Source organism: Calypte anna, chromosome 26 (assembly GCF_003957555.1).
Source record: "Calypte anna isolate BGI_N300 chromosome 26, bCalAnn1_v1.p, whole genome shotgun sequence".
NCBI classification, from domain to species: Eukaryota; Metazoa; Chordata; class Aves; order Apodiformes; family Trochilidae; genus Calypte; species Calypte anna.
The window spans coordinates 3,819,811-3,872,158 of NC_044271.1; the positions used below are offsets into that span (position 1 = coordinate 3,819,811).

The following is a 52,348-nucleotide window of genomic DNA, read 5'->3' on the forward strand; positions in this document are numbered from 1 at the left end:
AGCTCCTTCAGAGGCTTGAGGCACTTCAGAGCCTGAAATCCTTCGTGGGGCTTTGTTCCAGAACTGCCATTGGCACATCCTGGAATCATAGATTCGTTTGGCTTGGAAAATAACTTGAAAGTCACGGATTCCAACAATTAGCCCAGCACTGCCAAGGCCACCACTAACCCAGGGCCTTCAGAACCACCTCTACATGGGTTTGAAACCCCTCCAGGGATGGGGACTCCTCCTGCCCTGGCAGCCTGGGCCAGGGCCTGAAATGATGATGAGATTAGAACAGGAGAAGCTCTACACCCAAGGGTGTCCTGACAGCCTCTCCCCAAACATTTGAGGATGGTGCCCTTCTGGAGGCTCCTGTAGCTTAGATCCAAACACCAGCAGCACCTGTGCTTCCCAAGCCTTCCCTTGGCTCCTGAGCAGAGTCAGTGCATCTGCTGAGGAGCTGCAGAGCAGGAGGCAGCTGGAGAAAGGTCCACAGGGCCCTGTCTGAGGGGTTTGCAGGCTCTGGGTTCCCTCTCACATCTCCTCCTGTGTTCTCTCTGTGCCTCAGCTGGAGGATGGAGAGCTCTGGGAGCAGAGCCTGGGTGACACCCGTCACATCATCCTGGTGGGCATCAGCCTGGTCACCAGCCCACAGCAGTTGTGGGTGCTGGGGCAGGGTGGGGGCTGTGGCTTCTCTGAGGTTCATCTCAGTGTCCTGGTGGGTGGGAGAACTAAAAGTTGAACTACTCTGCTTCCAGCCTCCTGCCTCCCATGGCCCCTTCCTTTCCTCCATCTCAGGTGTCTCACCTCAAGCCAGGATACAGAAGATGGCACCAGTTCAGGGAAAGGAGACACCATGATCCCCCCAGTACCCTCCCAGCAGCCTCCAGAAGCACCTGGATCCATAGGAAGGGTCCTGTTAAGCCCCAAAGAGCTGGGGGGTTGTGCACAGATAAGGAAATCCTGGGGACACTGTGATGGGACACCCAGGGACAATGCTCACTCTTGCTGGGTTCTACTGAGGCCTTGCAGCTTCTCCCCTTTCCCTCCCCCAGCTGTGGTACCACCAAGAAGGACTCAGGGTCTGCCCCATGGTCCTCTGAGGGGTCTGAGCTACCTGAGAGCTCAGCAAGAAAGGTTTCTGCTGAAATGAAACTTGAGGAAAATCACCCAGAGCAGCAAACCCCACTGCTTCAGCCTTGCTGGTGACTCTGCCTCCTCCTCAGGCTTGGCAGGCTCAACCTTCTCCAGCAGATGCAGATTTGCCTGACAGACCCCGAGGCACTGACCGCGGAACTTCTGCTCCCCTGCAGATGACATTTCCTCTGCTTTACTCACTCCTCTGTGGGTGCAGCCGCTCTCTGACCTGGCCCAAACCACCCGTCTAGCCAAGGCCCTTCCCTCCAAGGATGCCCTCAGAGCAGCTGGAGTTTCTAGAGGTGTTGACCTGTGCAGTTCTTGCTTCTCTGTCTCCCCTTTCTTTGCCTTCCTCTCCTGCCTTGTCTGTGTTGGTCACCCCTGTCCTGCAGGGTCCCTTTGCTGGGGCAGTAGCTGCCTCCCCCTCTGCCTCCTGCTGCTTCTGCTGCTACAACCACTCCGAGCCCTGCAGAAACCTGGATTTCTCTGCCCTCTTTCCCCTCCTCTCCCTCACCCTCCATTCCCCAGCTCCTTTGCTGGCAGCAGGAGCCACCCCAGCTTTCCACATCTCTGATGCAAGGCTGGCAGGGGTTGTTTTGCTTCCTCCAGCAGAGTCCCTGCCGGTGCCTACACCCGGCCTTTGGCTCTTCTGCCTTGGTGTGGCACTTCGTGGCCTTTGTTCTCACCCGTTGCATGACGAGCAGATGAAAGCCAACTGTGAAGCATTATTTATACCTCGCTTGAAATGCAGTTTTGGCAGAGCAGAGCACGCCAAAAGATGGAGCAATGCTGGAGGAGCTGTGCTCATACTGCTTATCAAACGATGCTTGAAAGGCTTCAGTAATGCAAGAGGAGGGATGAGTTGCTCAATTCCAGCAGGGGATAAACTGCCTCCATTACAGGGACACGTGTTTGGGAGCAAGGAGCTGATAGCTGGCTTTTGAAAACTCGTCCAGCAAGGCAGCTGACAGCTCCAGCAGCCTTGGTCCAAAGGGCAGCCCGGCTGCAGGAGAGCACCTGTGCACATGCCTGAACAGGGCTTCACCTCCTCTCCTTTCCACCCTCCTAGAAAACCTGCTCAGAAAGCAGCTCCTTGCCTTTCATACAATCAATGATGTGAGTGAGCTTCACTCCAATGGCCCCCAGATCTTTGGGCAGCAGGAATCTGGTGCTGGCACACCTTGCAGGGATGGGTGCTGACTGCATGGGTACCTCCAGGACAGCCTGGCCATGGGCTGGGTGCATGGTCAGGGAGACAGCAGTGACAGCCACCCCCTTCTGCTGAGCCTGGGGTGCACTGGGGTACCCAGGTGCTGGCATGGACCATGCCTCATGAGGCTGGTTGTATGGCAGGTGCCTGAAGCATCCTTGTCCCTCCTTGTCCCTCCTCTCTCCCTCCCTTTGTGGTGGAGGGAGTCCCATGCTGCTCAAGGAATGGCAAGGTGGGAAGGAAGCTTAAAAAGTCACCTCCAGAGCAGGACCAGTGCAACCAACCCTGGTTCAAAAGAAGGGTTTCTCTTCTTAAAAGCTTCCAGTGCTGGAGGGTCCATGTAGTGCTGGGGTACAAGGCACATGCCTCATGCCACTAGCAGTGGCTTTTTTTTTGCCTCAAGTCCCTTTTTTCTATCTGCTGGTAGGAAGAATCCAGGAACTATCCTCTCCCTAACTGTCCACAGCAGCCAAGATAGGTCAGAATTTGGGTGCAGCTCCTGTTCCCTGGAGCAACATCAGCAGTGAAACCCTGGGAGAAGGCTGAGCCTTCAGGACACTTGTGCTTCCCACGTGGGAAAGAGCAGGCAAGGTCTGCAGGAAGATGCTGGGATGTGGCAGAGGTCATTCCAGCAGCTGTGTTGGGGCTCTTGAACTTTTTGGGTTGCTGGGATTGCTGTTTGGGGCCTTAGAGAAATCAGGACCACACATGGATCCTTTCCTGGGGTTTTTGTCCCAGCATGGAGACGTGGTCACCTACCTGTCCAGGTATTCTTGTGCTGCTAAGGAAGGGGTCCAGGAAGCAGCTCTTGAACCAGGCTCCTCCATCATGAGCTCAATCTTCAGCTTTGTTTTGAGTTAATCCATCCAGCTCTCTCCAGGACAAAGCTTGGGTTTCATGGTATTAAAGCCCAAGCCACCACTGCCCTCAAATTATTTTTGATATTTGAGTCAAGCAAAAAAACTCCAACCAACCCTTGTTAATAATATTTATGTCATAGGCCACCATGTGGGTCTAAAGAGCATGATCTGTAGGTGCAGCCTGCTCTGAAAAATGTCCCAAAACAGGGTGACCAGAACCCCATCCATGCTGCCTTCCTCAGGACCAGGGATTGGTCTCTGTCCCTCTTGCATTATCTGTGATGACATTGCCAATGTCACCAAGCAGGGAAGGCCTCTGTGCTGGGTGGGACTCCCCTTGGCCAACACTTCTGTGTCCTACCTCTTGGTACAGGACTTTTTGTACTGCCCGTGGTGTCCTAGCTGCACATTTATCTGCTTTTCCCTCCTAGAGCTGGACTAAATACTTGGACTAAATACCAAGGACTGTGCCAAGGACAGTTTCCCTTCTCAAGGAGGTTCCCCTCTTTCAAGAGTTTTTGTTGGCCTGCAACAAGGTGCCCTTTCCACTTCTGTATTTTTATTGACTAATTTATTGAGAAAAGAGAATGAATTTCCAGGTTATTCAGTTCATCCTTTAGGTCTGGGATTGTTATTGCCATCAAAGTCCCTCCCACACCCACAGTGGATGCCAGGTGAGTGCAAATCATCCTGCAATCACCCCTCTGCCCCTCTGCCCACGTCTGGGTGCTCCCATCATCCCCTCACCCCACTTTGTCTCCTCTGTGCTTGACCCTGACACCACTGGACCTCTGGGCCCTTGGGTGGGGTGGGATGGAGGAGGCCAGACCTAGAAGGAGAGGTAGTGAGATGGAATCACCCCAAGCTGGGGACCCCAATGCTTGCAGTGCTCTGATCCTCCCCAGGGCAACCATGCCCATGTCCAACAGAGTCTTTGTGCTTGTATGAAACTCTCCTGGGCCTCCTTATCACAGGCTGTGGGGAGAAGTCAAACCCTGTCCCAAAGCCCTGCACTGAGACAGTGCTCTTGAGGGCAGGAAAAAGGCTCCACAGGTGCCAGGAGCCATCTGCACATCCTGCAGAGCTGGTGGGGATGGAGCTGCCAGAGGTGTGTGGGCACACGGAGCCTGGTGGAGCAGCTGGAATTTGCCATGATGTGGGGCAGGGGCCATGTGGTGCTTGGAACCCTCCCCAGCTGTGCCAGGGGGTGATGGTGTGATCACCTCCTTCTCCCTGCACCCCCTGCAGCTGTAGGGAGTCAGGTCACACTGGGATATGTTGCTAAATCCTTGCATAAGTTGGGCTCTGAGGTCTCCTCCCCCAGCAGCCATTTCACAACACGGCGGAATCGAGGGCATCCTCACACCATTTTCCTGCTCACCCCCGTCCTAATCCTGGCCTGCTGGTCTCTGCACCTTCCCTGGTGGGAACCTGCAGCCCCTTCCCTGCAGCCTTTCAGAGCTGGGCCAGATAGGCAGGGGAAGGTGAGGAGTGCAGGTAACATCCTGGCTGAGATGTCTGCCCAGCTGCCCTCCTCCAGCCCACTGGCAGGAGATCATTCACACATTTTTGGTTGTAGCTCCCTGAACTTATGGTTTACTTATGGTGAGCATGAGCACGAGCCCTCTCCTTGATTTTCTGTGTTCCTGTGCAGCATCACCTCTGGAGATGGTGCCCACACCCCAGCCCTCCCTTCTGGAAGCAGCAGATGCTTCACTTGGCAGGATCTGACTTGACTGAATTTACAGGGAACCACCCAGGTAATGCTCATGCACCCCATGGGGCCTCCAAACCACTCTTGGGTTAAGTCTGGGGTTTTTCATGGCAGTGTGGGCTCTTGGCCTCCATCTGATTGTGGTTATTCCAGCCCCAGCAATTCTGTCTCCACTGACAGCCAGCTCCCTTTGGACTTTCCAGACATGGGATGGCAGGAAGGGGTGGGAGGGGGGGCATTTTTCAATGCATTAAGCATTAAACATTAAACAAAGCAAGAGAGGAGCTGGTCCAGATCCTTGAGTGGTCATAGAGAGATGGAGCAGGTAGATAAAGTCAGGGAGAAGGTGTCTGTCACAGAGTCCTGTAGGTTAAGCACGATTAACTCTCACTTGGCTACCTGTAGTGACAACTCCACCTTGCTGAGCAGCTGCCAGGTCCTCAGGAGCAGCCACAAGACCCCAGCCCTGGGTGAACCTGGCTGGACATGGTGTGCCACAAGGTGACCCAGACATGGAGATCAGGCTCCCATGTTTATCTCAACAGCATTGCTGACTTTCAAGGGACACCTCTCCCGGCAGCTCCAGGTTTGCTGAGAACAGGCTGCAACAACACCTCCAGTGAGTGCCATGAGCACAAGGAGTCCCTGCTTGCACCCATCCCATTCCACATGTCCTCTCCTGCATCTGTAACAACAGCCACTGACGTGCACCAGCACCAGGGAAGTTCCTGGGACAGGGCCAACCCCTGGGATCCTGAGCTGGGATCTTTGTGCAATCTCCTGAGACTCAGTCTGCAAAGGAGTTTGTTATCCTGTGCTCAAACACCGTCACGAACTTTGCCCTTGGGCTGCTGGGCAAGGAGGGGCTTTGCCAGCAAGGACCCACATGGTAAATCTTGGGGTGAAGAATCTTCCTCTTTCCCAGGTATGGGTGAAGAGTACAGGCTGAGCTCCCCCTGAACCTGACACTGAACCACCAGAGAGCTCAGGGTAGAGACAGGGGGAGATCAGCACCTCCTTGACTGAACTTGTAGAGGTTCCTCAAGTGAAATGGGAAAAAAAGATGAGAAAAGACCAACCTGATGGAGGGCAGCAGAGCTCAGTCCTTCTCCATCACCACCTTTGCCTCTGCTGCTTGCCATTCCCTGGTAGCTGTATGACCACTCCTGGTGATTATTTCTAGAGTGACCTTCTGACCAAGGCATGTCCTTTTTTAGCTGCTGACAAGCAGTTCAGAGTTGTGATGTTGTTGCTCGTCAAAGGTGGGACCTGGGATGTGAATGTTTGGCAGGAGATGTCCAAGCACAGGGAAAGGCAGAAGGGACAATCTGTATCCTCAGCACTGATAGCACTGAGTCTGGACCTGCTGCCAGGCACATGCAGGTTCCTGCCCAGAGCTTCAGACCCTGCTTGTGTCCTCCTGTGTGCATTTCATGTGCCATCTGCCATGAACAGGCCCAGCAAAAGCAAGGAACCAGGAATGTGAGCCCATCAGAGCCCAGCTGACAAAGTCAAAGGCCAAGAGGGCCTGGTCTGCCCTCCAGCCCCAGGATGTTCAGAAAAGATGAGGAAAAGTTGGGAGAGCTGGATTGATTGAAGAAGGTGAAGTTTGGAGGGATTTTACAGCACTAACAGCCTGGAGGATGCAAGGAAGATGGAATCAGAGGTGCATGAGAAGAGGAAGAGAGGCAACCAGAACAAGCTGGGACATGGGACATTCCTTACTTACCTGGAAAAAAAAATCACCATGAGAGTAGTCAAATACTGGGAGAGAGGCCAGAGGGGCTGTGGGATCTCCATCAGACCTCAACTGGACAAGGTCTGGAACAAATGGGTCCTGACCTGGTTGGGCAGAGCTGGCCCTGGTCCGGGCAGAGGGTCAGGACATTCCTACCTAAATCGTTCCATATTTCTGTTAGACCACACCTTAACGATGCAGTAAGTTTGTTCCCAGGTACTTTTATCTCCATTACACAAGGTGTTCATCCTGCTACATTCAGCCTGGCAGCTGCTCACTGGGAGCCCTGCATCCTTTTCATGGAAAAATCAGGAATTTCCCGATTTTTCTCATCATCCACAACTGGAGATCTCTAGGGCTTGGTGAAGTCTCCCTGCTTCCCCAGGGCCCAGCCCATCAGCTGCCTGGCACCCTCAGTTTCACCAACCCAAACCCATCTCAGTGCCACACGTGTGTGAGGAGTGGAGGGAAGACTTTGCCCAAGTCCTGTCCATGTGTCCTGGCAGCTCCTTCTGCTCACCTTTAGCTGGATCCTGGTTACCCCACTGGATCTCAGCCCTCCATCTGCCCTGTTCCTGTGGCTCTTTCTGGTCCCACAGAAGAAAGGACCATCGTTGAGAGGCAGAATGAGACTAAAGGTTTGCAAATTTGAAGATCAAGTTTCCTCCTGGAGAAACCTTGCTGGGCTCTGGGGGCGAGGCTGAGCCAAAAAACCTCATTATCCCGGGAAAGAGAAGAAATTCCCAGCACCCTGACCTCTGTCCCTCCTAGTGCCCACCCACACCGAGGAAGATCAATCCTAGGTGCTAAAAGGAAAAAAAAACCCACAGAAGGACTCCTTGTCACCAGTTCTGGGGGACAGCTCTTTTCCCCCAGCAGATTTTTGCAGCGACCCAGAGACACTTCCAGCTCGGGAGCGCCTGACAAGTTTGAACAGCAAACCGGGCACCGCTCCTGGAACAGGATTGGGCCAGCGAGCTCTTTGATTGCAATCAGCCAGCTGGCAGGAATCCCAGGAACTCACACAAAAATGCTTTGAAGAGGCCAGATGCTGAGGTGTGTCCCGGTGCGGGGCGTGGAGGGTGATTCACGGCATCACCATCCGATGCTCGCTGCGCACATGCAGCCCTCGGACTGCAGCGGAAGGGCCTTGGCTCCCTCAAACCACCGCTTGCCTGCTTATTTTATTTCGTTTAATTTTTTTTTAACCGTCTCAGTCGTTCGCCCAGCACACCCTGGGTTCAGCACGGGTGGTGTTTCCCTCCCAGCCTTCCCCTCGCTGCTGCCTACGAGCTCCAGACACAAAGGCAGACGGGGAATTGGCTGCGGGCGCTCCGCAGGTGGGTGCGAGCTCCGAGCTCCGCTGCTGCACCAGCCGGGCTGGGGCTGACACTCCCCATGCCCTGCTAAATAAGCATCCCCAGCTCGTGATTCAGAGCAGCAACAGCAGTTTGCATAGAGGTGCAATAAACTCCTTTGTTTGAGTACCTTTTGCTCTTTTAGATACAGGTTTGGAGCCTGTTGCAGAAACCTCGGAGATTCCCTCCCTTGGGCTAGACCGTGCAAACTCGCCCCAAGAAACCATTGTTTCTTGAAAGCCTCCGTAAGCTCCTGATCCCCAGCTCCGCAGCCCAGCTCAGCATTTTGGGTGAATTATGAAACAGGGCAGATGCCAGCGTGCAGCATTTGTTTTATCCACCAGCAAATGACGGGATGTGATAAACACTTGGCTCTCCCGTGCAGGGACAGGGTGAGGGCTGCTCCTTGCCAGGGGGCAAATGACATTACAGGTTTGGAAGAGTTGGGCACTTTGTAGTGCAGAAGCCATCTGACACTCACAGCCTGTCATTGATTTGGCATCGATAACAAGCTTTCAGGAGAAGCAAGTAGGATGGAGGAAAACAACTCCCAGCTATTGCTTGGCTGGTCCCTACCTGGACTGGAAGCTCACAGCCTTAACCCCACTCTGTGAAATGCAAAGAAGCAGCAGAAAATCCTGCTCCACCTCGCTGGGCATTGGACACTCAGTTTTGGGCAGTGCTTTCCCCTCATCCCGGTTTGGCCTCACCTGGGCATGAACTAAATGTCCAGACTGGTTGGGTGATGGAGCAGAGTGAATTTACTGCATCCCTTGGGTAAGGTGTCAGGAAACATGGGGGAGGGGAGCAGAGGTAATCACACTCTGTTTGCTCTGGTCCTTTGTCTCATGAACAACAACATTTGGATTTCTGCTGTTGGGTTTTGCTGGAGGAGCAACCTGGAGCATGAGAGGAAGGTGCACAGCATTCATCTTGTGCTTTTTGATACTGCTCTTGTCCCTATAAAATAAGGCACCTGGGAGCCTTCGAGCCACCTGGGGAACACAAAACTTGACAAATGGGAAGTAAATAAGGAGCTTATCTTCTGTTTGCAAGGAGGGACCCAGCAGCGCTGAGCTGAAAGCACCAGTCCTTTGGGCAGCCAGACCCTAGGCACTGATGATTCCCACATCATCTCCTGTACATCCCCCTCCACCTGGCAATGCAGAGCACCCTGCTCCTCCTGGCCCGTCTCTGGCCTGCGTGCTGACACCAGCACCCAAAACCCTGTCCCGGGGGGCCTGGGGAACCTCTGCCCTGGACCCCCTCCTCTTGGCCTCCCTCCTTATGTGGTTTGTGCCTCTTCTCCTGTATCAGCCTCCTGTGGCTTGGCAGGAGCTTTGTCAGCGCTTGCTGTGACCTGAAACTGGTCACACCAGCACCGAGGTGCTCAGTTCCCTGCAGATGAGTTGCTGCAGTGTGGCTTGGCAGGGAGGAAATTCCCTGCTCAGATTCATAACCTGGCATGTCATTTCTTGCACAGCCATTTTATCTTCTATGCTGCCTGCTAGAAGACCAGGTTTTCCCTGTGCTCCATGTTACTTGCAAAGATTGCCCCAGCTCTCTGCCTGGTGCCTGCCCTCATTTGTCCATTTCTCATTTCATGAAGTGGGGACCCCTTGGGGGGGGGAGGTCTCACCCCATCAGCACAGCAGCCCCTGCAGCGAGCAGGACCCTTACCAACCCCTGCTTTAGGGGCCACCCCACAGCCCTGGGCTCAGGGGGTGGTTTTGTAGCTTATGTGGGAAGGGGATGTGAGACACATTGAGCTGGGAACACCTGGACCCTTAGGAAGAACCAGCACTGTGGGCAGTGGTGCTCCTCTGCCCTGTGATGTGAGCAGGGCCATCCCCAGACACCAAGCCACCATTTTCATGAATTTTAAACTTGGGGAAATACCAAAGCAGGAGGTGAGCAGGCATATGGGGAGATGCTCCAGCCCTCCGGCTGCCCGGGAGCACCGTTTCTTCCCCAGCCCCATCACAGCCTCACTCAGGGACCCTTCACAACCAAGGAACCACCAATTCCCTGCCAGCCCCCTGCCCGCTCCTCCCCTGGCTCCCCCTGGACCCCTGGGTTTGGGGTTTTGGGGGGGGGAGGGAGCAGGTTTGGGGTGCGGGAGCCCTGGAGTGGGGAGCACGTGGGTGTGTGCAAGCACAGCTGTGACTATGTGTGTGAGTGTGTGTGTGTGTGAGTGTGTGTGTGTGTGTCTGTGTGCCTGTCTGAGTGTGTGTGCGTGTGTCTGTGTGTGTGTGCCTGTCTGTGTGTGTCTGTGTGTGTGTTTTTGAGTGTGTGCGTGTGCGTATGCCTGTCTGTGTCTGTGTGCGTGTGTGTGTGCAGGGCGGTGTGTGTGTGTCTGTGTGTCAGTCAGTCTCTCTGACAGTCTGTGCGTAAGCAGGGTGGTGTCAGTCAGTCAGTCTGTCAGTCAGTCAGTCAGTCAGTCTGTGTGTGTGTAAGCAGGGCGGTGTCTGTGTGTCTGTGTGTCTGTCAGTCTGTGTGTGCAGGGCGGTATATCCAGTCTGGCAGAGGGTGTTGCCTCCTCACACGCTGGGGAGCCGAGCTGGGAGCAGGATCCCTGAGAGACGCCCTCGGCCTTTTGGGGGGGGACGTATGGCAAGGAGGGGTCGGGGAGTTTAACCCCAGCAGGAGAAGCCTTCGTGGTCGCCCCGTGTGCCCCGTGCTCAGGTGAGGTGCAGCCCCCGCTCCCCCCGGCCCCACCGTCTGCCCCAGCCATGCTGCACTCCCCGCTGAAAACCGCCTTGGCCTACGAGTGCTTCCAGGACCAGGCCAGCTCCACGCTGGCTCTGCCCTCAGACCACAAGCTGAAAACCAAGGGCACGGGCAAGCAGCGCGTCCAGGAGCAGGTGATGATGACCGTGAAGAGGCAGAAGCAGAAGTCCTCTGTGTCATCCAGCGTGGGACACTCCAACCGAGGTAAAGTCCCTCTGGGAGCGGAGGAGATGCCACGGGGGCTGCTGGGGGAGTTTATTTTGGAGACAACCTGGGTCGTGTCTGGGTCACCCCAGGCAGGGGATGCTGAGGTCTCCTGCACGGGATGGAAGTTAGGACAAGCTGTAGGGAGAGCTGGAAGCATCGACTCCCTCCATGGTGGATCTGATCTCCTGGGGCAGCTCGGCATCCCTGAGGCTCCTGGACATTTCAGTGTGTAACCATTTTTTCCCTGGCTCCAAAGCTGGAGTACCTGCTGAACCTTTGCAGATCATTCCTCTGCCAGTGCCCCCATGGTTGGCACCCTCCTCCTGAGCTGTCCCTCTCCTGGGATGGGATGGCCAAAAGCTGACAGTGTTGCTCTTCCCCATGGGGCTGGGAGCTGAGGGCTGGGGCTCAGCTCTCTCCTAAGCTGGTGGAGAGCAGGCAGCACTGCTGGCACGCACACCTGAGCTAAGGATTCCCCTCTGAAACTCCCAACCTGTCCCGTTTGCAGGCTGAGAAGTGTGGGAGTCTCTGGGACACCCCAGTGTGAGGTGAGAAGGAGATGAGTGAGGGGAAGGGTTGTCCTTTCCTTGAGCTGGGTTACTGGGGATGCTCCACAGCCCCCTCCCTTTTGTGGAAGGGTAGAAAGGGGTGCAGGGGTCTGGGCAGCTGGGTTACATGTTCTGGTTCTGCCACAGAAAGCAAACAGCTGACTCCTGGAGCCAGGTTTCCTACTGGAATGTCTCCCTCTTGGAGTCAAGGCAGAGCAAATGGTTTTCTTCTCCATCCTTGCATCTGGAGAAAGCTGACTTGGAGGTCAGCTCCAGCTTTCCACGGCTCGGAGCTGCAAACCCAAAGGATTGTGACAGGCACAGAGAAAATCCTCCTGGCTCTCAGAGGTGCTCTCACCAGCAGCTGCAGTGAGCTCACTGCTCTGACTGAGCTCCCCAGGAGAGGACAGCCCAGGGCTTTGGGGGACAGGGAGGTTACGGGGCTGGCACTGAACTGTTCAGCCACATCTGGAGTGGACAGCTGGGTGAGATGGCTCAGCCTCTGCCACCTCTCTGGGGAACTGTGGTTTGCCCAGCAGCTCTTCTAAGCTGAATCGTGAGGCTGACTCCAGAACTGGTGAGGTGTCACACTCCAGACACAGGTTTTGGGATGTTTTTTCCAAGAGAAGCAGTAGGCTGTGGGGTGAGTGGAGTTGGTGATCCTATGGTGCTCCCTAACCCTGGCTGCCATGCATGGTGATTGCTGAGACAGAGGAAACAGAGAAGCTTTGTGATGGGTGGGATGTGTGCACTGACCCATGATGGGCCCTGCCAAGAACAAATCTCTGCTTTCTCTCTGTTTTTTCGTGTGTGTGTTTGCATGTTTGTGGACACAGAGTCCAAGGGATGGCTGAGGGACAGGGCAAGGAGAGCTTTCTTCTGCCACCAAAATGTAAGACTCAAATTTCCTCCTAACTCAGGAGGGTTTATTGGTTAAGGGGTTATGGTGCCAGACCTGACAAAAAGGACAAAAAAACCAAACAACAAAAAACCCAACAACAACAAAACTACAAACCAGGGTGAGACGAGAGGCTCTGGATGGGGACTGGGGCAGTGCCAGCCTCCCTTCCCGTGGAGGGGTAGTGCCAGGGAAAGCAGGCAGAGAGACATCTCCTATTGCTGCCTGTAGGCAGAACCCAGGTGAAACCTCTGGGAAAGGAAAAAAACCCAACCAACCAAACAACAAAATTCCAAACTGCCTGTCTGCTTGGCAGGCTGGAGCTAAACCCCTCCTCCAGACACATTTGGAAATGTCTGGGAATTGCGTGGAAATGTGCAGCTCTGGTTTCTGTGTCCCAGGGAAGCTGAGTCACATCCAGCTCCCAGGGGCTGCCTCCAAACCTGGGGCTGAGGCCATCCCACTCCCACCACTGTGAGGTTGGGAGCACCAAGGTCCTGACAGCTGATTCACCCCTGCAGCTGCTCTCTGTGTCTTTCGAGATGGAATTCCAGAAGGGCAAGAAGTTGCCAGTAGTTCTCAGGGTTTCCTCCTGGGCTGAAGCTCAGCAGGGTCAGGCTAAACTTCACATACTGATTCTCATTGTTCTTGGTCCACAGTTTAGCTGAGCAGACCAGAAGAGAAGTCTTAATATTCCCTACAAACAGGAAATGTTTGTATGTGGGTCTCTCAGGTGTTGACATCTGCCTGTTCAAAGCTCCTCCAGTGTCAGCTACCTGCATCCCCCCCAGGATGTCCCAGAGATGTCCTCAAAGGAAGCACAAACTGGGGGACTCACAGAGCCCCTTGAGAATTCTTTGAGTGCTTTGTTCCCTCTGCACCCAGACAGTTTCCTGTGTGTGACTGGTTAGGTGTTGGTCCAGGTCCAGCATTTTAATCTGTGGTTTGAGCAGGAGCTGAAGCATGGCACAGAGCTTCCCCCAGCTTCAGGGACATCTGAACCTGTGTTTGGAGGATGGGGAGCATGGATGTGGAATGGGCATTGCTGTATCCCATAATTAGTTTCTTTAAAGGGTCAGCAGATGTTCTCTTACTGTCCTGCTAACTGGATACATAAAATTAGTTGGTTATTTGGAGTCGAGCAGATCAAGGCTTTGTGGCCGCTCTTGGGAGATCTGGTGTCAACCAACATATACAAAAGCCACAGCAGGGCAAGGTTCTCCAGTTGGGTTCACACTGGTGTTCACCAGGTACAGCAGTGAGCAGAAAACAGTTGCAATCCTGCACTCAGAGTGGGACATTTTCTCAGACTGCACCTTTGAGAGTTCCCAAAGATGAGTGCAGAGGTTGGGGTCTGTGGGGTTTGCCCTCCTTGGGTTTTGGGTCTGTGGGGTCTGCCCTGGGGCATCTCTGCCCTTCTCACCATGGGAAGAGCTAAATGGATGGCTCCCTCTGATTTTGTGAGTAATGCAAATCTCCAGGAAAAAAGAATATTGGTGGCATGGCAGGAGAAAAGGCCAGGCCAGGCTGAACCAGTTCCTCATAGCCACCAGCATTAGCCTGCAAACTCCTCTGGCTAAAGAAAGTTTTGCCAGGGACTCGTCACTGCCTGGCAGGATAGAGCAGGGAGCAAAGATCTGAGGAAACCCAAACAAGGAGTGTCATACCCAACCATCTCCCAGATGAGCTGTGATTTAGAGCTCTGCTGTGCTGGTTGTGCCTGAGAGGGGAGAAATCCCACCAAGCTCTGATGGGATCCCACCCAGCTCACATCGAGGTCATGACAGTGATGCAAAGGGAAGAGGAGATTTTCGGGGTTAGTAAATCTTCTGAATACTTCTGTAATCTTCCCCCAGCATGAGATGATTCAGTGAAAGCCATTCACTTTTCCATAAAAAGTGGTATAGTAAAAAATACAAAACCCCTTTAGCTCATGAGCCAGTAGGCAGAACTGAAGTTTGGAAGAATCTCAACATCTGGGATTTCACCAGCACGGCTCTCCTAGGAGGCATCAGGCTTTGCTTTGTGCCTCCCACAGGCCTTCTTCTCTTACTACGTTTTTCCTATGTTTAATCATCTGTATTGTTTTAAAGCCATGCATAGTTTATTGTTCAACTCGTCCAGCCTGCACTACCAGTCACTGTTTCTTGTCTTGCCTTTCCCTGCCACAGATTAATATTTATTAACATGCATCCATTTCCACACTTCTCCCTCTCCACTTTATGTGTCCAGCTGAAGCTTTTCACTCTTCTGCTTGAAAAATGGCTCCTTTAACACAATTCTTCTCCCTGGCATCCATCTCCTAGCTTCAAGGGGTATAAAGTTGGAAGAAATTAAATAACTCATCAAGCACAGGCGCGTTGGGTCAGATGGAAGTCTCAGGCTGCTCTGCCATGATGGATCAGCAGCTGTAGGAGGAGGATGAGGGCAAAGCAAACAGCTCACAGCTGTTAAGTACAAGGTCTTTGATGGAGCTGCTGGAGTGAGTCCAGAGGAGGCCACAAAGATGATCAGTGGGCTGGAGCAGCTCTGGAGCCAGGGGGAGAGAGTTGGAGGTGTTCAGCCTGGAGAAGAGAAGGTTCTGAGGCTTAGAGCACCTTCCAGTACCTGAAGGGGCTCCAGGAAAGCTGGGGAGGGACTTGGGACAAGGGCCTGGAGGGATGGGATGAGGGGAAATGGCCTTAAACTGAAAGACAGGAGGTTTAGGTGAGATGTAAGGAAGAAATTGTTTGGTGTGAGTGTGCTGAGCCTCTGGTTGCCCAGGTTGGCCCCAGAAGCTGTGGCTGCCCCATCCCTGGCAGTGTAGAAGGTTGGATGGGGCTGTGGGAGGTGTCCCTGCACATGGTAGTCAGGTGGGACAAGCTGTTTTTTAAGGGCTCTTCCAAACAAACCATTCTATGATCTTGCAATCCTTACCTGTTGTGGTTTTTACCTTCTTGAGCTGTCACACTGAGGTTAAATGAATTTTAGGTTGACCAAGCTGTGAAGGAAACGTCTTGGGGGTTAGCAATTTGGGGGTGGGAGAGAGGGGTCCCTCCAAAAGCTCAGCTGGCATCTGACAAGCCCTCAGGGGTACTTTCAGCCCAAAACCATGGTCACTGGGAGGCTGTGTTTCCATCTGAGTGATTATCATACCTCTCTTCTCTGCCTCTGTCCCATCTCTTATCTACTACTAACACAGTGGTTTTAATTGGCTCTGTGTATGTCCAAGTGCAAGTGGGCCCTTCAGAGACCTGAAGAGCTGCTTGGATGACCACAAGTGAGACACAGACATGGCTAGAACAATCCACCAGGGAGGCAACTCTCACAGAGAGCATTTCCAACCCCTGCCAAATTTTTTATTTTTCTCAGGGGATGGTCTGCATTTATCCCAGAGCCTCAGGGCCTGTGCCTGGCTTGTATGGTCTGTACCCCTGAGGTGGCTGAGAAGAGAAATGTCCTTCCTCTCCCCAAGGGCTGCTGATGCACCTCCAGCCTGGCTCTTAAGATGAACCAGGCAGAGGAGTGTCTGAACTTGCAGGACTAAACAAAGCTGATGTTTGCTTTAGCCATGTCCATCAGAAAATCCTGAGATTCTTCCTGGCCTTCAGACTGAGCTCTCCAAGCAATCAATCACAGCTCTGTGGTGGCAGGAGTAGAACCTTCTCCAACCAGCAAGGTGGCTTCAAAATACCTTGGACATTTGAGGTTATATATAATTATATATTTACAGACTCTAATATACAAGTTCTTGGAGGTGAAGGCAACTCTTCAACAGCTGAAGAATATAAACTTGCATGAACTGTCTGGACTCTTGAACTGGGCCCTGTAGTGGTGAATTTATACAAGAAAGAGAGATGTGCTTAAATGGGTTTATTTCTGGTGTCTCCTTTCTCAACCCCAAAGTCTTTAGTACAGCACGTGCCAAGAATGGATCCTGAGAGAAAAACCCATGGTCCCCAGGGAGCACTGATCAGATGAACCCATGGGTCATGCCCAGAAACCCTTTTTCCCAGCTGCTCACCCACAGCACCAGGAATTCCTCCCCCGTGTTCCCACCTGATGTTTGCAGAGAACAAGGTGTTGATTCTGAGAAGGAATTCCCAGGAAACTGTTGTCATGGATTCATTCTCTCTTCTCATAACTCTTGTCATCTTATCTCTATCTTCTGGTGAATCACCTGGTCCAAACTGACCCTGACAAGTCCTGCTGAAGCTCAACACTGGAATCACAGAATCTTGGAATGTCAGCTTGGAGGGGACCTCAGGGATCCTCTGCTCCAACCCTTCTGATATTATTGTTGATCTGAGTTGTCTCAGCACCCATCGAGCTGAGAGTTAAAACTTTCCAAAGTGGGGGAATCCACCCCTTCCCCTGGGAGACCATTCCAATCTCTGACTGTCCTCAATCAGAGGAGTCAGAGGAGAAATTTTCCTCTTGTGTCTGATCAGAATTTCCCCAGGATCAACTTGTGCCCATTCCCCTTGTCCTGTCCATGGGACTCCTTGGAAATCAGGAGTCTCCATCTTCTTTGCAGCCCCCTTCAAGTACTGGAACATCATTATAAGGTCTCCCCTAAACATTCTCTTCTCAAAGCTGAACAGACCCAGTTTTCTCAGCCAAAATGTCCTGATCTGGAGTTTCTGGGAAATCCTAGGGTAAGGAGGGAAGGATCAGGTGTAGAGCACAGCTGAATTGTATCTCCTGTTGCATGTTGATGGCCATTTCCTTGCCTTTATCAGCAAGTTGTGTGCAGTCTGAGACATATGAAGCAATCAGGACTGGAGAGATGTTAGGGAGCAATCCCCACCAAGTCTCTGGACTATGGAGCACAAGATCCTGTGTTTTTTTTCTGCACAAGTGTACATCTCTGAAAGTGTTCTGCTGCTGCTTGTTCTGCCTTCAGTTTTTCAGATGTTCTGCAGATGCTGCCATCCCTGCAGTCTTGCTCCTCTCTTGTTGACAATAGAAAGCAAAGCTCATTATTTACACCCCATCTGCAGGAACCATCTTCCTGAGAAAATGCAAGAATTTTTAGCCACGAACCAAATCACCATAACAGGTTTGGGGTGCCTCAGGCAAGGCAATAAACGAGATTTATTCCAAGGATCAGTGGCTGTAGAAGACCAGAGTGGCCTCAGGGCCTTTGTGGTCAAGCTTATCCAGTTTATCTAAGTTGAGTCTTATCTAACAATCAGAGAGATTAGGATATTTCTGACATTACCCACCAGTTTAGGTGCATAACTTAGGACAGGTAAGTCCTGATTTTGTACTTTGTTAGACATTCAGAGCTTCCCCTGGAAGTTAATTGTAGTGTAGGGTTTGTACTACCTCATAACGGGACTTGGGATGCCACAATTGTTGAGCACTTTTGAAAATGAAACAAATTATTTAAAACTCTTTTGGAACATCTGAGGCAGGATAATGGAACTCCAGGATGGAAAGGGAATGATTCCCTTAATTTTTTTTCTTGTAGTGATCAATGTAACATCAAATAAATACATATAGGAGGGATCCAAAGTTGCACTTTCAAGGGCTATTGGTGAGAGACAGCTGGAAGAGCTCTTCATAGGGCTGGGATAGGTAAATCCAAACACTCTGAATAAATCACCAAGAAATAGTAGAAATGGCTGATGGGTTCCTCCTCATCCAAGATATTTGCATCTTTACAGCAGGTATCTGATATCTGATACATGTCTCCCAGCACCCTAAAAATGATGGAACTTAATGATTTTTCAGGAAAAGAAACCAAAAACCACAGAGGCATCTTTGAGAGACAGGAGATTGAAATTTAAGGCAGTGTGTTTAGGGTTTTAAGTGATTAAGTTATATTTAAACAGAAGAAAAAGTTTCTTTATTATGAGGATGACCAAGCACTGGCACAGGCTGCCCCCAGGGAGGTTGTGGAGTCTCCTGCTTTGGAATTACTCAAACCCCCCCTGGATGCAGCCCTGTGTAATGTGCTCCAGGTGATCCTGCTGAGTGGGAGAATTAGACCAATGCTCTCTAGAGGTCCCTTCCAACTCTGATAATTCTGTGAATTCTGGAAACAACATTTGCCAGGGGTTGTCTGCAACAGCAAGGGCTCAAGCTACTGCCTGTCCAGGTGTCTAATTCTGCTGTTCCCCAGTGCCTAAGCCCCCTGGTAAAAACAACACCATGCTCTGGAGGGTGCCTGCTGAGAACACTTGCTCCTGCTGACCATGCTTTTCTGTTTGCAGGTTCCATGTATGATGGTTTAGCTGATGGTTATGGCTATGGAACATCCCGGGGCAGCTACTACACCAAAACCCAAACAGGAAACAGCAGCTGGGGCTACCCGGTAAGATGCTCTTTTATCTGAGAATTGTGGCATTACTTGAGGTAACCTCTGCAGAAAGCACCCTCCAGCAGGAGTGGGCATGGAGCAAGGTTGTGGCACTTCAGAAACTTGCCCAAGAGAGGTTCTGCATGTCTGTGACTGCCTTAGACAGCAGTTCAAGGCAATGGAAGAGGATGATCAGGGAGCCTGAATTGCATGGGGTTGGGAATTCTAGTGTGGGCAAGATTTACTTTGGTTTTGTGGATTGATATCCACCTGGCTCAAGAGATTTGAAGCTGTTGGAAGGCTCAGTCGTGGGCTCAGACTCTTACAACTCAGTTCAGGGTTGGAGCAGATCCATGGCTCACCCAGAACAGTTTCCAGTTTTGTTTCCATGTACAGAACTTCACTGTGTACGATGTTCATGTGGTTGAGTGGTGCTGATCAGGGGATTTGCATCATAACTGTGTTGCTACTGCCAGTCACAGTGCTAGCACAAAGCCTTCGCTGACAGTCTCTCAGCTTGGAAAAGAGGTGGTCCTCTTCTCCCATGGTGATTTCCAAAGAAAATATTACAGAGTGCCAGAAAAATCACAAGTGAGCTGGAACTTGCCTTTCTGCAGGCTGAGTTTTCACCTCCCACAGAGGTTCTGCTCTTGTTGTTGGACAGATCTTGATTATCACTCCAAGCCACTCCATCATCTGCTTGGAAAACTTCTGCTTCTGTTGCCCCTCTGCCTCAAACCTGTATTCTGCTTTTCCCTGGTTTTCATCAACTGTAAAGTAGAAAGAAGCAACACACAGTTCTGGGATTTGAATATGTGAAAAAGAAAGGGCTCCTTTCAACAGCTCTGGGGCTCCAGAGCAGCTCCCTCTCAACCATCAAAGCACCAGGAAAGGTGCTTATGTTGGCTTCAAGCACACAGACAGAGGGTTGAAGATTTTCCTGGTAGTTGCCAGGTCCTCTGTTCATAGCATCAGCATTCCTCAGCTTCAGAAAGATTTCTCTGTTGTCTTTCCTAATGGCCTTGGTGTAAGGTGCTTCCTTCAAGGCACCAGTGTCATTTGCTAGGTTTGCACCACTGGGTTTGCTACCTGCTGCCTGTTCAGTGGGAAGGACTGGGAACACTGGCATGCCTTTGAAATTTTTATTTACAGACTGTCTGTTGGCTTGTTTCAATGTCCTTTGGTGAGCTGGTTAAATCCCAGACAGTGGTGTTTTTGCCTTGTCTAAGACCAAAAGGGTGACCATGATGGGTCTCACCAGCCAAGTGTCCTGGCTCTGTCACTAAGGCAGTGATGGGCCCCTGCAGAAGGGTCTGAGCATGGTAATCAAGCAGTGAGGGATCTCAGAGAGCTATTGCTGCCACCAGAAATTTGCAACTGGGCCTCAGGTGGAGTCTCTGAGCTTCAGAAGTCAAATGATGGTGATGTTCTGTTTTGATGATATATTGCTGTCTGTCTATTCTGATTCCTGAATGGAGTTTGCTGAGCTTTCTCTAAGCAAAACTTTTCTGTTCCCACTATTCCAATGATTTTAGCTAGTTTGGTTTTAGGTTTTTTGGGGGTTTTTTTGGTTAAAGAGGGGGAAGCTAAGCCCCAGCTCTGCAGTTGTCCCTCCAGCACATGCTCATGCCAGCAGTGGCAGCTGACGTTGCTGGTGTGAGGATTGTTGTTTAATTTCCTTCATTCCTGACCTTCTTCCCAATCATTACAACAGCTGAACAAATGCTAGGTAGTTAAAAGTGCCAGTGGCTGCTGGGCCAGCAATGTTGGTGTTGTGGTGATCAGCCTGCAAGATGATTGTGAAAACCAAGGTCTCCATCAGCCACCACAGAGTGCCCTGGACACAGCCACTTCTGGGTCACCAAGGGCTGATGCAGCTCTTGGCTTTTCTCTGCAATAACAAATGGGGGAAAGTCTTTCCCCTAAACTCAGTGTCCTCCAAGCCTTTTGTTCTAGAAATTATTGGTAAAGGTCTTCAGGACCTGGAAAACTTTGGAAAAAGGGACTGGGAACTTGTGAAGGATTCACACTAAAACTTTTCTTACCTAACTGTGTCTATCTGAAAATCAGCCATTTGGTCTTAACAAGTTGTCTGGACTCCTCCCATGGCCAACAAAGAAAGAGGTGATTCATCTCCTCTATCTTGGAGATCTGTCAGGTCAGGATGAATCAGCCCCCCTGGATGCCTATCTGCTTCCACCAGCAGCTGGATTGGAGGAGTCACCTAACAGGGAGATGACAGCAGTCAGGGGCCATGAGTCCCAAGTGCCACTGGAACATTGGAACACACAACCTCAAGCCCAAATCTGCTTAACAAGCTTAACAGACACCATGCTCCCCAACCACACCAAGGAACATCCTCCAGTTTGCTTCTTCCAGAGGAGTAGGAAAGGTTTCCACACATCCACAACCAGCCTCCAGCTTGGCTTTTGTCTACAGATCCATTTGAAATATGTGGAGGTTCCAGGCATCCAAAAACATGGCTCCTGTTTGTAATCCCTGGGTTGTAAGACATGAAAACAAAGACAAAGCAAATTTAATTTTTGGAGACAAAATTGCTGGACTTCTTTCTAGCTGGAGATGGTGCTGTGAGTATTTCTGAGAAGAGGCAAGATGCTCCAGATGAATTCAGGTATTTCAGGGAAAATTCCTCAATACTTCTGAAGTTACAAAGGTGTAACAAGCAAGCCATGTCCATGTTGCTGCTCTGCAGCACCTGCAACTCAGACACTGCTCTAAAGTGCCTTAAGCTCAGGCACTGCCTTAGAGGGTGACTCTAGAGGACAGGAGGTATCCTGTCTCATCCATAGCTCTGAAAAAAACTACTATTCCTGACTCCCTCCTTTTGTCTTGTTTTGTGACTTGTTGGAAATCTCAATTTTACTTTGCTTCTGAGTTTACTTCCCAACCTTATGATACTGATCTTCAGATATTAGAGCAAAAGAAAGGTTAGAAATGGAGGAAAAGCTCTTTCTGGCTCAGACAACACTTCTGACTAAAATCTTTGAGTTACCCATGGTTAATAATTATAATTAATGATTATTTTCTGTTTGTTCCTCTTGTGGAGTGCCTCAATTGTAGCACTGCTGTATCTAGCACTGCAATGAGCAGGGAGCAGCAGCAAAGGTAAAGCTGCCATCAGTGGGACTACTGCAGAAACAGGCACTCTGAGGGCTGTAGATGTCCTTAGTTTATGTGTTGGGGGTTGGCTCATCCTTGAGGGATGAAGTCTCCCATCCCATCTCCACAGTCACCACGTTGGGATGCAGTGATGGGAGCAGTAGTGACTGCAAACCTTTCCGTGTTTGCTGATCTCTGAATTTGGGTGATGCTGAGCCCAGGAGACCCTTGGACACATCTGTCACCATGCTGACAGTGTGACTCAGGAGTGGCCACCAGCTCCCAAAACCACAGGAGCTGGCTGTGCTGTGTCCTGGTGTAAGGCCAGGGCACTGCCTGAGGTCCCACAGAAGCTGCAGTGGTGACCACAATTTACACAGACAAACCCAAGGGAGGTTTGTGCAAGCCAGGCTGGGCACCCAGAGCAGTGCACCCATGGCAGGAGAAGGCTCATCCTGAGTTTCCTCCTTGGCTCTGACACCTCAATACCACCCCAAAAATGGGACCTGCTCTGGGCTCAAAGGCAGTGTCACAGCAGGGTGGTCCATGGGTTGTGTGTGCTGCCCACCCCAGTGCAGGCAGAGCTTTGGAGGTGCTCAGCCAGACCCTCAGCACCACGGGACGGCAATTGGTGGAGCCAGGATCACAGCACCAGCAAAGCCCCTCTGAGGACAGATCTGACTGCTGCAGCTCCTGCCTGGGTGTGCTGGGCTGGCAGGTCCATCCCTGCTGGAGAGCCAGGGCAGCTCCCAGGTCTGCTCTGGCACTGTTAGGATGATGCAGGAACAGGACAAGGGAAGAAGCCCACCCCATGCTGGTCCATCCCTGCTGGAGAGCCAGGGCAGCTCCCAGGTCTGCTCTGGCACTGTTAGAATGATGCAGGAACAGGACAAGGGAAGAAGCCCACCCCATGCTGCTGCTTCTACAAGAAAGGAAACCACCAGCTGGGTGAACCATGGCTTATCCCCCAGCACTGCCCCCAGTCAGAGGCAACCAAGCCCTGGGCTGGGTGGGGAAGGAGACACATCTTGGAGGTCAGGTTAGCATCATCCCCCCAGAGCTGACCTCAGCCTGGGCTCTGTAGGGAGCGATATTTCTGCTCCCAGCCCCAGGGAGTCTCTGCTGGTGGCTGGTGTTGCTCCCACTAACAGTTGACTGGCTTGGATCTTGGCCCCTAACACTGGGGAACCAGTGGCTCCTGGACCACCACTGGTCCCCACTTCCAGCTCTGGGACTCTGGAGCAATGAAATCCCTTACGGTGCTGATGAGAACCACACACTGGGGGATCCCTCTGTGCCAGTGACTGCGTGGAGATTTCTAAACAAATCTCCTCTGGGGGAGAAAGCTCCAGAGGTTTCTCTCCCAAATGCATCATCTGCCTGAGAGGTGCTCACCAGGAGACAGGAGCACTCCCTGCTCCCTGGCTGGCTCTGCCTCTGTGTACAAAACCCTCCCATTGTCACTGGGAGCTTTGTTCCTCATGGATTTCAGGTCAAAATTTGTCTTCTGCTGTGATGATGCATTCACATCTAAAAGAACCCCAAAATGGAGTGGTTTAGGCAATCTTATAAAAGAAAACAAAGATTTATACTTGTTACACATAGTTGCTCAGTCAGACCCTGGTGTTTCTACGAGGTTTTGCAGAAGACTTTATTCTTTGGAGTAGCGAAGTGGACATGACCTTCCCTGGCCAGAACAAACTCAGCACAGAGAAAGAGATGGAGCAGCAGACAGATAGGCAGCACCCAGGAGAGGTGGGAAAGAGCGTTTCAGAAATAGATAAACAATATATTTGCTGGTTTTGCAATTTTTCTCCCTGCAATGGAGTGTGTAGCAGGCAGCAGCATAAAGCATTTCGCAAGGAGCATCAAGAGTTTTCCCCACCCATCACGCAGGGTGGGACGCTGTCAGCTTGCATTGCCTCTGCTTTGCCCTCCAGCCTGGGAGAAACCTGCTCCTGACGTGTTTATACCAAGTCCTTTACTTCTCTCTGTCTGCTGCTCTAGAAACAAACAAATTGCAAGGGAAAAAAAATTAGAGCCAGGTAATGAACTGATCGCGTCCTTAGATGCAGAAGTCAGAAACACCCAGTTATCTGGGAGGGCCTCCAAGGTGGAAAGGCAGCCCTGAGATTGGAGAGATTGCTGGAGCTGGTGCACCTTGCTCTGTGCTCCTACTTCTCTGGAAAGCAGGAGGAGGAGAGAAACTTTTCCTCTTAAACAAAAGGGTTGATGGAAGAAGCAGATGGAGTTATGCTCAGTGATGGAGATAACACCACTTTGACTCTTTTGGGTTTTATTCCATTTGGTATAAGAGGTTACAGATATTTATTTTCCTACCTTATATGGCTGCCAGATATTCCAGTTGATGGTTCCATATTGCAGGCTGAGAACTGATGATGCCCAAACAGTTATTGATTTAAAGAGAGGTCTTTGCTGATAAAGAAGGAAAATCTTTACTTTTTAGACCCGACGAGCACCCAGGCAGTATCAGTGCCCATCTTTGTTGCCTTTCCTTCCCAGACCTCCCCTCCTTGTTTTAATATGAATGAAGGGTTCCCAAGGCTCGGCCTCAAACACACAGACTCACAGTAGAGAGTTCAGGTTAAGACTGAGAATGTTGGATTTGCCTGGCTGCATGGGAGCTCCATTCTGCATCCTCCAAGTGCAGAGGCTGCCAGTGCAGGTGGTGTCTGGCTGAAAGGGGAGAGCACCCAAGCTGCCCTGACTTCTCAGGTCCATGGGGAGAAGTCTCAGTGACAGCCTAAAATGGTTTCCTGACCGTACAGTGCAGAGGGAATCACTCCTTTCTATCTCCACCCTGCTCTGAGGGACTTCCTTGTCTATTCCAGCACTTCTCTGCACTCCTAAAGGGAGGGACCTGGCCCGGCTCCCCCATGCAGAAACCCACAGCAGTTGGTAGATGCAATTCAGGGTGTTGGGAAATCTGGGAGGTTTGAGAGGTTGGAAGGCAAGAGACTGATTATTTCCTTTCACTACTGCTATTCTGCAGAGGGAGAGCTCACTCTACACACATAATGTCATCAGCAGAAGTGATGAGATTGTTGTCAGGTGGCTCTTTAAACCACAGAGTCTGCAATATCATCACCTTCACCTTCAGAGATGTCATCTCTGCTCCAGACAGCAGAGCACCACACTTCTGCCTTGCTGTGCATCCTATCTGACTGATCACTGCATCCACCAAAGAGATAAGAACACAGGGAACTCAATTCCTCAGTTCCACAGGGAACTTTGCCACTCTTGTTCCAGCATTAGGACAGAAGGTGACTGACCTAGCTTGGTGAACACCTGAAGGGAAGATGTTTTATCCTGAGAAAGCTGCTCTCAAGGCACAGACAATGCACTTTGCAGGGATCAAGAAGCAACCAGGTCAGCTCTGTCTGTGCAAGGATTCATGGAGATTGTTTGGCAAGCAGGGCTGCAATCCACTGGAGCTGGCAGGAGGCTCCTCATCGATTTGGAGGCTTTGGATCAGGCTCCTGCTGCAAAGAGGAATTCTAAGATACCAATTAGGTCCATGCCACTTGAAAGAGATTAAAATGGGCTCAGCCAAGCATCTAGTAGAATCAGCAATAAAAGTCATGCACTGACTTTGGTAATGAGCTTCACATCACACGGGAACTATTTTCCCATGAGTTTGCAAAAGGCTTCCCCGCCCTGCCAGGACCTGCACTGACTTGCTGCTCAGGGCTCCCTGTGTTGCAGAACTTTCCAAACAGGCAGTTGCTCTGCTTCACCCGTTTCAGGGCTGGCAAGAAGGAGGACAATGCTACATGCCACTATAAAACACAGCAGGAAATAGAGAATTGATAATTCTTTATCTCTGAAGACAAACACCCTCACACTTTCCCTTGCCCATTCTGCTGGCAGAGAGCCCCAGCAGACACTGGGGAGCTAACAATAGCTTTAGATAAATAACAAGTGAGCTCTTCCATGGTTAGCTGAATTGGTTTCAGCAAATGCCCAGGGGCTTCACGGCTCTGCCAAGCTTCTGACAGCCCTACAAAATAATCCCAGCTTACACTGACTCACAAAGGCAAAGGACAGGGCTGACATCTAACAAGCTGCTGCTCTGTCCTCCAGGTGAGCCCTGGGACTGGGATCCCCGCTCTGCACCTTCCTGCCACAGGTCTGTCCTCCCCTCACTGGAGGGAGAACCCAGAAAAACAAAGCAAAAATAAGAATTCTATCACCTGAGAAGGTGTGATCATCACCTTACAAGGACACAGGCACTGGCAGCAGGGTAGATCCTGACTTCACAAAGTGTCACTGGTGCACACACGCTGCATCCAAAGGAAAACATGGATGAGGTGAAGCTCATTGTGTGACCATCCTGAGAATTTCCATGAGCTTCTCACACTGCTAGGACATCCCTCAGGACTCAGTTACCCAGGTGCCTCATTCTTGCTCTTCTTATCACATGCAAATTCTTCTTCCAGATCCCTGGGAGCTCTCCAGTCTGCACCAAACCTGTTACCTGGTGTGCTTCAGTACTGACAGGTTTTTTTCTGTGTCCTCTGGAGTAAAAGTGCAAAGAGAATTTCCTCCCCTTTTCTCCCCTTCCAGCAATTCACCAGTTCTGCAGAAATGAAAGCTACTTCAGGCTGGTGCTCAAGTGCCAGAGGGATCTGGGTGTTGGTGTAGCTGGACTGGAGGGCTTCTGACCCAGCTGGCACATGGGATGGACAAAACCCCTTTTAAACCTTTCCAGCTGTTACCTGCAGAGCTCTCTGGGGTGTAGCACAGAGGATTCCCTCCCTCCCTTCCTGAAGATCAGTTTGTTAATGGAAATATTTGGCTTCATTAATTAACATAATGACAATTCTCCAGTGTTGGAGGCAGGAAGGATGCTGAGTGTGCACAGGTCTGGGATGAGGCTGGGTTGGAGCAGCAGGACTCAGGGTGAGCCTGCAGAGGATTCCCATTTCTCTGTCCCAGGGTGTTTCTAGGTTAGGAAATGTGGAATTTTTTTCACTATTGCACCAGGTACAGACTGCTCACATCTGGTGCCTCCAACCTCTGTGAAAATAATTCCAGTGTTGGCTCTTGTCTCCAAGCTCAAGGGATACTTTGGGTGGCTTTTATAGAAAGAAGCATCAAAGGTACAGCTGATTGAAGCCAGGTGTGAGAAAAATCCTTGCCCCAGCAAGAGACCATGGATGAGCTTTCTCAAGACAACCCAAAGGAGGATTGGGGCAGACAGTTTTGTTCTTCAGTTCTTTTTGTGCCTGTTTGCTGGATGTTTTGGCACTCTGAGGGGGATGCAGTGAGAAAACTCAATATGATAGGGCAAACAGCACTGAAAAAGCTTTATTTTCCTTTCTGGAGTACACAGCTTAGTGACTTATCTCGCACTTGGATACAACCCTGCAGGCTTCCAGGTGTCAGCATTGACACCAGAAATTTTGATATTGCAAAAGAATATTAGATTTGATCCTGGTGTACTTGGGGCAATGGTGAAGGACTTTTGGTGAGGCCATGAAGATGGTGTTGAACTTGACAGCAGGCCAACTAAAACCAATTTTTTTTTGTTCGAGTAACTGAAGCTGTTTCTTTTTTCTGCCTCTTATTCTTCTTTCTTTTTTTTTTTTTCATTCCTGGCTTAGTCATCTCAATCCTTCTTACTTATCCCCCATTGTTCTCTGAGCATCCCATTGTATGACTGACACTACACACCTTGTAACTCATGAGCACTCATTGTCTTCACTTGTTTCTTCGCACAATGAGATTCAAGAATTCCTTCTTATTGATTTTTCACTCTCATTACTCCCTTCCTAAGGAACTTAGAGATGGAAAGGGGAAAAAATAGCATAAGGAAAAGGAAAATAAGTTCAGGCAGTGCTGGAAGGTCAGAATGGGTCATCCACTGGGATAGCCAGAGATGTGGTTTGAGCTACTGCAGTTCCAGGTTGGGTTGGGAATGCAGCATTTTCTCTGGGTCATGGCTGAGCTCTCAGTTGGGCTTTCAAGCTCCTGGATGCCACCTCCTGATTACTAAGTGCCCTCAGATATCAGGGGAGGGTTTGTACCTTTGTAAAGGCTCCAGGTGAGCTCACCTGTAAATTTAGGGCCACTTAAGAGGCCCAGGAGAGATCTGGTGGCTTGGCAGTGCCCAGCTGCAGCTCGAGACTCTCCCAATCATTGTTGTCTCCTGTTTTCCAGCTGTACAACGGGACCCTGAAGCGGGATGTGGAGAACAGGCGCTACAGCTCCTACAGCCAGATGGAGGGCTGGGGCAACAGGCACTACAGCAAAGCTGTCTGCAGCCCCCCCAGGCCTGGCAGTGACTACTGCTTCGTGCAGAACATGAAGAGCAGCCGGAGCGAGCCGGACCTCTACTGCGAGCCCCCCCGGGGCACTCTGAGGAAGACTCAGGTGGGGGGGAGGGCAGAACACAAGACAACCTTGAACCGCCAGAGCATCTACAGCAGCTGCAGCACCCAGCAAGGAACTACCAGGACGAGTAAAAAAATCCCAGCACGAGCCCTCTCCTGCCCTTCCAGCAACAAACCCGACGTGGTCTACGCCCAGCCCATGATGAGCTGCAAGCAGGACGGGGTTTATGGACAGACTCAGTCCAGCTCCAAGTAAGTTTGCTGCAGTGGGCTGGACAGGAGTAAATGTAGACATCTGTTCTGGAGGGCTGTCCATCAGAGTAGTCACCTGAGCTGCTGGGTAGCCACTGGAGATCTGCTGCCAGTGCAGGCTGCACTTACTCCCGCCCTGCAGTAGAGTCTAAAGTGGGTCAGATGAGTCTCACTGTTATTTCTTATTTCTATATTATTTCTTCTCATGGGCTATGGGGGGAAACCCATTTGACTGGCTCAGGGGATGTATCTCTGCTGGAGCTGTGGGATGCTGGGTGAGGTGATCCCCCATTCTCTGTGGTGGAATGAGCCAGCAGCTCCTCTTCAGGATGAGGGTGAGGAGGTGAAGAGTGGAAAGCCTGGTGTGCAGTTTGGGTTCCTCTCCTGACTGTCACACTGCTTTGATTTAGCAGAAAATGAACCTATAAAAAACCCCCTAACTTTGAAGGAGCTGGTTCCTGGGGGTCTGACTCAGAGCAGAGTCGAGAGGCTGCATTTCTGCCTCTGTCTTGCCACCCACCTGGGCTTCATTCACCAAATGGTCTGATTTAGGTTCCAGAAAACATGGAGCCAGAAATTGAAAGAAGTGGCCTAATTGGAATAACTTACCTAGCCAGGGAAAAGGAGGGACTGGAAGCTGTTCACTTCCTTCCTATCCAGAGCATCCAGTTCCACTGAGGTTAGGAATTATGCATGGAGGGAGGATGGTCCTTCACATCTCAGCATCAGATCCCTTCGTGCAAATGTTACCTGCAACAACAGGACATGTAAACTCCCCCAGTGAGCTCAGACACTCCCAAGCTGATCTCTGCTCTGAAATGCATCAAGGCTCTCACTAAATAAAAAAAAAAACGTGAGGTGTTGATGGCATTAGAGTAACACTGATTCCAAGTTGCCCTGATGCTGATGGGTTTGGTGCCTCTGGCTCTGGAGCACCAACCATGTTCTATGGTTCTGTGGCCAGAATCTTGGGAGAGATTTGGTCTGCACAAACCAAGTAGTCTTGAAAGGCCATGGTTTGCATGTTCTAAACTGTAAAACTTCACAGCTTGAGGTTGCAATGTTTTATTAGGCTGGAGAAGGAGAGTCTGCATCTTCCACCAGTGTTCCCAGGGGCTACCTCCCAGTTGTTGATGCATCACTGTCTTACAGAGCCTTCTCTGCACCAACCTAGAAGTTACCACATCTCCCATGCAGATAAACCCTTGTCACACAAACCCTAGAAGTTCCTGAGCTCATTCTTAGTGGTCCCTGGTCCAAAATAGAATTTGCATACTGCAGCCTGAAACTTACAGGGCCTTTGAGACTTTGAGCCTTTGAGCCAAAGCCCTGAGACTGCTGAGCTATTGACCTGAGGCATGAGGCAGATATTGAGAAAATCCTCCCCTCACAGTCACAGGGTGAGCCAGACTGTGCCCTTTTCCACATCTGATTTCCAGATTTCTCTGGCTAAGTCTCTGCTCAGCTGCCCTCATTTTGGACTGAGGATGTCCCAGAGTGTGAATGACAAGAAATGTCATTTGCCCCCTGGGATGCTGTCAGGAAACCTCAGCTTCCCATGCAGTTTCTTCATGTTTAACACATGCACAATTAACCCTGGCCAACCTGGAGCACCAGTGGCTTTGGCTTGCTGTGTTCAGAAGCTTTGTAATTCCTCTGGAATAGGAAACAGAGACATTACGTAAACTGGAAGTAACTTGTTCTAGGGGATTTCTGACTAAAGAGCATAAAAGTGGAGTGGGAGGGGTGGCAGAATGGTTAAACATGGGACTGCAGCTGGCTTCTGCCTAGGCAAAAGTGTGTTTGTGAGAAGTGAGTCCCAAGCAGGCTCCCTCTGAAGCAAACCCTGTTCTGCACAGTTCAGTGACTTGGTCGATGCTTTGGAAAGGTCACTTGGAGAATAATGGCACTTTCTGAAGAGAAGGAGAACTGCTGTTGAGAGAGGAACCCTCTCCAGTCCTGGATGCCCCTTGGTGAGGGAGTGGCTCCATTTATACACTTCTCCTGGCTTGGGGCATGGCTCATCTGGCAGAACCGGTTGTGATGTGGAAACGTCGGGGCTGGGAGACGAGACGAAGGCTGAGCTGGGGCTGTGTCCCCTGAGTAAATCAGATTGGGCTGGGGCACACACCCTGCTTCTCGTGAAACTGGATTAGTTCAGGGTGCAGTTTGTACCCGTGCTTCTCCTCTCGACTCACGGGGCATGAGGTTGGCAGCACTTGGCTTAAAGTTTTGGTAACATGCTAAAGAATTTTTTCCTCTTTGAAAAAATTATTATTTGTTTGGTAAGAATTATCCCTGAGAGAGTATCTGGCAGATCCTGGTTAGCCTTGTAGTGTGCTTCTGTGGGTAGGGACCTTCAGAGATGGGTAGGGACCATATCTCACCTCTCTTAGCTGTGTGGGACTGTTTCTGGCTGGAGGTTTCTGCAGCTGGGAGAACTTGGACTTCATTTGTGTGGCCTGATCTTTCAGCAGGGAGAGCTCTGCTTGTAGGCATCCCCGTTCATAACCTCCAGATGCAGGAGGAGGGCTTAGCTGGGTAATTCCTGCCTCTGGATCCCTAGAATCATAGAATCAGCCAGGTTGGAAAGGGCCCCTCTGAGATCACCAAATCCAACCCTTGATCCACTCCCCCCGTGGTTCCCAGCCCATGGCACTCAGTGCCACATCCAGGCTCTTCTTAAAAACCTCCAGGGATGGGGAATCCACCCCCTCCCTGGGCAGCCCATTCCAATGTCTGATCACCCTCTCTGTGAAGAATTCCTTCCTAATATCCAACCTAACCCTCCCCTGGCAGAGCTTAAGCCCATGGCCTCTTCTCTGACTGATGGAGAAGAGCCCAACCCCCCCCTGGCTCCAACCTCCTTTCAGGGAGTTGTAGAGAGTGATGAGGTCTCCCCTGAGCCTCCTCTTCTCCAGCCTCAACACCCCCAGCTCCCTCAGCCCTTTCTCCCAGGAATTCTGCTGGATCCCTTCACAGCCTCCTTGCTCTGCTCTGGACCTGTCCCTATTTGGGGCTCTGCTCCTCTTCCAGTAGTTCCTCAGGTAGGGTATTTCTGCCTTTATGAGAAGGATAATTTTGTGTTCAGTTTTCATGCTGCAAATCTCCTCTGTAGGTGGATGTCTTGTCTGCAGGGTAGCAAAACACCTCTAGGAGCAAGTAAAGGGCTTGAGAGGTCCCAGGCTTTCAGAGGTGACCCAGTGTGCACAGTGACAGTGGGAGCTGGGATCCAATGGGTGTGTTTGTGATACAAAACTGCTCTGTACTGTGGCCAGTGTCAGTGCTGGTTGGAGAGTGGTGTCTCCCAGGTGTCCTGTGCTGCAGAGCTGATCTCCTTGGGTGATGTGAGGTGAAAAAGGGGTCACAGGAGATGCCCAGGTAGTGAGAGCAGTCTGTAGATTTCAAAATACTGACTATGCAAGAACTTCAAACTGTCTGTACTGAACAGTCCCTCTGCATTTGGTCACAAATTTATTTATTTTCTGGATCTGTTCTTGATTGTGTGGTTGCTTCCATTTATTGAACTGTTTTTCTGAGTAAGATGAGGAAGAGCTGTCTCTCTGATAACCATCACTCAGAAGAGTCCTTCCTCTTGCAGAAACATCTCTAAGTGATGAAAGCCTCCATCTGGCTGACTGAAGTGAGCCCTTCTTCCTGATGGAGCTGTGTGGGATCATCTTGATCTCCAGAGCTCTCTCTTCTGACAGCAGTGTCTCAGAACCCATGTTTTGGGGATCTCCTGCTATCCCCAGCTCTGCAGCCTCTCAGCCAGGAATCTGGCAGCAAGAGTGGTTTCAGCAGCAGGTGAAGCCTGAATGTATTTGCCTGCTTTCAGCTGGGTGCTCTGTGGGGTGGTACTTGCAACATGCTTCAGGTGACAGTGTGACACCTTGAGCTGGCCAGCTTTTAGCTAAATAACATGCTGCAATTCAGCCCAGTCAGGAAAAAGGTTTCTACATCCTCCTTGGTCATCAGGTACCAATAACAAGAAGTAATAAGGATGTGGTGTTTAAAGCATCCTACAGACTCTTTGTTCCCTTCCAGCTGGAACCTGAGGTGCAAAAAAACAGTGGCTACCACCAGTTGATATTTATTAATCCTTCTTCCAGATGTGCTGAGTGTAGTGGTTTAGATACCAGATGGGACTGAGAGCCTGGGGCCAGGCTGGATTGTGCTGTGTGGTGGTTGTGGCTCTGGGCAGCAGGCAGCTGGTTATGTGCCCATCACTGCTTTAGGAGCTGTCTGGATCTGAGCTGGGGGCTCTGTTGCTCTTTCAGAGTCAGTGGCCAATGGGACTGAAATCTGGTCAGTGAGGTAGCCCCTAAGTCACTGCCTCTTGGATGACTTCAGGAGAAACCCAGGTGTCTGAGCTGGAGACATTCCTGAGAAGCCAGACAAACCTTCCCCCTTGTGAAGAGTTTGGGGTGTTCTCACGGGGAAGGGATGAGCTGGGGTGTCTGCAGACATTGCCCAGCTGAGGGGTGGCTGATAGGGATCAGGAGACAGTAATGGACACCTACAACTTGGCTTCCAGAACACCACCTGCACCTTTGGCCTCAGTTTCAGACATGGATTTGCTTCCCTTTGGTAAGAGACACCTCATTAGAGGTCATGGAAAAGCAAGAGTCTCTCAAGGCATCTGGCCAGATGTCACATCTTGGTACTGCTCTGTGAAACATCCCTGAACATCCTGGCAGCTACAGAGGAGGCAGCAAAGGCTGAGACAACCCTTTGGATTTTCTATCTGGTTGGATTTGTTGGTGGTGATACTGGTTTGGGTCCAGCCAAGGGGCAGCAGCCTCTGTGAGCTGGGGGTAAAGCTCAGGGACAGTCAGACTGTGTCCTGGAACCTCTGATTCCTCAGTCCCTCTGGAAATGCTGGAAAAAGTGAAAGAATACAAGAGTTACTGAAAGAGTCAGGAGCTCAGGAGTTACTGAGAGTCAGGAAAGGTACTGAGGGTGTTTTCTGATAGCTCTCCTCTCTGTTCAGTAAATAAAAGCCATCAGTACCAAAATATAAATTCTCCAGAATGAAAGCAGAGCCAAGGGTGATGAAAGGCACCTTCCTTTTGGTTTGGTCTTTTTTTTTTTTTTTTTTTTTTTCGGGATAAACTGCCTCTAAAAATGACAATTTCACAGCACTGGCTCCTTCTGTGATATGATTCCATGCCTGGGTCTTGTGATCTTTGTGAACAAAAGGCCTCAGGACCAAATGAGGGAATTTACCTTCTTGTGATACTGATCCTCTTAAGTATTTGTTTCCCTTCCCCACTTGATCTGATCATCTAATGGTTCTCCCACTGAATCATTTCTAGTTGAGGTCTCTCCTTATTCTGATTGTTTCTTTCTTGTGGAAGAACAACCATCTTTGGAGCTCTTCCTACCAAGCACATTGGCCCAGGTTGGAGATGGCCACAGTCCAAGACCTTGTCTCGGAGCAGGCTGTTGTTCTTGTAGGTTAGATCTGGTTAGGAATATCCCTGACTGGCTGATGTACAATCTCCCATTAGCTCAGGCTTTGCCAGGGCAATTATATTGAAGAAATCACTGCTGGCACAACTGAGCCTGGCTGCTCACCCCTGTGAACTTCTCATCCTGGGGAGGCAGCAAGGGAAACAGAACCTTGCCTGTCTTCTCCCACACAGAACTGGCCCTGGGTGCCCAGTTTTGACACTGCTAAAGGAAGGTTGGATGTGTGAAAATTGCCTTTCTTCAATATCTGGACCAAATGGACACCCTTCTTCCTCATTAAATAACATCTGATTTAGGGGTTTTCTCAATTTGACAAATTAAAAAGAAAAGAAGAAAAAAAAATCACCATGATGACAACTGCTGCATGACACTGATCTGGTGTATTAATATGCCTCCTTCCCTACTCTGCCAGACCAGTCTGGATTCTCAAAGAAAAAGCCCTTCTGGTGCTCCTCATGCTGGATCCATCGGTGTCTCAGCTCTATTCTGTGTCTCAGGAAAAGACAGAGAAAATCATGGTGTCCTCAATCTAAAGCACAGAATCCTCAGCTTCTGTAGTTTCTGGTTTAAACTTTGTCTTTCCAGTTTTGGGTTTCCTTGTTGCAGGTGTAATGAAGTTTCTTCACATCAGGTTTTGATAAAGTCTCAAACTGGTGAAAAGTTATTTGATGAGGAGAAGTTTTGTTGTTAGTGCAGACAGAAAAGTGGAATGAGGTTCATGTAAGCTGAGACATGGAATGCTTCAGGTCCAGTCCCAGGCTGCTGCCTTTCATTCTGTAAACACCCAGAGACAGGGGTACCTCCTGAGGAGAGGTCTCCCCTTCTTAGGACACAAAAACAAGTTGTTCTTGGGAAGCACCTATTGCTCTCCATTGACAACACAGCTGCTGAAATGAACATTTTCACCTGGGTGCAGCTCTGTACCAGTGAGGGTAGGGAAGACAAAATGGTCTTTCATGCTCTCTTCTATGTCACAGCATTGGCTTTTGATCTTCTGTAGGAGATTTACAATAGAATTCTGGATATTATTCATTGGCCTATACTGTGTGGAGGTAAAACTGGGGATGCACAAGAACAGAATATTTGATCTTATTGTAAGCTGCTGGTGGTGATAACACTTGAGTGCCCTTTCTAGACCTTTATTCTTAAGGTCTAGATGTTTTGAGTCTGCATATCCCATGTCTAGAAGAATTAAGTTTTACCCTTGTGGTCATGCTTAATACTTCAAATGGAAAAGGTTTATTTAAAGAACTTATTTAAAGACCTTTAAATGAAGAATGATGGTCTTGTCCTCCTACCAAAGCCCTCAATTTTTTTATTTCATCCACTGCTACCAAAGCATTTCCCATCTGCATCCCATCACTGCTGAAATAGCAAGCACCAAACAAGAGTTTGGGATTTAACTCTTCTCAAGTCCTGGACTTTTGAGTAGTCATTTACTGTGATGCGAATTAACACAGACACTGGTGCCAGGAGCAGGGATCCTGCAGGTGCAGGAATGCTGAGATGAGACAATAACTTTTATTGGACTCCCTGATAACTGCAAACACAGAGAAACTTCAGTTCAGAGCCCCTTCATCAGTCTGGAAGTTCATACCCTGTCCTAATTTTATGTGGTTAAAATGTCACAGATGCTGCTAAGTAAGTAGGAGCCAAAAGGAACGGGAGCTTCATACTGCTAAAGAGGTGGACAAATCTTCTGTGTTTGTATTTTTCCCAAGGTCACAGTCCTGCTCTAAGCCAGAGTTATTCATGTCCTTCCTCTGGAGTCTGAGGACACAACCTTTACCTCTAAGAGGGGATGATGACAGTGCCCAACTTCTCTGAAGAGCTTTGAGATTGCCAGTGTAAACACACCCTGGGAGCAGGATGTCTCAGTGCTGTTATTAATATTTCATCAACTCAATATCTGTTTCCCCATCCCATCACTCCAGACATGCCTCCCTCCTTTTCCTAAGGGATCTGCTCTGACCTCCTGAGACCATCAACTGCTCTCACATTTTTCCTTCTTCCACATCTCACACCAAAGTGTGAGATGCTGTGGGAGAATCATCTCCCTGCTTCAGATTGTCCTAACAACCTGGCAGATACATGTCCACTAGTTCTTTTATTTGAGGAGCAGTGAATACAGGCTCTTTTCATTAAACCCTACACTTTGGATATTATTAGACATCTCACATCTTGATCTAACTTCTGTTTTCTTTCAGGGCAGACTGGATCCATAATTTATTAGCCTTAGTGTCCTCCACTGTATATTTTTTGCTTTTATCATCCCATTTTTTTGAGACAGAGAAATGCACAAGGGGTGCACCCTGTGATAGTATTTAACATTTTGTAGTTAATTCCTTCCTCATCGTTCCCAGTATGGATGCAGCCCCTTGGGCTGAGCACTCACCCAATGCTTCTTTCTCTTTATCACAGAATATGTGGTGATGAGATAGATGGAAGCACCATGACCATCCAGAAAGCCATACAACTTCTGTGCTCTTCTGATGACAAATACCAGGCCATGGGTGCTTACTACCTCCAGCACACCTGCTTCCAGGATGAGTCTTCCAAGCAAGAGGTGAGCCAGCTCCTTCAGAGCTCTGCTGTCACCCTGGCTGTGATGGCACAGGAGATGGATGAAATTGCTTTTCCTCAGTACCAAGGGTCCACAGGTCCCCTTCATTTTAATGATGGAGCCTTTATACCTCATTAGTCACACCCAGGGTGTAATTAAGTACATTTTCCAGCTATTTGTGGGCACTTTCTCTTAATAGCAGTTCATCAGGATTTTAGCACCAGGCAACAGTTACCAGACACAGAGAAGTCTGAGTCCTCCTTGTCACAGATTGATGGGCTTTGGGGACACAGGAGCAGCCATCCAGACCCAGTGTCCTCCTCTGGATGGAACTGCACCTGGTTTTCTCATGTATCGTTGCTGTCTCAGAGCTGCAGTGTCACAGCCACATGAAATTGCTCTGTGATTTTCATCATGCATTGTTCAAAGACATTTGCAGCAGTTTCAGCCATCTAAGTCAATGGGTTAATTAGTGATCACGTATCATATGATCACAGACCTGTTTGGCTTGGAAGACACCTTAAAGGTCACGTAGTTCCAACACCCCCTCCTACAGGAACACCCCCTCCTACAGGAACACCCCCTCCTACAAAGCTATTCCATAAAAACAGAAGCCCTTCTGTTTGGAAAAAATAATTAAAAATTTAAAAAGCACACCTTACTTTCCCAGTTACTACATTTATGCCAACATGCAGAAAAGGAGGCAGAGGTCCAAAGGATCCAACCTTGAGGTTAGATCTGCTGTATCAAAACTGTCACAAAAGTTTCCCCCCACCCCTGCACCCCTGCAGTCAAGATGTTATTCCTATGGATCTGGTTTTCCCTTTCCTGGCACAGAACTGGAGCTGGACCTGCTGTCCCAGCATGGGGATGGCTCTCTGTGCTCTTGCTGCAGTGAGTGCAGATACCCCAGCCCAGGTCACAGTCCCTGTTGTGGGCTGGACACACCCTTCCTTACCCTTGAAAACACTTTCTGAGCAGTGCCTTGTTCCCCTGCCTCCCAGCCAGATGTGTCAGAGCAGGTCTGGGAGTCACCCCACACACATTTGTTTTCTTTGCTTTCTAAAGGTTCTCATTCAGTCAGCAAATCCCCAGGGGCTGCTCTGTGCCAGGAGGGGCTCCATGCAGGATCACATCCTCAGGAGACCTGGTCCAGAGAACCTCCTGTAGCTGGGTCTCATAATTTTGAAGAGCTCAGCTGGAGGATTTTGCCTTTATATATCCCTGACCCCAGCAGGTTGGGGTTCACACCCTTTCCCAATGCTGCCCAGTATGTCCCAGTACGAGGCTGACCTCGAGGGTGTTTACACTCTGTCCATCCCTCTAAGCTCAGCCTGTGATTTCTGGATGCAGATGAATTGCCACATCATGTCATTGTCTGCCTAGAAATGGCCTCTCCAGATAGAGCAACGTTTTCACCAGGTGCACATGGATGGAGCTGGGTGAAAGTTTGTGGGAGCAAACACATCTACATCATCCATGGTCATTACTCACAGAGTTACATTACTTCTGCACTTAGAGCTCCAACCTCAGGGCCAGTACCTTTGTGCTCATCACCTCTGTCCCCAACCAGACATCCCAGCTGTGAGCTCCAGCCACCCCTTACTGCCAGGTCTGCTCTCCTCAGTGTATGCCAGGCTGACTCCCAGCAATGCCCTACCCGTTGTCCCTGTCCCAGTGATGCTCTGCACATTGTGCTGATGGTTCTGTGTCCTCCCTGCTGCAGGTCTACAGGCTGGGGGGAATTGCCAAGCTGGTGGAGCTGCTCCGCAGCACGAACCAGAACGTCCAGAAAGCGGCAGCCGGAGCCCTCCGGAATTTGGTCTTCAAGAATCCAACCAACAAGATAGAAACCCGGAGGCAGAATGGGATAAGGGAGTGTGTCAGCCTCCTCAGGAGGACAGGGAACACTGAAATTCAGAAACAACTGACAGGTACACAGCCAACTGCTCATCCCTCAACAAGGGCCATGGTTCTCCCTGTCTGTGGTCCCTGGAATGCAGAGGCCCAGGAGCCCTGGTGCTGCCATACCACAGAGAGGATGTTTTTATGCCCCTGGTGCACCAAGTGGCAGCTAAAACAGAAGGCAGAGGAGGTCCTGGCCCTTTGATATCCCATAAGGGTTCCTCACATCATAACTGCCCATTGGGGAAGCTCCTATCCCAGTTCTCCCCCAGCACCTGAGGTCACTCTGCCATTCCCATACCTTGCCTGGCTCCTGTGCTGCTCCCAGTGAAGGCCAAGGGTGCTGGCAGTCCCAGTGTGGTTGGGCTAGTGGTGTCACTGGTGTCTCACCTTTTCTTGAAGGATTGATGTGTGTTTGTTGGTGGAGGTCACCCTCAGCTGTGACTAAGTTCTTGTGTGCAAGCCTGTATGAGATCCCTGGAGAGATCTCTTCTGTCTGCAACTTAATGGTGACAAACACCAATTTTGGGAGGAAGGAGGATGCTTCAGCACCCACCTGACACTGTGCTCCTGGAGCCCATCCTGACTGTCTCCCATAGGGATGTGCCTTTAGTTCCCAGAGGGATGGAGTGAAGAAGGGCTGTGCTATTGGAATTCACTCTAACTCTGGAAGTTTCTAATGCATGGTGACCCTCTGCTTGAGCTTGTCTCCCACCTTTTTCCTAGGACTGCTCTGGAACCTCTCCTCCACTGATGAATTAAAAGAAGAGTTGATACAGGAGGCCCTCCCCGTCTTGACAGACTGTGTTATCATCCCTTTCTCTGGCTGGTCTGATGGAAGCTGCAATAGAACAAGAGAAATTATTGACCCAGAAGTATTCTTCAATGCTACAGGTTGTCTGAGGTGAGTTAATGAGCAGGGATTTACTGTAATTTATGCCTGTTGACAAAAGCTGAAGCTGTCTAAATCCTCTTACAGTAAGCTGGAGACAGACTCACTGCAATTGTATTAATAAAAATCCTCCTGGAGAAAGTTTTCCTAAGAGAAAGTGCAGAAAATAATTACACATACACCACTCTTTCTAGATTTTTTTTAATGTTTGTTTCTGCAAAAGCTCTGCTCAAAAAATAAAAGTTGCTTTGTTGTGGGAGGGCTGCAGTACTGAAACCTGACAACGTTGAACTCAGACCAGGAAATTTCACACTTTCTGCCCTTAGATTTTTTCTAGAGAAAAATTTGGTTACCAGAAAACAAACTGGTTTGGGTTTTAGGAGACAAAATGACAAAATTTGCTATACAGGGAAAACAAGTGTTTTCCCACAGAAGTTAATACCTGTTTTGGTACAGAGCAGTCCCATTGCCCTGGACTTTTCCTGACTCCTTTCATCAGCCACGGAACAGGAGCTGCAGATTGGACTCAGAAGAGTTTATTTTTTTCACTGGAAATCCAGAGCCCTTTTGTAGAGGATCTTCGCCCTGACTTGCTGTTCCTCCTACCACCCTCCTCCACTTGGATGTGAGCTCCTTGTCTCACTGGGAGCCACTGGGGGTGAGGGGGGAAGCACTCTGGATAATTAGGTACTTTCATCAACTGCAGCTCTCCCCGAGGGAGCTCAGCGCCGACCGCACCCTCGCCAGACATGCAGCCAGCAGGAGCTGGATCTGCTTAGGAAACACAATGAGTGAACATGGCACAGGGGCCTTTGGAGATGTGATACTATCATCTTCTGTGGCTGGGAACCGTGTCTGAAAGACAGCAAGTATGGTTCCTTTCCCTGTTTTGAAAGGCAGCTCTGCCCTGCAGTCGCAGCACGGGATGCTTGGTGTCTGCTGGATGTGAGGTGCTCCACTTTTAAGACCATCTCAAGCCCACTGGTGCCACAAAATATCACCTTGAAATAAGGGAAAGAGTATGCTGCTTCTCTTCTTCTGCACAGCTTGGGAAAGGAGTTTTCCATGGAGTTGGACTCAAGGCAGGCTCCATCTGCTGAGACTTATCACAGCCTGGGGCAGTGATGTCCAACACCTCCAGTGAAGACCTCCAGGTGCAGGTCAGAGCTGGAGGCAGCAGGGCCAGAGAGCAGAACGAGTCAGGAGAGCAAGGGGGATGGGTCCAGAGCCCCTGCTCCAAGGGATGAGCTGGGATTGCTCTGACTCACTGCCCTGCCACATCATAACACAGAGATGAGAACAGCCTTGGGTTTGCCCTGGGCTCAAGCCATTGCTGCTCAAGCATTTCTGGATTGCAGATGAATTCATGTTAATGAGGAGGCTGCAAATCACAGTGAGCATCAAATCCAGTTCTGGAACTCCTGGAGTGAATATCTCACAACGACTGCAAACCTCTCTTTGTTTTTCATTTGCAAGCTACAAGGCAATAAAACAGGGAAGAAAAAGAAAACATAACAAAGAAAACCCCAAAAACGATTTCCTGTTACTGGAAAAACTCCCCTGTCCTGGCAGACAGCAGTGCTCAGGAGTCTGGGACACATCCCAAGCTGGTCAGTCCCTCTGGTCACACTGATTGCTGTCACCAGGTCCAAAAACAGTAATGCTGCTGGTCCTGTGTAGCTCCATGCTTACAACCATTCACACCTTCCTGATTTTCACAATAATCCCAGCTGGTCTTTATTCAGTCTTCTCTTTGGAAACACCTCCAAGGAGGCAGTGAGTCTGTGCATGCACGTTGCCTCTAAATATCACTGATATTTACCCTCAGCAGGAGAATGCCTTCTATGCAGAGCTCCTTTTCAGGACATTTTCCTGGATTAGATCAGTCCTAAAGAGCAACAGAAAATCTGTGCACCAGTGCAGTCCTACAGAAGGCCTCCAAAAGGAGAGTAGTCCAGCAGCCTTGCTGAGCCTATCCTTAAGTGAATTACAGCCAGAACAGAGCCCAGAAACCTTAGTCAGTGGACTCAACTCATCCTCTCTCCTCCTTCTCTCCTGACATGCTGTGTGATGCCTTTCTTCAGAAACTTGAGTTCTGCAGACATGGGGCGCCAGACCATGAGGAATTACCCTGGTTTGATTGATTCTGTCATGACTTACACCCAGAACTGTGTGGCTTCCAACCGACCTGATGATAAGGTACCAGATCCTAAAATCATGAAATCCTAAAATCATAAAATCCTAAAATCATAGAATCATGGAGTGGTTTGGGTGGGAAGGGACCTTAGAGAACATGACTGCCATGGTCAGGGACACCTCTCCCAGCCCAGGGTGCTCCAAGCCCCATCCAACCTTCAACACTGCCAGGGATGGGGCAGCCACAGCTTCTGGGGGGCAACCTGGGCCAGGGTCAGGAGCTCATACAGTATAACTGCTAAAATATTACAGCATGGCGTGTGTCCTCTCTGTAGCTGTAGACTATGTTGCTCCATATTTGTCTGCCTAATGTGATGCTTCTGGTGATGATTTCAGTCTGTGGAGAATTGCATCTGCATCCTGCACAACCTCTCCTACCGCCTGGATGCTGAAGTTCCCAACAAATACACCCAGCTCAACCACATGGCCCGGAGTGTTTACATGGACAAAACCCTCACAGGTTGTTTCAACAGCAGGAGTGGTAAAATGGAGGTAAGATGTGCCACAGACTGCTTGGAAATGTGATCTTCAGCCCCACGCAAGGGCTGCGAGGAGTGGGATCTGAACTTCCAGTTTTTCATCTCTTTGTAGAATGATGAATATGGTGTCCCCCTTCCTGAGGAGGATTTTAAACCCAAAGGACCCAGCTGGCTCTACCACTCTGATGCCATCCGCACTTACCTCTCCCTGATGGACCAGAGCAAGAAGGATGCCACCTTGGAAGCTTGTGCTGGAGCTCTGCAGAACCTCACTGCAAGCAGAGGGCTGGTAAGTCCTCCTCTCCTCTCCATGCACTTGTGGGCAAAAGTATCAGCTCTTTAGAGTAACCAGAGAGGAAAATGTCCTCCTTAAACCTTGGAGTGGCAGCTCCAGCTGAAATATGTGTTAATGTTAAAAATAGGGCCTAAAAAGGGGCTACGGTCAGCATCCCAAGGGTATATCCTAGATCCATACCCTTCCCATGGGCTTCTCTAGGTTGGTCATACTACCAGCATCTGCTGTTGCTGATGGCCTCCCCCCAGGACAGCAGTGAGGCTGTGCACAGATGTGCCCAGATGTGCCCAGATGTCATTAACCCAGAGATGTGCCTGTGCTGCCACCTGCGCACGTTTTTCCAGTGGGAGGTGGCTCTAATAACAGGGTGGGTTGTGCTGTGGATTGTGGCTTGTCCTCACATCAGAGCTGCTTGTAAAATAGCTCTGCTGGATGTCCTAACCCATGGGTATGTCAGTGGGGAGGTGACAGGGGCTGCAGGACACCGTTGGGTATTGCAGGGCAAGGCAGGGGCCACGTCACGCTGGCAGCTCCGCTGTGCCCTGGGCACGTCCTCACAGGCTGCCTTCACGTGGACAGACCTCAACTTGTCTGTTTGTGTCAAACTTCATCAATTCCTATTCAAATGAGATGGCGAGGGAGATGGGGAGATAATGATTTCATAGGCAGGAGAGGCGTGGCACGTGTGTGAGCTGTTCCACCCAGAAACACAAAGTGAGTCACGAGCGGAGCCTGCGCTGGGACAGCCTCAACCTGCCAGCTCTCATCTCCTGGGAGCTTCTGCTGCAAGTCTTCCACTGTGAAATACTTTGGCAGCCTTGGGCTTTGGTTTTGGTTGGGTTTTTTTGCAGTTTAAGTAAGCTGTGGCATTAAGGAGGTGGAGAGAGGCTGTGGCAGTGTGGGCAGAGCTGATGGGAGCAAGAGGCTGGAGCTGTATTCTTCCTGGAAATGGAAAGGTGTTCAGCAACCAAGATTATTACACAAGAATGTCCTTTGGGCAGGGGGGGAAGAAAACAAACAAACCAAAACCAACTCTTACACTCTTAAAGCAACTTATTTCAGCCTTCTGGAAGGGAATGGTTGGAATTTGTCTGGATGTGCAGAAGTGGTTTCTCCTCCCAGGGGTCCTATTCCAGCTCAGAGCTGGAGCTGGGCTTGGTTGCTGGGTTTGCTCTTGCTTGAAGGAAAGGGAAACTGAGGACAAACTTAAAAATCTTACCAGAAGCCTTTCACTTATAGAGGAGAATGCTGAATGTCTTCTCAGACTCAGCTTTAGGGTTCCAGTGGTGCTGGTGTGGATCTGTAAGGGGGTACATGTGCCTGCTGGAGCATGGGAAGGAAACTGGGTCTCAGGCCACTGGGAGAGAATTGTCTTCCAGCCCATTCCTCCCATTCTCATGTGACTGTTGATGGACATGTGTCCATCATGGTGCAGCAACCTCCAGCATCCCTTTTGGTGAGGCAGCAGCTGAGAAGTTCAGCTGGTAAAAGCATCAGTTTAAAGCCTGGCAGTAAGAGGGCAATTTATTAAGGGCTTGTGCTTCCAATACCCATCTGCATTGGCTCCATCCCGAGATCTTCAGGATTTGCATAAGCAAATATGAGCTCAGGATCCAAGATGATTATTTTTGGTTTTCAGCTTATTTTTAAGAGTATCATTAGCTCTTCCTGTCCTAAATTACTTGTGGCATGGCAGGGAGCTACAAGGGCATCGGGCCAGAGCAACAGGGATGTGAAGGCAAAACTTCTCCAACTTATGGGAGTATCAGCTGGGTGAGCAACTGTCCCCCCTCAGGGCTCAGAAAGAGGGCAGAAATCCCAGCTGTATCCCTGAGGATGATGCTGACTTTGCAAATGTCTGCAGAGAAGAGGGGTAAATGACAAAGTAAGTGGGACTGTGGGAGCAGAAGAAGGTATTCCAAATACGCTTATTTTATAGTGTAGTCACGTTTGGCCCCATGCATGAATCCAGTTGTATCCTCCCAGCCTCAGAAGTCACCAGACACCCCTGTTCTGTCTCCTAGATGTCCAATGCAATGAGCCAGCTGATTGGGTTGAAGGAGAAGGGGCTGCCCCGCATAGCTCGGCTGCTCCAGTCCAACAGCTCCGACGTTGTCCGCTCTGGGGCTTCTTTGCTGAGCAACATGTCCAGGCATCCTGTTCTTCACAAAACCATGGGTAAGGAATTTCCACCACTGTGGATTCCAGAACAATGTTTCTAACTCTCTAGTTTGTGTCCACCTCACCTTGGAAACCCCATGTTAAGGCTTAGCCAGAAATTGGGCAAAGCAGCTTCATTTCTTCTGGCCAAAAGGACAATTAGGTGATATCTCCAGGCTTCATTAACAACATGTGTGCTATCTCAAAGTCTCTGCAAGCGTGAGGCATGCTTTATAGATAATGAAAAATCTGCAAGGTCAGGAGGGTGACAGTGTTTTGGGAAATGAGTTGGGCTTGACTCCTCATGCCCAATGTCACTGGCCTTCCAGTGGCCTGCAGCACCCATTTTATCTCTGAAGATCAAGTGGTGACTATTATGCCATTACTGTCCAATGTTATCAGTGCCTCCATCCTGAATCTCTCTGCCTTCTTGTATTGAATAGTGCTAACACAAGCAGTATCATTCACTTGTGCCAGGTTTTATTTAAATGTTGATTGGAACATTCCACCTCTTTAGCTCACCAGGTGCTCCCAGATGTATCACGTCTCCTGTCATTCCAGTCTGGAAATAACAACAGCTATGGGGAGATCATGACATCAGCTTGTTACACTCTGAGGAACCTCATCATGTCCAACCCACACCTGGGAAAGTCTTACTTGACAAGCAACATGTTAAATAATGTAGTAAGCCTGTGCCGAAACGGGTGAGTTTGGGGCAGAAAGCATGGAGAGGGTCATGCCAATTTCAGCTCAGAGATTTTTGAGCCCATGCACTCTGTGCACACCCCAGAACCTTTCCAGCACCCTTCAGACCCCTGGGAAAGCATTCAGCCTTCCCTGTGCTTGTAAATTGAGAGAGCCAAAAAACATCAAACTTTATTAGACTCAGATCCTCAGCACCAGATTCTTGGCATGAGCCATTCATGGTGGGATTTGTAAAGGGGCCTCAGGAAATTTCCAGTGAATTTTAAAGAATTATAAAAAGACCTGAAAGGCCAACATCTTAAAGCCTGTTAGAAACTCCAGCCTTCAAACCAGGGGATGCCAGTCCACAACCTGACTCCCTTGCATCAGGGCCTCCTGCTCCCAGCTCCTTATCCTAAGGGTCAGGTCTGAGATTCAGTCACCTCTGATACACTGGAATTGTGCTCAACTTTAATGTTCAGCTTTGTTATCTTGCTGCTGGAACATCCACCTCAAGTGGCAAAGAGGCAGCTTCAATGAAACGTATTTATATATTTCTTATTATTTCTTATTATTTTTTAAAAAATATATTTTTTGACCATGTATTCTCTTTCCTCAACTTTCATCTCTTCTGCCATCTCTTTTTGTTTTAAACAAACACATTACATATTGTCTTCTGTTGTGACAAGACATTCACATGCCTTCTCCAACACCCTTTGATAAACCACTTACAATCTGCCACTTGTTTCATGGCAGCAGAGAGATTGTCACTCATTAGAAGTGGCCTCCTTGTTTAGTTTGAACCTCAGCCAACCAACCTCAGTCAGTTTGCTGCTTCCACTCTGCAAAAAAGCCCAATTACCATGAAACCCAGCCCTCTTCTGAGTCTTTGTTGTTTGGAATGGCATTACCTTCTGCCTTAAGTCCTGCTTTGGATCCCTCCAACCCATTGTCAGATAATTTACTACGTCAGCCAAGGGTTTCATAACTGGGACTGTGTGTACCTTAATTGGCTTTGTGCTGTGTGATGAGCTTTGTGTGCAGTGACTCACGAAACTGCCAGGAGTTACCAAACTCTTGAGATATCTTGGGTATGTTCCTCCTGTCCTTATCATGAAGTCCTTCTGAGAAGCTCCCCAGTTCTTAAAATCTCCAAAACTTCATTTTTTTTCTTTCCCTCCTTTATTAATTTCCATTCCCAAAGACTTTTATGCTGCTTAATTCTTATGCAGAAATGACATTTTACACCCAGGACTAATTTCACTTATTCAAGGTGAATCACTTCAGACTGTTCCCATGAAAGATGTGAGGGACATCTCCTCTCTAGTGACCCAGACACCTGCTAGCTCACAAGCTGCCAAACTTTTCTCCCTTCCCTGTGGAGTCTGGAAGAAGGATAAGAAATTGTAGGGTGGGATTTGTCCAGTCCTACATCAGAAAGAGCCTCACCCTCTGGATCCAACACCTCAGTTTGTCTGAGAGCAGTGGATTCTTCACCTTCCTGGGACATCCCAGTTAAACAATTGGTTCTATCTCCTGCATACATCCTCACCTATGGCACAAGCTTCACAGTGAGGATGGTGTTTGTTCACTCTTTGTAATTTTTAATCCAAGGTGACAAAAGATTGAATATTACCCTTTTTCTCTTTCTGTTGCTGTTTCTGAAAATCAAGCTAATGTTACTGATTTATTGAGAAGTCTGATGTCCTTTCCAACTTTCATCTCCAACTGTCTGAAAAATACTCCTCTACTCATTTTCAAGCAACATTATTTCATTGATAAAAATACATTTTTTCTCAATAATCCCACACCAAAAGTTTCTCTTCAAAATCTCTTTTGGTATCCTGTGGCACATTGAAATCACCAGTTCCCACAGTAACATCAGCAAATGAGATTTGCAGTTTGTCTCACAATCCTAAAGAATTTCTTCTTAAGATTTCATCTCAATCTCCCTTCTTGCAGTTTGAAACCATTCCTTCTCACCCCATCCCTCCAGGCCCTTGTCCCAAGTCCCTCCCCAGCTTTTCTGGAGCCCCTTCAGGCACTGGAAGGTTCTTTAAGATCTCTCTGCAGCCTTCTCCAGGCTGAACACCCCCAACTCTCAGCCTTGGCTCCAGAGCTGCTCCAGCCCTCCCAGCATCTCCATGGCCTCCTCTGGACTCCAGCAGCTCCATGGATGGATCATTCCCTCCCTCACCCTGCTGGTCATGCTGCTTCTTTAGATGCAGTTTAAGACATGGGTGGTTTCTGGGCTGGCAGCAGACTTTGCTGATGTTGAGCTTCTCACCAACCAACACCCCCACATCCTTCTCCTCAGGACTGCTTACAGTCCATTCTTCCCTAATCCTCTGTCTGTGCTTGGGATTGCCCTGCCCCAGGTACAGAATAATGTCACATTCCTGCCTTACCACACAGTGTGGTCCTTCCAGGCCCCGGGTTGTTCCTGATGACCACTGTCAGTCTCATTTCTCAAACACATGGAATATTTGGGGGAGCTTTATGCTTTATGAGGCTGTGTCATACAGGGAGGGTCCTGAGTCTGGTCTTGTACCTCTCCCTCACTTTGGCTTTTTGTCTCTGTCTCACTGAGCTCAGCACTGGAGTGCACGGGCAGGATGAGGACCAACAGGTCAGAGGCAGAGATAAGAAGCAGCACAGAGGTTTATATCTAGGTTGTTGTATGAAATGTTCCAAAATTCTGAAAGGTTCTGCTATGACTCACAGTTTCGGAGCTGTTACGTGAGCTGTGAAGTTGTGCTGAGTCAGGACTTCTGGTTGCAGATGTTGTTGTAATGAACGCTCCCATCTCCTCTCCTCACCTGAGAGCCCTCCTGAGTGACCTCCCACACTGTCCCTGCAGACACCAGGGAAGGGCTGACACCATTTCCCTGCTCTTTCCATCTACCCAAGTTCACACTCCAGGAACTCTCCTTCACCTCAGCTTAATGCCCATTTTTCTGCTCAGAGCCATCCCCTCTTCTTCACTTGTCCTGCTCCAGCCCTGGAGGTTGTTGTCAGGTGCCACAGGGAGGGCCAGGACGGTTTTCCTGAGCATCCTCTGCTGGATCTGGCCAGGCTCCCACTGGAGTGGGATGGTTTCAAGGCTGTGGGTGAAGCCTGTGGGTTGCTGTAATTCACTGGGGTCTCTTTCATCTTCCCAGCTCCTGTCCAAAAGCAGCTGAAGCTGCTCGCCTGCTCCTGACAGATCTGTGGTCCAACAGGGAGCTCCAGAGTGTGCTCAAGCAGGTAAGGGTTACTAAATGTGGGGGGGTCTCTGTGCCAACCAGTTTGCACCCTAGGGTGATGCTGGCTTAGGTGGGCTCCTCCGTGGTGCTCTCTGGTGCTGCCCTGGGCTGGGAAGGGCACAGAACCTGGTTTCATGCCAGCCTGGGAGGTCCCCTCTGTTGTATCCCATCGTGTAGGATCAGCATGTCCCAACAGATCCCTGGCAAGGCTCCTCCTCTCTTCCCCCCCTGTTTTCTCCTGTGTCCATAACCTTGTTTTGTGGTTATTTCACCCCTACGCTCAGGGTAATCTTTCAAACCAAGAGAAGCAGCATTTGGGATTTGTTTTGCTCCCTTCAACAGAAACTGTTGGGTGCAGAGGCAGCTGGGGCAGCTCCCATCCATGGCTGCCTTTGAACCAGCTGGGTTTTCCCAACTCCCCAGCAGCAGCACCTGCAGAGAGCAGAGGGCAAATTAAAGAGAAGGAATAACATCCACAGGGAGGAGAACCCTGGGGGCAGGAAGGGAGAGAGTACCTCAATATCATCCTCAGGTGAACAGTTAGGGACTTTCTCCAGAGGAGCTTGGGCAGCTTTGCACAAGGCTCTGCTGGGAGCCTCTGCCAGCTCCTTTTGATGTCACTGAGTCACCCCTGTGTTCACACAGATGTTCCTTGCATGGGCAGACATCAGATGAGAAGGCTGGAAGTCTGCAGGGATGGATGCATCATGCATGCACCTCTGCTGCTTTTCCAGGACAAAATAAGGTTCAGTGAAGGAGTAGGTAAAGGTTTTCCCTGGCAAAGCTGCAGAAGCCCAGCTCTTGGTGGATGGAAAGCAATACAAGGAAGATGAAAACCATCAATGAGGGTGGGAGTTCACAGACCAAAGGCACCCAGAGAGGAGAAGGAAGCAGATGTGAAGTGGATGACCACTGCTGAAGTGGGGTGGGAGTCTCTCTTCCACAGCAGGAGATGGTTCTCAGTTGCACTCACTTACACTTCATGTCCTTCTGCTTTTTCAGCAAGGGTTTGACAAGAACATGATGGGATCTTTAGCTGGGACGACCTTCAGGACCCTCTCTTCCAGATTTTAGGAGCCTCACCTGGCACATTCAGGCTGCAGGTGAGAAGGGGGCCCTGGTGCAGGAGGTGAGGGGTGGGCTTGGGGACAACTGAGTCATGCAGGGCCCCAGGAGGGCTGAACCCTAAAGTTTGTGAGATTTTCATCCAAAATCTTATCAGCCCAACCTGCAATGTGTGTGTTTGGATGAAAAGTCCAAGTCCTGTGGGTCAGTGCAGAAGTTGCTCACAGCACAAGGACATGGGCCATACAAAGCTGCTCAAGTTGCCCACACCTCATGTGCCTTTCCTAATTCCTTTGCCAAGCAATAACTGATAATTGCCTTTTCCCAAATCCTCTCCCATGGGACCTTTCAGGGAATCTCTCCTTCCTGAATTTTGAACAGTGTTATCCCAACAGGAATATTCCAGCACATGCCATGACATTGACCATCACCCTTAGGGGTCTTTGGAGCACTTAATAATCTACCTGTAAGCATCATGTAGAATCTGGAACGACACACTGACATCTGAAAAAATCTCAAAAGAAAAATCAAGTTTGAGAAATCATGGGCAGAATTTTCATAGCATCATTATGATTTTTTTTTATTCAGTGTGAAATGAGAATTAAATCTCTGAGGCACTTTTGATTGATAATTCCCACTGAAGGGAAAAGCTGAAACCTGATGTCCCTATGATGGGGACTGAGGTTATCCAGAATAAATAATTTGCTCCCTTCCCCAAGGTGCTTTTGTCTCTCAAACTAAGCACAGTCTTGATGTAAGAGAAAATGGTGCAAAAGCCCATTTGGTTTTTCTGGCCAGGCACAATATTTCACTTCTTGGTCTGGTGAGACTTGGAGGAGAGTAGAAGCCTGGGGGAAAAGCTATGGGCAGCACAGAAACTGGGTATGGGCTGAACAAATAGATTAAAATTTGGGTTTGAATGTAATTGAAAAGATTTCTTGACTGGTTTAATTATCTGGGGTTTTGGTTTGTCTTTGTTTTTCTCCATTTCAGAATTTGGAATTGGTTCATGTCCAGGAAGACAACCCTTTCCCAGTTATGTAGGGTGTTAAAGATGTAGAGTGTTTTTCAATTTAACTGTAAAGCAAACTAAACATATGGATTTCATGTGGATGATACTGATATTTTTAAGCATTTTCTTCTTTTTAGGGGGGAGAAGGGACTTTTATCGAGGTTATGCTTTCTTTATGTTAATAATATTTTTTTTTTTGTGCAAAGAGTGTGTCTCTGTGTACCTGTGTACGTGTTGCTGTGTATGTGTGCCTGCAGGCAACATCCATGTGCACACCTGGTGAGTTGGGCCTTTCCACAGGCTTAGTCCCTCATCTCCCACTGAGACTTGGGGGGAGTTGTGCAGTTCAAGCCCCCTGCAGGGTTTTGTCCAGTTCCACCCGATCCACACACCAAATATTGCCACACTAAAATCATGCCATAACCTATTTTTACCCAGAAATATAAAAATCACCACTTTTTGGTTGAGTTCCCCCATTGTATATGGCTATTAGAACAGATACACACAACAATATTTTTCTTTACAAAGTCTGGTACTTCCTAACACTTCTGAACACAGACTTCTTTTCTGCATATGATTTTTTTTTCTCCAATGAGCTCTTATAGTTGTTAGTATTTTCCTTCCTGTCACATGAACTCTTTATCTCAAGAAGCAAATTGATGTCTGCAAACTCTCCCGGGTCCCAGCATCCCTCCCCTGAAGCTGCATCTGAGGGGACAACTCCAACAAATCTGCAGAACACGAACATTCCCGGGACCCAAATCACTTTGAGCGCCAGAACAACTCAATCTCATGACTGTACCTGGACAAATGTGGCATTTGAGAAGCTGAGCTGGAGACAGGCAAAGTATTTGGGGTTTTTTTTAATTCCGGGGATCACTGCCTGCCACACAGGACTGGAAAAAAAAGTGAGGGATGTGGCCTTTTTAATCACATTTTGTTTTTATTGATCATGTAAAGAAATAGTATTAATAAGCAAAGGAATGCAAACACTTGTGTGAAGTCAGGTTTGGAAATTCTGTTTCTCGGTGTCTTTAATTCCGTGATCACCTGGTGATGCTAAGGAGGGGACTGCTGAGCTCATTTTGGGGCAACCCACAGGACCCGTGTGACAGGAGAGGCTGATCTTACTCCCTCCAGAAGCAAAATATCTTCTGCCCATCTCCGGAGGGGCCATAGCTCAGGTCTGGAGGGAAAGGACCAGCTGAGGATGCTTTTTCTGAGTGTCCCACACACATGGTTATTGCTTCTTCAAAAGCACAGGGGCACAAGATCCTTTTTTTTACAAATCCCAGGGGTGTGGGAGGTGCTTGGGAATTACGAGTCTGGAAAGGGAAGAGCAACCTGATTTTTTCCAGGTGTCAGACTCCACAGTTGATGGCAATCAGCTTGTCCCCATCACTTCCCAGAAGTGGATTGGTTTGTGCCCTCTAAAGAGCCGTCCATGAAGTTCAGGTTTGCTCTGACACAGCTGAGAGCTGGGAGCTCAATTCCTGCCCCATGTAGGGAGCAGGAGTCCCGGGATCATTCTCCAGCTGGGTTTGCTCTGGGACTACAAAGGGTGGCTTAATCTTGTGCACTTTAATGAGCAGCAACTATTTGCTTGCCTTCACCCACGTTCAGTCGAGAGCTTTCTGTGCAGAGCTCCCAGCCAAAAGAGAGAGGGAAAAAATAGCAAAGCAGCTTTGAAGTGGAGAGCCAGAACCAGGAGAATCCGGTAGGACAGTTTCAGGAGCATTTAAAGAGCAGCAAAGGAGCCCCAGCCCCTGGGCATGCCCTTGCCATAGCTGCCAGCTGTTCCTGGGCTGGATCTATACTCTCAGATGTAGGGTTCAAAGTGTTCCCAGCAGGACCCAAAGAGTGTGGATTTCCAAACTGGTTGCAGGATTGTTGCAGTTTTGGTGTGAAAATGTCTTGTGTGCAGTTTTACATTCAGATTTGTTCCTGTAATTACATGTTCAACAGAAGTCCTGGGAGCTAA

The 52,348-nt window shown here is 49.5% G+C and overlaps 1 protein-coding gene across 1 annotated transcript; it reads left to right on the plus strand.

Annotated features, from left to right (window-relative positions):
- The first annotated feature begins 10,731 nt into the window (after positions 1-10,731).
- PKP1 (plakophilin 1) lies at positions 10,732-50,400 on the plus strand. Its single transcript, XM_008499394.2, has 14 exons — positions 10,732-10,933; positions 18,583-18,683; positions 27,972-28,396; positions 36,293-36,437; positions 38,161-38,368; positions 39,066-39,243; positions 41,316-41,430; positions 41,764-41,919; positions 42,019-42,195; positions 44,226-44,379; positions 44,879-45,065; positions 48,207-48,291; positions 49,293-49,393; positions 50,349-50,400. Exons 1-13 carry the CDS (start codon positions 10,732-10,734, stop codon positions 49,362-49,364), a joined length of 2,205 nt encoding a protein of 734 aa, XP_008497616.1. The 3' UTR covers positions 49,365-49,393; positions 50,349-50,400.
- The last annotated feature ends 1,948 nt before the right edge of the window (positions 50,401-52,348 follow it).

Bases quoted from the DNA above. Each gene is read 5' to 3' on its own strand.
- PKP1 (XM_008499394.2), top strand. From the start codon at position 10,732: ATGCTGCACTCCCCGCTGAAAACCGCCTTGGCCTACGAGTGCTTCCAG. The intron at 42,196-44,225 runs GTAAGTCCTCCT...TCTGTCTCCTAG, and splicing joins TCACTGCAAGCAGAGGGCTG to ATGTCCAATGCAATGAGCCA. The intron at 44,380-44,878 runs GTAAGGAATTTC...CCACCTCTTTAG, and splicing joins TGTTCTTCACAAAACCATGG to CTCACCAGGTGCTCCCAGAT.